General features: G+C 42.7%; 1 protein-coding gene and 1 long non-coding RNA gene across 3 annotated transcripts; one reads left to right on the forward strand and one right to left on the reverse strand.

Moving 5' to 3' along the window:
- The first annotated feature begins 5,610 nt into the window (after window positions 1-5,610).
- Window positions 5,611-10,936, forward strand: LOC147599305 (uncharacterized). The gene is made up of 3 exons (XR_015259882.1): window positions 5,611-5,839; window positions 10,284-10,377; window positions 10,863-10,936. It is a non-coding gene; the product is annotated as an uncharacterized LOC147599305 (long non-coding RNA).
- A 1,707-nt stretch (window positions 10,937-12,643) lies between these two features.
- On the reverse strand, window positions 12,644-47,627 carry KLF13 (KLF transcription factor 13). 2 transcript variants are annotated; one of them, XR_015259881.1, is made up of 3 exons: window positions 46,689-47,627; window positions 17,123-18,234; window positions 12,644-16,992 (listed from the first exon to the last, which is right to left on the reverse strand). XR_015259881.1 is itself a non-coding variant. In XM_086757178.1 (2 exons), exons 1-2 carry the CDS (start codon window positions 47,227-47,229, stop codon window positions 17,942-17,944), a joined length of 834 nt encoding a protein of 277 aa, XP_086613304.1. In that variant the 5' UTR covers window positions 47,230-47,627; the 3' UTR covers window positions 12,644-17,941. The 2 variants fall into 2 exon arrangements, 1 of the variants encoding a protein (XP_086613304.1); XM_086757178.1 differs by having other exon boundaries at window positions 12,644-18,234.
- Between the last annotated feature and the right edge of the window lie 5,440 nt (window positions 47,628-53,067).

Below are 53,067 nucleotides of genomic sequence, written 5' to 3' on the forward strand. Positions count from 1 at the left end.
GTCTGTATTTCAGATAAAGATAGTAGTTGGCTCTGACCAGGGCTTAAGTAAATGTAATAAGGAATAAAGCAAGTCTCACTGGTTTTTGTTAGCTAAGAATTCAGCCTCTTGGTAGTCAAACCATCCTTCTCATTCTTCAGAGTCTGAGTTTGAGTTTCTTGTTGCCCTCTCTATGTTTAGACTGCGTTAGCAAAGACTGGTTTAGGATTTCAATAAACAATATAACGGCTGTATCAGAAACTTACTGAAAGCTGAAGTGACTATTCAGGTTTCTCTGTGACCCTTTTCCTGCCAAACTGTTGTCCCGTTTGAAAGGAGTGATTTATCTTTTCCCATTCCCTTCCATATTTATAGTTTAAAGACGCGATTGGTTGCGATCACTTTTGTCTGCAGGCAACACAGTTGATAATTTCTAAGCTGACTGCCATATCATGTTTAAATCCATCGTTCAGAAGAAATGAGCATTAATTAACATTAAAGGATAATGAATGTTTTTTGTTGTGAGAAGTGTGAGTTCTTGAGAACCTTTTCTACATGCAGTTTTCATTCAAAGTCAATTGAAATGTCATTTTTAATCTGGTCCATACTTTGACAAAGATGATGTGTAAGAGCTGTTTTTAGCGGTTGGATTGTTACTTTGTAAAGTATTAAAGCACTAAACCAATTTTTGCAATAGGTAGTAAAACTTGCTTTTGTTTTGAAAAACTTCCAGTTATAACTGTCGCACTTTTTATAGCAGAACTGTATTTAATTTCTTTCTTTTATGAAAGATTATTCAAAGTAACTGATAGCTCTGTACTCGGTGTGAAATTGCTTCTCCATTATTTGAAACGGAGAGAAGCTATAATGCCTATTCAATAAAATTAACTTATTTCTAAAGTATCCGTTTGCTGGAATTCTTGTTTCTGCTTTCTGCGTACCCCTCAGTGCCGCGCTGGGGAAACTCCGAAGCCTAGAAAAGAAAAGGGGTGAGGGGCACGCCGCGGCCACGGGAGGGGGGGTTACCTGGCTCCCCACGAGCTTTCGTTGTGCTGCCGTAAAGAGTTTGCTCGGTTTGATTTCCAGATTACTTTGCATAAATTGGATGAGTCTGGCAATCTGAGGCAGAAGGCAGGAATCGGGCGCTGCCAGGCCTGCTTATACAGGGCGTCCCCAGTCCGTAGGCTCCAAAGGCACACGGCCCCTGCAGCGAGGAGGAGCAGAGCTGCCAGGCTGTCGTGCAGCTGCAGCACAGGCTGGGCTGTGGTGGTCACTGTTACCGTCCTCAGGACACCTGTGCTCCCCCGGGAAAGCTGGCAGACAGGACATTTGTCAAACAACTCTTTTTTGAACGACAGTGTTTTTGTAGAGAAACCCAAAGTGCTGGAGAAGTCAGATTAACACATGGTAAGTTGTTCCAACAGTTACTGGCCACCTTTAAAAAAAAACTTTTGTTTCTAACCTGAACTTGTCTGACTCCTAATTTGTGCCTTTGGATTTCATTTTGCTCCTGTCTGTTTGAGGAGTTTCTGTCGCCCTCGAATTGCTGGTACCCCCTGATGGGGCCGTCCCTTAACCACCTCTGTGTCGGGTGAAGCCGCGAGCGCTTTCCAGGGCTGTTGCACAGACCTATTTCCAGTTCCTGGAACATCATCCTTCTCATGCCTGTGCTTCAGGTCTCCTCCAGCCTTTTCCCACTCCCTTGATCTGTAGGTACCTGAATTAGACCAAAAGCTTTTTGTGAAACAGACTCCAGCTCCAACAAGACCGAATTCGGGCAGACTGCTGCAGACTGTATTCGCCTCTCTTCTGAAGTACTCTCTGATTGTATGTAAGAATTGACGGCGTCTACATTTCAGTACAAGTTTATTTCCTACCTGAAATCATTGCGTATTTATTCACAAAGACGTCTTTAGTCTTTCTGGCCATAAGGTGTACCAGGAACTCTCACTCAGCTGCTCTCTGACCTGCTAAGAGTCCTTGCTTCCTGAGCTGGAGTCCGCCATCTGGCGAGTAGAGGTAAGTTGTTGGGTTTTTTCCTAAATGAGTTAATTTTGATTTATCAACTACACTCAGTTTGTTTGTACTGAGTGTACTGAGCAATCCAGATGACTCTGCATTGTTATATATGTACATATAATTATGATATATAGAGAATTTTGATATGTATAAATATATTCTATACTATAGTCATATATCTACAATAATATACATTGTTATATTACATTAAATAATTTAATATCCTAGTATTATTAATAATTCTTTTAGGCACTTTCCCCTGCTGATTGATAAAAATACTAGTTACTGTAGGGCCAGCCCTCCCTTGAGACAGTGGATTGGTGATTAATTATTGATCAGTTAAATTTCTAATCTTTACAAGTAATCTAGGTTTGAAAGGGCCTATTTTTTATAACATAATACTGACTTTTTAATTTTACCTTTCATTCTTGCTTCAAGTTCCAAATTGACCATTTGATTATTGTGCCTGTGTTCACAGCACACATTTATCTTCAACAGTTGTTGTTTGGCATCTTGAATTTGAATTGGGCATAAATTAGACAATAAAATAGTTGGGGAGGGGAGATTAAAAAAAAAAAAAAAATCTTTGAACAGGTTGACCTGTTCTGCAAATCTCAAGGGTTTCCATCTACTAACACGCCAACCTGCCATTGGGATTTCCTTTCTTCCCAGTGCAACCATGCTGTACAGAAGACAGAACATAAGCTGAGGGGCAGCACACCTCACCGAGGTTATGGACTTGCTCAAATCTCTGCATTTGCTGAAGAGTTTTAACTGGCATGACTGGTTTCTAGCAATGTGGATCTTAAATATAAAGACATTGTTGCCTGTATTGCAGTGGTATACGAAACAGCTCTTGCGTACTCTTTTCATATTGATTTAAATTTTACAAATTAGCATTTTAATTTATGCTGCTTGTCGCCAATCTCTCTTCCAAGGAGAAGAAAGCGGTGTTGGTAACTAACGTCTCCTTTGGGTCGCCCTGTCAGTGGCTGCGTTGGGGTGCCCTCCTCCTCGGGCGGCTGGCTCACTGCGCTAACCCGCGCCGCTCTCCCGGACAACGCTCACCAGGTAACACATCTCCCGCTGTGGCGACGCAGAAGGCGGTGTTGGTAGCACACACCACTGCACAGAAAACTGCTGATAGATGCTTATTTTTAATAGCATATAGTGAAAATTTGGTTTCTTAATGAAAAGAGAGGAAGAGGCCTACATCTGCAGAGCGCTGATAAACAGGAGTTCTCCCTCGCCTGTCAGCTTTGTCCTAAGTGATTCCAGTTTTCTTCTGCGGCATTTTTTTCCCCTCACCAAACTAATTAGCATTTATAGTTGATCTCTGATAATTCAAAAAAAAGTTATATAATTTACTCCTGATGTTGTTGCAGTGTAGAAATCATCTTTGCATGGAAAGCATGTTTGTACAGGAAAATTTTTTTTAAAAAAATTCAATTGTTTGAGTTCTACACAGTTGGCTCAGTTAAATTCCTAGAGTAACTAGAAAATATTTCTAAAAAAGCAGCAATTTTTGCAGCCCCCATGTGAGTCAGCTTTCCAGACCTTGCCATTTGTAAGATCCATAAATTTCAAGAAATACAGACTGGGTAAACTTCAGCCCAGGAACTGCAGGGCAGCTCTGTAGCCAGAGCTGTTAAAAGGTGTCTCTCTCACGGGTTATCTGACTGGAGTGTAATCCTGCAAATAGTTCAGTTAGTAATGAGACTGAAAACGAAACCATTTTACAAAATTAACCGTATCTAAGTGGATACTTGATTTTACTTTATAGAATTGTGTTGGAAAACAGTTTTCTCCATAATATGAGGCTGTACTTTGCAGCTAAACCCTTCTCCAGTGAAACAGTTTGACTGTTCCACCTCACAGTGAGCCTTTTCACCGGTTATTAATCACTCATAATATTTTCCCAATCACTTCTGAGTTATTCGTCATTGCTTATAGCTCTAGTCTTCAGTTCTAACATCTACTCAGTATTTTTACAGGCTTTTCCTCATGTGTTCCTTAAATAAGTCCATGCATCACCAAGTTGTCACCACATTTGAAAGACTCCTTCTGCTTGTAACACAATTGCAATGTTTCTCTTCACGTCACCACATTTGCAAGAAAAAAGTGCATTTTAAGGAATAAATTGAGTACCTTTCCCCAGAATTCCACCTAACTTGGATGCCTTGCCGAAACAAAGCTGTTAGTATTTGTTAACTCAGAGGGAGCGAAATCAAAGTAGGGCAAGCAACCTAACACAGCTATAAAACTCAGACCATGAGCAAGTACCAGTGAGGTGGGGAAAATTTAGTTTCTTCTCCCTCTTTTAGGGGCTGATTCTCCCTTGTCTAATTTCAGTGTACGTGGGAAATGGTGACAACAGAATCGCACCATTGAAAAGCATCTGTACGGCGGTCACGGGGAAGAATGAGCCGCAGATCACGGACACACTGTAAATGCAGATGTTGCCCCTCAGGGTCAGTCATCTAAAAACAACCCCAAAAAGGCCAGAGGTAGGTAGAACAGAGAACTCAGAGGAGTGAAGGATCCTGAAAGAGAAGTAGGAACTGTGGCAGATGTGAGCTGCAAGGAGAAAGCAGCCTTTATGGGACTACGCTGGCAGCTGATAATAACGGTTTACAAGACTGCTAAATGGCCAATCTAAACTCAGAAAGTGCTGTGAATCTAAGACAAAAAATGAACAAAAATATGATTGTTGTTACTGTGAGCATAGCATTTGCCCAAATGCTTAGCTACATGCAGCATATGAACTAAGAGAAACCCGACTGATGAAGCAAAGGCCAAAGCAGTCACCTGAGCTCCTGCAGCCGGAGAGGTTCCTGACGGATTTCTGGCCTCCCTCTGTTGTGCCCCAGTTTACACTTGCAAGATGAAAATGCTCTCTGCACAGGAAGATGTCAAGTCACTGTCCACTCAAGAAGATCACAGCAGCATCTGAATGGAAAAGCCGTGTGTTTCAGCGCTGTGCGGAATAACGCTGAATTGACTTTCTTCATTCTACAGCAAATCAGCTTCAGGATGGCTACAAAGGTCAAAAGCTGTTGGAGTGACCGGAATGAGAGCAAGGCAGACCCAAGCACCCATGCCTCTTGTGCAAGGTTCAACAGCATGTAAGTCATGGTATATTCCAGGTTTTTTTGAAATGTAAAATACCACACATGCGACTTCATTGGCCAATTATAACAAAAAACCCTGACTGTTGAATTGAAGCGAGCAGGAAGGAGGTGGAGCGGATGGCAGTGGATGGCGTAGGACCCAGTTATTAATACCTTTTAATTAGTAAGTGTGTGAGTGTATCTACCATAGGTAGACCAGAGAAAGCTGCCTATGTAAGGCCCTGCCTATGCAAGATGGGCAGGAGCAGCGAGCTCACTCTTTGGCGCAGTTACAGTGAGAGCAAGCATCCAGTCTGGCCCCACGAAATCTGCTGTTAACCTTCACAGGCGACACTCGCTCCCCCAGGTCAGCGTCCGTGCCGTCTGAGATCACCTTAAATCAGACCTCCCTCCTCCCGAGGCAGGCGCTGCTGTCAGCGCGGTGTCTGTCATCTGCCCGCTCCCAGCTGGCTCCTCGGCGCTGGGAGCTGCCCCACATGGTCACCAGGCGCTCCTGCCCCACAGCGAGCGCTGACAGCACAGGAAGACAGATCTTCACAACTGCCAGTTTACGTGCGCTTTCTATGGCTTGTACGTCCCCAGCACAGCAGTTTTGGCACACCGAGAAACATAATACAACAGAGTCTTGTTGGATTTGAAGTCCAGTTTCCCGCCCAGACAATCAGGAGGAGTTTTGATTTCTTTCCTCTGGAACTGAACGTCATTCGAAGGTAAGTACAAAACACTGGGATTCGTAAGTGATGGGTTTGTAACTGCAGGGGAAAATTCCTCTGTCTCTTTCTGCAGTGCTTATGGGTAACGTTCTCCAAACGTAATTTATGTGAACAGAGAAGAGTCATGAGTTTAATTTGGTATCAGTCAGTTGTAAAATCTGTTATTGGCTTCTTGTCTTCTGCACGGTATTCCAAGAAAACATAAAACTGGCAAGTGTACCATCTAGGGGATTTAAAATGTTGGCACAAGGTTCATGTAAATTGCTTTTCTTCTTTAAAGAAAGTTTTTTTAACTTAAGAAATTACAAAGAAAAAATAAGTTGTTTCGGGACATGAACTCAAAGTATGGATGTGTGACTACATAAAATGATCAACCACCTCCTGACTTTTTCAACAGAGTTTAAACAGCTCCATAGCCCTTTCCTTTTGAAATGCTGACACAGCACTCGTGTTGATAATTTTCCAGAATTTCCGGGTTCTAGCTGGGATTTTACCAAACATTTTATAAATTTGCCATGAGAAGTAAAGAATGTGTAGGTGTGAGGGAGCGGGACACATCCAGGAGGGAAGGCAGCTCTAAGGCAGTGCTGTGCTTACAGGCAGGCAGTGGTGATCCTGCTCCAGCATCCAGGTCTTTTATCTGGAGCGGAACCTGGCTGAGGAGGAGAGTGCCCATCCTGTGTTCACGCCGGCTCCGTGCGTGTGTCTCTGTGAGGTACCACAGATGTCTCACTGACGAAAGCTGTACCGCAGCCAGTCTGCTTTGGCTTCTGCTCTCCATACAGTGACGCTTGGTTTTTGAAGAAGTTATCAGAGAGGCCAGGAGCTCTTTAGCTGTAGCACAAATATCTCACGAATCTGGGCTTCTACGATTTGTGGACAACACTGCTGTAACACTTTATTACCAAAAGGAATTGAAAACAAATACACAATACAAATGCTTCAGCATCACCTTTACTGTGGAGTGCTTCATCCCATTAAAATGGGGCTGGCACCAAGGAGTTCAAATGCTCGTTACCCTGTCACATCTGCAAACCTTCTTAAAGTTGGAAATACTACTGATTAGAAAAGACACTCTGTAGCATGTCCTTACTCTTCCAATTGTTTTATCATTCAGGGAGATGACATTTACCTCCCTGAGCTTAGAAATACAGATCCTCATCCAGCAGGATTGCAAAGAGGTTCTGCGTAATTAGAGGCACGGGAGCAAGTGTTTTATCGGGCAGGAAAGGTATGGTTAGGAAACTGCGCTGAATAATTCCCTGGGATTCTTCCTAGCAACAGCCCTTCCCAGGCCGCAGTCAGCTTACAGGAAACGTAACAGCCCGGTACTTCAGGCGGGTTATTTTAAGGGCCTGGTGAGGGTGCTACATAACTTGGCTGTGATTTTTCTCTTACTGTGTAACTTAGCAGAGTTACCAGTTGTTCTCAAGGTGCCAGTTGTTCTCAAGGTGCCAGCCAGCCCCTCCCAAAGCCAGAGCCCAACACGCAGAGAAGCTGGGAGCCAGCGCTCTGCAAAAACATCCCCGGAGTACAGCTGCATTTTAAAGCTGGGCCTTCACTGCTACTTAATACCAGTTAAGTGGTGAAGTGCTGTCTTCTTGAAATGCGTCCCCTCTCTTAGCTAACACCATGTAACATACAATTTTTACAGTGACTTGTGGCATATTTTTACTCCTCAGATGTACCCCTTCCTTTTCAGTCCTCCTTAATCACAGTGATTTTGTGGAGGGTAACAAATTTTCCATTCTTGGACTTAAAGCTTGATTTTTTTTTTTCCTCATTTCCTTTGGCATTAATTATCCCTCCTAAAAATAGACAGGTGGAGTCCAAAAATATCCAGTGGAGCCTTAATGGAAGGTCTCTTACAGGGAAGCCAACAGCCAGGCCTGACTTATTCACCCAGCCTCGTTGTTTGTGCAGTCCCGCCCTCCGCGAGGTTCCCGTCTCCCCGGGGCTGCCTCCTGTCCGCTCACCCGGGTTCTTCAGCGCAGCGGCTTGTGAGGGCACGGCGAGGGGAACCATCCCTCGCCCAGTCTGCAGGGAAAGCTGCAGAAGCTGGGGAGCGCTTTCGGACCCTCAGCCCCCGCGAGCGACTCCTCTCCCGCAGGGAGGACGGGGGATGTCGGTCATTTCTTCTGAGGGATCTGCCAACCTGCTCTGCCTCCTGCGACGAGCACGGGCGTCTCCCTCGGCCCCAGCCCAGCGAGCTGGGAGCAAGGCTCGATGCACGGCATGGGAGGAACTGGCAATCCTGAACAAAACTTTCTTCTTCCTTCTTCATGTCAAGTTATCCTATTCTTGGCAGTGGGCTGCAAATGGAAAGCTTGGGATTTGTTTTACAACTCCCAAAGTCAACAAAAAGGTTGCATTTTGAACTTGCGACTTCATGGGACCTTACCATCTGTGCTATCAAAGGGTTTGAGACAGTTCTCAGCACAGTAATAGAGGCTAAAGGAAGAAAGAGAGAAAACGGGCTTGTCTTGGGTTTGATCGTGGTGGTTCTGTGTTTTGGCACAGGGAGCCTTGATACAGCCAGGGTTTGGGTCAGCCACTTGGGGGGTGCCCGTCTCATTACGCCCCTCTGGAAGATCCAAGTTGTGAAGCTGATTTTTAGATGTATGCGAGTTTCCCAATGTGGCATTTTGAGAGAGAGTCCTAAACAGACTTCTTGTTGCAGAGGGTGGGGCACGAGGCTTGAGAGAAAAATTGCAGGGTCTTTGAAGTGCAAAGCTTTGAAGCTTAAAAAAGCCAGCAAATTCCTGTTGCAGTTCACTGTCTGTGGAAATCTGGAAGGTAAGACTTTGAACCAGAGACTGGATAACGTATTTAAAAGTAACAGACTGGGGAAGTGTGGCTTTCCTATTTTAACTGTTTGTGCAGTGGTGGAGAAGGTGAATTTGGTTCGAGGAGTGTGTACCAAGCAACGCCGTCGTTCTGTGCCGTGCTGCTCTTCCACTCGGAGGCTCTGGGTGCGTTCAGCTCGCTGACGTAAAACGCGTGTGTGGTGGGAGGGGAGGCAGGAATTTCTCTCTTCCCGTTGCTATTGTTTTGTTATGTTTTGTGTCTGCTCGGTTTGTCTCCAGGATCACAGAAATGACTCAGAAAGTTATTTCCACAATAGGGAGAGCATGGGAAAACACAAACAGTGCTCTTTTAAAGGCACACGGTCCTGTTTATTACACACTAACACACCTTACCTTCTAGTCTTTGGAAGTGCTACCACCTGAGCTATCCTAACTCCTTCCTAGACCCCCTTTTGGATTTGCACCTTAAGCTTTTCATTTTCTCTCTAGAAACTGACACAAAATTGCCCTACCCTATACTCCTTTCTCATTTTTCTATACTTATCTTCCCTCTCTTTACCTTACCTTCTCCACTTACTGCACCTTTCACCTGTTTCCACATTTTTTCATCTCGTTCCTCTTACTCCGCTGCCATCCACCTGAAACTCTCTCTCTAACCAGCACCATCTCTCTTGTCTTTCAACGGGGTTTTCTCAACGGTGTTCTCTCCTCCACCCGCTTGGCACAGTGCACCTTCCCTCTGGGAGACGTCGCAGTCGCACCAGGCAGGCCTTGGGAAGAACGCTGGGGGTAGCTCTGGACGAGGCAGCGCGAGCCTGCGCGCCCCTTTGGAGCGTTGTACCTTACCAGTACCGGTGCAGCGGGCTTGGACCTGCCGCGGTGTGCTCAGGCACGTTCATCCGGCGGCGCAGAGAAGACACGTCAGCTCAGCACAGACCTGCCGGCAGCAGTGTCTCAGAGCCTCTCTTGGCACAGCCCTTGATGCCAACCCCTCTTTTCCTGCTGAATTTGTTCCAGCCAGTGGGAAGCAAAGATTAAATCTAACTCCTGCCGGTGCCAGCCAGGTAGGACAGGTTGATCCTTTATTTACAATTATGATGAGGCAGCAATTATACTCTAGAGCTGTTTTCTCTTGGTGAGGTAGAGTTATTACTAAGCTCAGTGTTTAGGCTTTTGTTTGGGGCTTGTTCTTGCCTAAAATCCCACTCAGATTTTCTCAGATCTCTTTTCTTTGCTCTTTTTTTTTTTTCCTCCAGACTTGTTTAATGTAATCTTGTTCTCTGAGTTGCCCAAAGCACAAATCTGACTCCCAAAGCAAGTGTTCATCCACACTTCCCTTTTCCCCTCTTGCTGCTCAGATGTCTGGGCATCCAGGCTCCCCTCCCTTGTTAGGTGCATGGATTTGAGAAATCTGCTAAAATAATCCCTCCCTCTCTCTTTATACTCCTAGCTGTGCCAGCCGCACATTGTGGCTCGCTAGACAGGAGCGCTTGCCAGCTTGAATCACTGCTTGACTTAGCTCCCTCCTCTGCCGCTCTCAGAAAAGATGATGTGTCCGGTCCTCTTTGGAGATGCTGCCTATTGACTGTGTATTTGACGAAGTGAAATATTTATTTAACTTCAATCTCTTGCAGTCAACTAGCAACGCACGCCATGGGTGTGGTTCCTTGAAAAGCTGAGGCAATGAGCCTCAAGGTGGACTACTTTGAAGCCAGAAATTATACACAGGTAAACGTAAATAGGAGAATTCCATCTGAATTCTAGCAGTATTATCGCTTCTCTTCCGAACTGATGGGCTACTGCCAAGTCTATGAACATTTCATGGCAAATGCTGAGTCACAGGCAAGACAGAAACCCATACATTCAGCAACCTGAGAGAAGTTTCTTTTGCGGATGAGAATGTGTTAACGTACAGGTTTCAGTGTGGGTGTCTGGGTGGGGAGACACGTAATGTTACAGTACCAAGGTAACAACTCTGTAATTAAACTGAAGAGACATATCCTTTTAGAAGGATTTGTTTGTCCTTTCAGTTCTTCTAGAAAGTTTAGAAAACAATATTTGACTGCTCTTCTGTTATTAAACATGAGGCGGGTCCTTCATGTAGGAAGATTTCAGAAATGCTACTCTCCAGGGCCTATTTTCACAAACAAACAGTGCCTAGAAGTGTTGTGTAACCTGTATTTTCAAGAAATTTCAGATTCATTTCTTCGCAGAAAAGAGGAGCAAAAGTCTGCATCAACTTTCTCCAGCATCAGTGAAGTGAGACCCCTCACCACCTTCCTCCCAGGTACAAACAGTGAGTTCAGACAGAGCAGAAAAACTGGGTAGCAGCAGAGGTTAGCCATGTCCCACCCCTTCCACAGAACAAACTAGCAAAAAGGAACTGGACTTCTAAAGCAGCTGCCTAGCCTGTCTGTTCACAGGCAAAAATTGAACAAAGGCTTGGAAATGGGATGAGAGGACACCTGAGGAAGCATTAAGGGAAAGACTGCCAGGGTAGGGTGATGTTAGTTACTTCAGGGATCAGAAAGGGACAAAGTTCAACGGACTGGAAACACAAGGTCTGCAAGGGAACTTCAACTCACTCGGGTATTAGATCGTTTACCAGAACTTCTGCCTGAGGATTCTTACAACCTGAATGTTTCAGAGTCCTCTGCCTGGGATTTCCCAGTTAAAACACAGACATTGAGAATAAGGAAAAATTTTTTTACACTGAAGGTGGTGGGACCCTGGCCCACATTGCCCAGAGAGGCGGTGGATGCCCCATCCCTGGAAACGTTCCAGGCCAGGTTGGCCGGGGCTCTGAGCAACCTGATCTGGTTGGAGATGTCCCTGCTCCTGGCAGGGGGGTTGGACTGGATGACCTTTGAAGGTCCCTTCCCACCCAAACCGTTCTGTGATTCTAAGCAGTGAGAGGCCACATTATGCTAATATTGGCAGAAGAGAATGAAACAAACCTGTGGTTTTCTGCTGGACAGAAGCATTTTGTCTTCTGTTCCAGTGAGAGCTCACTAATAAAGAGTCAGGGCTATCCACTGCACGAGCAAAGAGTACGTTATTCTCAGATAACGAGCCCTTAATTACTGCATTAACATAGTTAAGCATTTATGTGATGCAGCTAATTCCTCTGTGTATGTTATAAAACAGCAGTTGATCGTAGGCACATGCAGATGTACAAGCTAACTGGCGCGTGTCAGAGATAACGAACAGCACTGCCAGTTCAGCACGGTGATGAATACACGAGGAAACCTGTCATTAAAGATAACGGCTCTCAGCAGTTGACCTCCTGCACAAGAATATGTACTGATTTTCAAGTAGCTCCCACAATTGCCCCTAGCTTAGTAAGGATATTTTAGCCTCAACTTTCAACAGCAGTCCACTGTTTCAAATTATTTTTGCAATCAGTTATAAAGTTCTATAGACAGATATTCATTATAGGGCACAATTGTTTTCCCAGGGATGTGGTGTTACTTTCCAAGGAGGATAAAGGCACACATCTGCCATTGCCTCATGTCTTTGAGAAAGTCACTCAAATCTCTTGTGTTCCCATTTCCTCATATTTGAAATTAGGAAAGAACATTTCAGAGTGCTATGAGATTAAATTACGACTGTTTTGATAGGACACTGCCACTTTTGGAGATGGTATCAGAAATTTGCACAGAACTGGGCTTTGAAAGAAAGGATGGTTGACTCTCTGACGTTTAAGTCATGCCTATTAATCTCATAACCATCTCATAAAGAAAAACACAGTATATACCAGCTTTGAGCAAGGAATTTCGCTAGGCAACTATAAAATACTGGTTAAAGCAGAGGAGAGTACAAAACAAACATCACAGAAACTTTCTCTCGATGATTAAAAAATACTCCCATTTCAAACAACAGCACTGGGAGAAGTTTAAAGAAAGATATCAAGCAACATACCAAACCTCAAATGAACGGCAGAAATATTAACAAATGATGCTTTTATATAGAGAAGGAAATTCAGAGAAAACCAGTATTTCATAGGTCTAAGTTTTATTTTGGAAAATGTAAACGTCACTAACCATGCATACAAGTTAAGACAATATTTTACAGTTGTTAATTTTCTTCCTTTTCCCTTTTCTTTCCCCTTTTTCATTGTTGTTGCATAGGACATTATCACAATATATAATCTATGCAGTACAAAATACATAAAAAGTTACAGCAGAGCAAGAATCGATGAACATGTAACTGTACAACTGTAATACTTCAATGTAGTGATTTGATGAGTTGAAAAGTGACCCACAGAAGCATTCATCTGCTGCTGATAAACTGTCCAGGTTAAGACGAGACCGGTAACACTACAGTTCACCAAAGCTGTAAGTACATACGTAAACACACGCACACTTACTGGCGCGCTATTCTCTGTCACACACAGGCATGCGCTTGTGAAAAAGCACACGTGCGCACACGCGCCCTCTCAGAATGCATATACACAAGTAACTGCAGCTTCACTAGAGATGGATCTCAACCACAAATTTCAAAACCAGGTTCAAACTTTCCCAATGCAATGTGTTTGGAGCTAGGATTGTGGCTCAGACCCATCCTCAGTTATAATGAAATGGATACCTGATTTTGCTCTGTAGACATCCCTTCATTACTGGGTGTGTAGTACATACACACTGCTGGGTATCTGTGCATACACACATGTACTGTACAATACACACACATACGTATTGAGATTTATGTGCATATGCTTATATAAATATAATATATAGATATATATTTTAAAAACCTATACCACTGGATGGGCTTTTGCATTCTATATTCTGGCTTATGGGGTAAACAAGTATAACTTGTTTATTTTCTTCTGCCTAAGGCTATAGCTTTATCACCAAAAGAGTTAAAAGCAGACGTTCATCGTTGCTGTTCACTGACACAGACTGCATGTTAGCACCCAACGCACAAACAGATGGTGTGGTGGAGTAAAAGAGCACCTGGCAGTCAGTTTGTAGGCATCACCTGATGAAGTTAGTAAATCATATGGCGATGAAAAGGCAAGCTTTAAGTAGGCAGAGTTCATTTTCCTTATTCTTTCTTCGCAAACTATGCTCCCCAGAACAACAATGCACTTCACGCTACAAATTGTAGAACTCATGGCAAAGAACTGGAGAGCAGCAGTTGTGAATGTGAAGAGCTAGGAACGCGTAAGCTCCTCACGCTGCCTTTTACTGCCCGGCTGCACGGAACGGAGATCGCCGAGTGTCTGGAGAGGAAGTTGTGAGGTTTTCAAGGTGTACGGAGGCTCTCAGAGCCAAGGGTTAATGCAGTAAAGAGGGTAGGACACAGACAGGAATTAGGTGTTACCATCAAACAGAAGCTTCTGATGACTTGTTATGAATATATACCTTTGCAGTTATGTAATGTAAACAGATACTATGTGTATATTATAAAAGCAAGGAACAACTAATTGGCAGAGATAAACAACTCCCACAATAAAACCTAGCTGCCAGGAGTTTACCAGGACTGCTTTCTAAGAAGCAGGATGAAAACTGAATTCATGTGGCTGTCCATGCACCTCAGGCCTCTGCACAGGACGAGGTTACTGGAAGGGGTGAATGAGTTTCTCAGAGCGCCTTTAGTTTCAGAGGAGCGGTGGTAGTGAAGCAATGATTTTAACTTGCACCTGCTTCCTACTGCAAGGCAGTGAAGCTGAACTTTTAAAAGAAGCAGCTAGATCATGGCTGGAGAAAACCAGCGACCCTTTCAAGGCTTTCTTAACAATAATAAACCTGTTGCTATAGTCTGAAATTAAAATAATTAGGGCAGTTTTGTACTTTATGAGGACTCACCTCAACAGATTGCACGGGAAAAGGAGGAGGCAGAAGGAGGGATGCACACTCCTCCAAATGGAGGACTGGGAAGAAATCTGCATCTTGCCAGAGCAGCATTACCTGAGTGTGCATTGTTTGTTGCTCTGCCAGGACTGTTTTAGGTTACACCGCTGGGTGAAACAACAAAAGGGTAAAAATCTGAGGTTAGGTTAGGTAAGCACCCAGATTTCAAAACATAATTCGAGCTGTTCAGACTTCTGTCTGCAAAACTCAGGAGGAACCATCATGAGCATGGAGTCTCATGACTTTGCTGGTGCTTCTGCTTCTTTTCTAGCATCCCCAAACACTCTTTCCATATGAGAATAATGTTCACATTCAGTTTTGGAAACTACTAGTGGTTTGGAATCCATCATTTTATCCTAAAGCTATCATATATTGAATATTTAATGGAGATAGTTGAAACTCTAGCTAGGATTTTAAAACACAGTCAGCCTAACACACTCTGAGGTATTTACAGCTATGATGTTAAAAAAAAAAAAAAAAAAAAAAAAAAAGCTTTAACAACAAATTTCAGAGAATATCCTGAAAGTGTAGCTATGTTGTCTATATTTAGTCTCACAGCCTTCTCATCAGATGAACTGGCTAAACTGGAAAATTGACTTTGAACCAGGTTTGGGGTATTTTTCTGCTTAAACTTGGAGAATTATTAGTAATATCTATGAGGAATATACATAAAATACTTTGTTTAGTGTTTGAGTTAGATTACATAGTTCTGTTGCAGGTTGTCTCATGATCTTTATATCCCATAATTTCAGTACTAATAAAACCTGGTGTGAATATTCTTTCTCCAGGCTATTAAAACAACTTGTTTGTAATGCACCTACTGATTGACACTGAATTATTATGCCCTGAATAAATGGACTGGAGTGGTTCCTCCATTGCTGAAGATTAAACTATGCTTTTGTTAGAAAAAGATGATTTTACAACAAACTGAGCTTAGAACATGAAGCCTATGATTTTTGCTGAGACTCACTTCTCCTTTTGTTTTTGTTCCCACCCCCCATCCCTCTATTAAGGTATAATGCTAATGAGAAATGTACTTATGACTTGTTTTGAAGTACGTGCACAAGTCGCAGCTGCCCTATAGAGTTCCCTTGGCTAGCTATCTTAAATGCCTCTTCACAATTAGAGCACGAGAGCAGTTCTAGCAGTCACAGAAATGACTGGAATGTGAATCCCTGTTACCTGAATTATACCAAGTTGTTCAAATTGTGTATCTCAGTAGATGAGATTGTTAAAAAAAGAAAAGGGGAAACCTGTGGAGGTAAACAGATCTGGCTTTCCCCTCCAGTGGTTAGGCAACTCAAATCACAAACTCAACAATATTTGTCATCTAGCAAAAAAAAAAAAAAAAAAAAAAAAAAAGTACTATGTTCTTTCATTTTCTGTGAAATGAAACAGAATTATGCCTTGCGTGACTTCCAATTCGAAAGGAGAAAACTGAGATTTTATAGAGATGAAATCTGAAGCAAATGAACGTGAAAAAAAAATACTGAAGTATCTGCACTTTGAACTGTCTTTAAGTATCTAGCCATACAACTAATAGAATGTGTAGTATTAGGAATAATGTAAATATTATGGAAGTACCTATGAAACTACTTGGAAATCTACATTAGCCTCTCACAGTTAATATACAGTACAATAAAAACTTGCAAAATTGGATCAATGCAAAGCAGCAAGTAAGATACAGGTTCATTTGGAACGTGGAGGCATTCACTCAATATCAAATGGCAGGCTTGGCATAGAGAGTTTCTTTTCACCACGCTACACTTAACTGCATTGCACCCTAGAGTAAAAACAAAACTCCCAAAATTCCAGAATCAGAAAGACCTGAATTTATAAAATGCACCATCAGACCCAGCCAAACCAAGGGAACTGTATTTGCTGCCAGCGAAGTCTCCAGTACATCACAATGCTCCTGGGCTTTTGCTATATTTTTCAACCACTTAAAACACAAAAATATACTTCCTAGGGCTCTATCTAGTGTCAAATATTTGAAAGTTACTGAAAACAAGCCAAGATTCCCTTTTTGTTATGAAAGTTATTCAGAAATGAAAGCACCTTACTTTAGGCTGGTATGTGTACTTCTGAGAAACTTGTAGTAGTGCTGAGCTAAAATGTAGTTTTATTTTAAAACCTAAAAATGCATATTCTGTTTTTCCAGTCAGAAGATACCTTATGATTTTCACTTCCTTTTACCAGCGACCACGATTCTGTTACAACAGGACACAATTGTCTCCGACAATTTGTTTTGCTAAGATACAGCTGTACAGTAGGTAAGTACCTTGATAAAAGTTTTGGTGGGCATCGGTTCAGCTATGCTATTTCCATAGTTCATTTAAAAAAAAAAGGAAAAAAGAATAAAGAAAATTGTTCAAGTCAGTGTAGTTTGATTTGAATATTCTATTGGTCCCATACTGAACAGGCAGTGCAGAGAGCTTAACAGCTTGGTGAGAGTGATGATAGAATGCCTCTGAGATTCCACGCCACCCTGCAAGAAAATGTTACCCAGTGTAAATATGTTTCCTCGTTATTTAGGTTATTTACTTAAGGCATCTTGTTTAGATTTTTTTTTTCTCAGAATTTTATCTAGCATGAAACAAACAAACAAGTTTGTTAACCTCACAGAAATGTCTGCAATCGGAAGTTGGTTTTGGAGCATCTTCAGCATGAAGTGCAAGTCGGCGTGCTACCAAAAGCAGACGGCAGCTTGAAGACAGACAAGACTCCTGTTTGGACGCTCCCAAATGTAGGTATATCATCAGGAAAACAAGCAATGCAAGAGTCTGGTACTACATTACATTCCAGTACTGATTTGGTTTATCTATTGTTTGGTTGGTTTTCATTTTTTCCCCAGTGTGTGAAAGAACCTAACAAAAAGCTTCTGAGTGCAAATATATTTACAGAGTAAGGCTGCGGTTAGGGTGTGTCTTCATTGTAATTATTGTGTAACATAAATATCCATCCCTGAGAAAGGAGAAGGGGGCCACAATCCAACACAGTTGATTTGTAAGTGTATGTACGCTCATCTTGTGCAATCCGGTCTTACAAAACTACTTTGACACCTGAGGTGAATTAAGTGGGGTTTGTTTGTTTTTTTTTTTTTTTAGATTTTTCTCATTTTCTTATAAAGAATAATCAAAAGGATTTGGAAATGGTAGCAAAATGTATGAAATATTTAGACAGCAGGAGTCACTAAGTGGAACGTGTAAGTCTTTCTGTCCATGAGGTTAGAATAGCCATTTGTGTGGCTGGGTAAGGAAAATTTGACTAGAAATTGCAGTGGGAGGCAGCTATGTACTGATATATATATTATATTTTAAAAGGGGGATGGAGAACTGAAGAGGGGAAGCGACAGAGTTTTTTAAAACGTGTGCAACATAAACCAAACTCCACATTAAGTATTAGAGGCAAAGTGCTGACATCCAGTGCAGTCAGGTCTACGGGGAACTGGCGGGACTGATAGTGGGGCTTGAGGCATCTGAGCGGCTGTAGTCACTGACAGACCCTGTTCTTGAGCTGCTCCCGCTTCGCCTCTTCAGCATGCTTGGGTGGAAATTGGCGTGGCGCCGGGCATGCTTTGTCAGATGGTCACTGCGCATGAAGCGTTTCTCACAGAGAGGACAGCTGAACTTCTTTTCTCCAGTGTGAGTGCGGTAATGGCGGGCCAGCTCATCGGAGCGAGCAAACTTCTTGTTACATCCTTGCCAGTTGCACTCAAAAGGCCGTTCACCTGCAGGAAGCAAACATGGCATGATGAGAAGGGATAGCAATGTTTTCCATGCTTTTTGTATGCAAAAGTTAGAATAAAAAGGTTGGAAGCAAGGCAGCTGCCTCTTGGCACTAAGAGGACGGAGGAGGCGTTACTCTCTCCCAGAGAGGAGGCTGCTGTGGTATTCCAACCCATAAAAAGTACTGTAAATCAAACCAGTGATACCTTATTTGGTAACTGGATCTTCAGGGATGCTGGGCTCCTGATCCTCTCATGGATGTCACATTTCTTATCTCTTCTAGTCCACCAGACTTCTCAACTTCAACAATATCTGTACTGAGCTCTACAGAATATTCACTTATTCCTCCAGGCTGTCCCTACGTCTGTCTGGCTCAACGCTGAACTTCAGAAAGTGTGATGAAGTCTCTCTCTTCAGCTATTTAAAAACAATTATGGTGAAAATGCAAAATAGCAATTTGGAGGCACTGGATGTGAGGCTCTCACCTTGTACACTCCACAGCCATGCCTGTGTTTTCTGCATTTGCTAGAAGGTACTATGGTTTCTCTTGTTCGCTGCCTTAGGTTTCATTTAGAAGTGTATTTCAACTAGACAAACGTGCCACACTGAAGGTCGCAGCCTTCTATTAATAGCTAACTTAAAGCCCATGACCTGTTCCACTTAATGTAGGACCAGTGACCTGATGCACTTCTCAACAGCTCTCAGACATGGCAAACATCTCTCACCGGCCAGATAGCCGTGCTGTTGCACGGCTGTGCTGGAGCTCTGCACCTGGGCACTGTGGTGGATGTGCAGACCGAGAAGCTCGAGCACTGGAGGCGAGCACAGGCTTCTAGAGAGAAGTTGCATCATTGGGTAGATGGGGAATGGAATGTATTCCCAGCTTCATCACTGACATGTTGCACAGCCTTGGGCAACTCGTGCTATTTGTTTCCATCCTTAGTTTCTCTGTTCGGTAAAAATTAAAGCATCAAATCATGAAATGTGCTGTCTACTACTTCTACGTATTTTGATTCTTACTGAGTCTGAACGTCACATATTTTTTATTTGTTATTAATCTAGAACATCTTATAGGACTTAGCATTTTTTTGGAGTTGTAATTTTTATAACTTCCTCCTTGCACTGATCTTTCTAATGTTGAAGTCAAGAGGCCCAGAGAGCTACAAAAATTCTGTCCCAAAATAAAATAAGAAATAAAAGTTCTCCACACGCTACACCAAATAGGAATAAGTAAGTAAATTAGCCTCCTAGAGAAATTCCATATACCTTAATTAAAATTGTCTGATAGCAAAATTGACCCCAGCCAGCCTTCAATCTAAGTAGCCAATAATCTGTTTTAAAGTCACAGATTTGGCCGTAACTTTTATCTCCAGGATCAGTACACAAGGGAGATTTTCATGTGGAGAACCACGAACGCCACCTCCTCAGTGATCTGCAAAAGCCAGCTAAAACTAAAATGACTGCTTTCAGTTGGCTTCCTTGAACTAAAGCCTAAGAAACTTAGGGCCCCACAAACTTTAAGAATAAAACCACCAACAACTAGTGAGCGTGGCATCAACTGCTCTTTTCTATGTCTGGCATTTGGTAGCCAGCAGCGGGCATGACAGCCCAGTTCCTAATGAGAGAAGAGGTTCTGGAGCGGGATTGTGTAAGATCTGTGTTATCCAGCACTCACAGTCAGGTGGTGAAGGTATTGCACAACTTCTCTCCCCCTATCCTCACTGCACATCAGATCTGGAAGAGAACATTCAGGTTTCTGCTCACCTGCCTGATTTGATGTTGATGATGGTGCTGATGATTTGGGTGCTGAGCCAAAGAAAATGTGGCCTTTCTCCCACTATTTCTCTGTTTATTTCTCTACTGCCCCTGTCCTCCTCCTTCCTAGGAACTATTTTTTGCCCTCAGTGCTCTCTAGTTTTGATTTGGTATCTTTTTGGTAGTTGCCTTTAAGTTTCTTGGCCAAGTGGTTTTCCCCCCATAAACTCTCTAACAGCTGGCATCACTCTAGCAGTGGTAGGAAGCTCTCTAGAGTGTTTCCCAGCTTTGTTGAGGTTTAACAACACCTCCTGAGAGAAAAGCTGTATTGTGAGGAAATGTTAGATGCCTTGTGTGAAGATATGAGAGTCATTATTATTCATTAAAAAAAACAGTACACAGTCTGGAACAAAGTTGCTGCAGGGTATAATTAAGACAAGACCTAGCTGCTGCTCCAAAACCGCATGTGGAAATTCACAGTCCGTCAGCAGTCTCATCTCTCAGACAGAAGGGATGTGGTTTTCTGTGCAGGTAAGTTATATAAATGTCCTTTTACCAGCAGTAAAGCAATCAACAGAATGAGAGATGATATGAATTGATTGCCTAATCTCATTAGGGAAGATGCAGCCACAGTACAACTTTCTTGCATAAGCACTAACATGTGGACATGTTGTACTTGACAAAGAGCTCTCACCACTAAAGTGGCTGTGCACAACACAGTAAAGATTTTGAGTTCCACCTTAGATAATGCTGAAGTCAGAATTTTACCTTTATACAACGACTGGAAAATTGGATCCTATAAATTAATGTGAAAATGTTATCAAATATCTTCGATACGGCAGGAAACCTGTCAAGCATGTGAATGTGTGTATTGTGAGTCTTAACGCTACCCTTTGGCAGGGACGCTATTTTTGTGCGTTATGAGTAGTACCAGCAGGTCTCAAAGAGAGGTAAGTCTCCAAAAGATAAAGGTGCTTGAAAATAAAGGAATCAAAAAGCAGCTGAGGCTTCCTTACTCTTCAGAGAGGCAGGCAAGAGATGCCTTTAAAAGGTAAGGAATATTGTAATTTTTTTCTTTTTACAATTTTAAATAGGTGTGGATTTTCATGTTCCAAATCCCACTAAACTGTGACCTTTCTAGCTCCTCTGCCAGAGCACAAGACGTCACATAACTTGTGTTTAGAGTTACACAAGCTGATGGAAAAACATCACATTCGAGAATTAAATTCAACTGATCTTAACTGAAAATTACACAAGCTAGAACATTTTTGGCTTCTGCCTTAACTCCACCCCAGTCCAAAGAAAAAAATATGTGTAAAGCTGCATTAAGAAACTTGAAGTGCTCACTGAGCAAAAGTACGTGAGATCTGCAGGTGCACTGACTTCTGAATCCATTTCAGAGCACAGACATAGGTACTCGTACGCTGCTTACTGCCTGCCAGAGCAGACGGTCAAAGAAACCGCGGACTCGCCTGGGCTACAGAAACAGCATTAAAAAATGCATTTCTCTCCTGTCCTGCTGGAAGGGATTCAGAAGCAAGCAGAGCCAGGCAGTTCTTATGATATCATATAAAGGTCCTTTGTGTTATTCTGTATTTGTCAATCACTCTCTGTACTGAGGAAACTAGCTGTGGGAAACAAAAACTGCAGAGATGGTGGAACCAGATCTGATGTCTACTGAGCCTGATTGGTACCATACTTGTAGTGCACTCTTGACTTTCCCCCAGTCCACATCCAGGTTGAAGGACTCCTTTCCTATACGGTGACACTCCTGTACAGACCTGGAGTCATCTGTTCCCGTTTCACACACTCATGTGTATGATACCTAGCATCTGAACAGCAGTTCAAAGTGATACTGTACCGTGTAGGCCTGAGCACGCTTAAAAATGCCCCACTAATGACTGAAATGCCAAAACAGGCTGAGACACCTGTGATACCAGCCATGCCCAGAATTACAATGGGAAGATTAGGCACTCCTATCTGAACAACTTGGAATGTGATATCCCCTGCCCTACAGATTAGAGTATTATTAAGTCAAACCATGTACTGGGGGCTATTTTTTCAATTTGACTCATGCAGTAGCTCTGCACGTTATGTTAGCATCTTCAAGCATATGCCAAGGCCATGCAGTAACAAAGAAATTTGTACCCTGGGAATTCCACAAGCGTCTGCAAAACCAGAAACAGTAAGCCAGAAACAATCTTCTGTGATCTTTAATCTGTTCTGCTGCTTCACAGAACAGCACTGTATGTTGTTATGAAAACAGACTAGAAACCTGAATGTGCTGCTGTGTACTATTCTTACATTTTTACATTTTCATATACATAATTAAGAGTATATTTGGAAACACAGATCAGCAGGCTGGGTGGGGAGGATGAGGGGCAGACGGTTAAATAGAAATGTGACTGCAGCAGCCTTCCTCCAAGAGAGGAAATGCTATCCTGGGAAAAAACATTCCGCCAAGAAGACTTTCTTGAGACTGGCTGTTACTTAAAAAAAAAAGAGAAAAGGTCATCCTTCAATAGCACTGATATGTATTTATGAATAGTTTTCATTTCTCTTCTCTTGTTTATAAACAAGCCCTTAACCTTCTGAGGGCAAGATGGAGAATCATGCATAGCTTTGATGTTAGACAAATGGTGGTTTCTTTATCAAGCACTTCAAAAGGGATCAAAAATTTGAAAGACTCACAATTCCAAATTCCTATAAATCGAAACCAGTTAATTTTATATTAATAATTTTGAGAGTAACATTTCATAACGAAACAAGCCAAATGCAATAATATTTTTCCACCCACTTTTGGGTCTAATAGCTTTTCAATGTCTGAGCTACCTTCAACCACATCTCACAGAAGCAGCAAATTCAGCAATATTAAGCTTCACTAGTTCGAGGAAAACGAGGAAGTTTTAGTAAAGTTCTTAGTGAAAAGGAAAGTTACAGGGTGAATATGACTGTCCCTAGACACCAGAAATCCAATACGGGAGTGGGACATGGATGCCCAAATCCAAGCAAACCTTCAGTCAGAGTTCACAGGTTGTTAGAGCTGGGACGTAACACTGCCCCAAGCCCCCAGGTCAGGCAGCAACAAGGAGCTAGGTTGGGTCAGCATCTCCTGACAGAAGCATGCATTTTACTGCTACTTCCATTATCTGTGATATGACCCTTTTTTTAGGAACTGTTTGCAGTGTGCACAGGAAAGTACTACTGAGCAGGAGCTGCGACAGCTACCACAGTATCCATTATTTAAGTCCTTGGTTTATTTTTTATACCTTAACATTTTGATTGAATTATTTACACATATATGAGTATTTCTCGAAAGGGGAATTTCCAGGCAGCAAGTGTGAATGTGTGTTACTATTTGCTCTGGAAGTGCTTGTCCTGCTCCATCTGGGAGCACAGATTACACCCTGTGACCTACCTGGGTAACTAACTAGAACAACTCCAACAGCAAACCACGAATACAGGGTCAGATACTGTAATGATAATGGCTACGATGCCGGAGAAACGTATGTAGTGCAAAACTCCCCCCTAGCCTTAACCACAGTCAGGTCTGCCCAAGAACCAAAATAACTAATTGGGTATGCTCCTTGCACCTATCTGGTCCTTCTTAAAAATATTACCACGCACTTTCACCATAATGGAAACAATTTACTATTTTTAACAGCTTCCACTCTATCAGTTATATTTGAGGCCTTTAATTCAAACTTGTTCAATAATGTCACCCAGACCTTAAGTCTCAGTTTATAATAATTTTAGCCACTTTACTGTACTCTTATCAGCCACATTTGCTTCTCTTTTTTTTTTCTGTTCTTAAGCTTCTATAGCTTAGCACTTTTAAGATACCAGTGGTGTTTACCCTGCATTTTTCCACACTGAATTAAGAATGTGGAATTTGAACCCGTTATCTTTACCAAATCATTTTCTGCCTACCATGTTAACTCCAGCTTGACTCCTGTTTAGTTCTCACTTTATCTCTGCTGAAGGGCATCACTGTGTGTTCAGTACATTAAGCTCTGTGTTCCACTTCCAGCTAATTCCAGACCACTTCAGACAAACAACCAGTAAGCAGCTCAAACTTACTTCCTAGGATCTGGAAAATAAATCTTACAGCAAATTGGCTTTAAAATGAAATAGCCATAAATTTAATAAAAAGAAATATTGCTACATCCTTTGCTAAGGTTTTGAATGAAAGAGTGAAATAAAGGCTAGAGCTATGCGGATAACTTACTTTGTGCTCAATTGAAAAATTAAAAAAACTGAACTGCAGAAGAATTTAGCAAACCAAGAAGCCCATAGTAATTTTATTTTTGGTTGACCAAAATGTCTTACTACTTTTGAGGGTTTTTTTTGTAACACTATTTTAATTCATTTAGCTTTGGGGACAATTTTCAACACAATGACAATGTTAATCTGAAATTAATCAATGAAACAGGCTATCACAACTTTTCTGAAATTAAAAAAAAAAAAAAAATCAGCCTAAACTTTTTGCTGAGTTTAACTGACATACAGTTCTGCTCCTCATAAAAGCCTACTCGTCAGTGAAAAACTGTTCACCAAAATTATAGTTTCTATAGTTCTCACCAATAAAGAAATGCAAAGTTATTAATATTCTTCATTAACATTTCTTGGCAGCTTTCCCTCCATGAAGATTAAATGCCTGACATTTTTATTAGGCGACAAACTGGAGATCTGATCTTCTATGGGAACTATTCTATTTGTGTTTTCAACTTCCACTGGACTCCCCGTGTTTATAAGCACAAAGGATATTCAAAGCTAGCCAACAAGGGCTGGCAAGTGTAAGGACCCTGAACATCTATCCTCCCCTTCACAGAGAAATCTCAGAACAGATTTTATATCTATGCTGAGACTGTGACCAAGAATATGCCCTCTAGCATTGCAGTGTGGCCCAAGGAGTCGTACGTGATTCCCCACAGCATCTGAAGTACAAGAAACTTATTTTCCAGTGCTAATGCTAAGCTGCTTTAGTGTCCTTATACATTTGTCCTCCTGAGTAATTCTGCAAACTGTTTTAAGTGATGCAGCCCTTCAAAACACTGTGTCTGTGTTGAGTTCTCCCTTCAAAAAGTACAAGGATACGCTACTGGCATGGCAGAGAAGCAACCAACCCAAAGTCCACACCAGAAAGACCAAGTGTATTATCCAAAAATGTATTTTTATGATCTTCTCTGGACTGATACTGTGTGTTCCAGTTCCATGGATACATCGTGAATTGTATTTGGTTTTCTTCTCTCTAGCTACATTTAAATTGCAGTCTCTCTCTCTCTCTCTCTCTCTCTCTCTCTCTCTCTCTCTCTCTCTCTCTCCCCCCCTCTCCCTCCCTCCCTCCCTCTCCAGGAGTTCCATAGTTTGAAGTCCCCATCTGTGTCTGTAGACCTGAGCACTGAGAGTCTGATGCTACTTGTTTTACTGTACCCTTGTGCTAAGATACGTCATACTTGTAACTGCTAACGTTAGGCTTTCTCCTGTGCAGTTTGTAATTTTCTGGTTTCTGAAGAGTTCACACTTTATCTCTTCTCCCTTCCTTACACAACTCCTCCCTGTCTTGTATGTTCCTTCCTCTTTTGAAAGTACAAAAAAATCAGTTGCACTAGGGCAGGGGCTTGTGAAGCTCTGAAGTCAATTATACAGACTATATCCAAACTGGTACTGTGTAGACATAGTTACATTTGTGTGTGTTATTTTTTTCTTGAGACCCAATTAGATACAAAATCACTAAGATGAATTTGGCCTTCAAGATTCCTTACTTTTATGATGGACTCTAAATATATAGGCACAAATCTCTGAAATACATCCTCTCTATTAGAAGTAACAGGCTGAATTAGCTGGAAAAAGCATTGAACCAAAGGTGCTTTTATAACTTTCTGAATAATTCATTAACATAGTCATCTGCTCACCACTTAGGTAAGAATGTGTGCGTCTGACAACTCAATTTGATGCATCAGTAGAACCCAGTGGAACAGAAAAGCTAGCAGAAAGACAACTCTGAAACTAAAGGCTGAGACAGTGAAAGTGTGGGAACAGAGATACGTGTAATTTGTAAAACAGTCTTACGGCTTAGAGATTCCTCATCATCCTTCTAGCCAAGGGTCACAGGCTATCTGCAACTACGAGCAAAATGAAGGGTGTTCACTTAGTGAAGGGAGATGAAGGCATCCTTGTCTTTGCTGTCCTCCCCACTTCCCCATCATAAAACAGCTAGTGGCCATGGCAAGAAGGTAGAGAAACAATATTCTTGTTGGTGTCTAAAGCACTGAAATTTAGCCAAACAGCTCTAAATAATATCTTTATATGTATACTGCTGAGAATCTGTTAAAATATTTAATGCATCATACCTGATTTTCTCCTTTCTCTCCCTTGTAAGTTACTTCTAACAGTGAGACACAGGTGATGTAAATTTGGATGTAAATTTGCTCATGAATACCTTGGGTATCCATGTTAGCCATGCCAGGTAAGAAGGAGATACATGTGGATGTTTTCTCCTCACAGAAGCATAATGAGCATGAAAGATGTTCTCTGTGTCTCAGAGGGCAGGTAAAGTTTTCTTTCGATGGCTGGAAAAACTAACGCACAACTTTGTGGTAGCAACTGCATTCCTGCCTTGTTAAAACCGATACACACGGTATTTCTTTTGACTCTTTCCTGTCGTATTTGCTGTAGTCTTGCTATGTAACTGCCCTGATAGTACACTTTAAATGCACTTTAAATCAGTACAGCAATACCTCTTAGTCTGTACAATTGTGAGTAAGCAAGACTTCAGCTGCCTCTTAGTAAGGCAGGAATCCATCCGCCAGAAAAATGGTTGCGTTACATGATTATGTGAGATGGTGTTTACAACGCATGTAATTTCAAGGATAAGGTATAAATCTCCTTACCGTTCTATATAGATTTATCATTGTTATCTAATGCTGCTGTTGTGTCAATTCTGTCTTAACTCTAAAGCTTAACGTTCACCATTTCGCTCTCCTTCCCCAAAGTTCTGATGCGCAACCAAAATGGAGACCTCCTATCTAAGCAAAGAGGAACATCTGAGCCATCAGGATACCCACGGGGTCAGAAACGTACCCTGCCTTGCAGGGACAACTTCCATGTCTGCATGAGTGTGCAGACTAGAATGGATCCCGTCTGCCCCAGAGGAATAACTTCTGTCGACCATGCTCTCGTTAAGTGCAATGCCTTTGTTGACATGGACTTTTGCCACACCCTATTAGAAAAGCAGCATTTTTTGCTTCGGCTGCTGGAATCTGTGAGTAAACAATGCTCTTTTACCGAGTACCAGTGACAGGCCTAACTCTTGAAAAATGAAAGGCAACAGCCTCAGTGTCCAACAGCTTATGTTCTAAAACAATGTGAACCAAATGTTGGATTTCCCGTCAACGTTAAACACCTGCAATTGCTGTATGTAATTTCTGTTCAGTAATTCTAAAACTCTTACTGAGTCTCCTTATCTCTGAGGCATTAAATCCTGGACTAGTGCTCAGTAAAACAGCTGAAATACCACTAATTTAAAGGAGTAGCAACTTCCACTTGGTTTTTTTCTCTCCTGTGGCTTGTTCCAAGAACAGAGATCAATAGGTGACCCTTTGACTTTTCACTTAAACGCAAGATAATTAAATTGTGAAGTGATGAAATTATGAAGTGATGAATTCTGGGGAGGAAGATGTGTCTTAGCTACATGTCATTTCCAAACCACACTGAAGAATTGGACTCTTTGCAAAGAGGGGGATGCTGGGGCTCAGTCCAGTAGCCCTTTAATTACTCTATTTCTCTAATTTGTTCTACTCAGATCTAGGAATGGAAGAAAGGAGGATGATTATTAAAACCTCTACAGTGAATAGAAAATAAGTGAAAAAAACCCACCATAAATAGAGCCTCTAAACACATCTGGGTATTACTGAATGACAAAACTAAAAGATGGGGGACTGTTTTTTTTTCCTTTTCTATTGGTCAATTATACTTTTTAATAAATATACTTCAAAAGAATACTAGGGTTGCAAAATCAAAAAATATAAGTGCTAATCAGCAAATCTGACCTATTGCATCACCCCAGCAAAGGAATTTCAACCTAGAATTCTTGCCTTGAGCCAAAAACTTGTTGTTTTAAGGGACTTTCTTCATTCCTCATGTACAAAGCTTGTGTCTTCAGCACAGGTCAGAGACGTGTGGTCTCTGAAAACATAACAGAGACTAAGTGCAATGAAGGTATGTGGGATTTTGTTCTTTTTCTGTCATATTGATGAGACAATTCAAACCTTTTAAAGTGACAAGGGACTAGAGGAGGGCTGTCCAAATATATGTAATAAACAACACCGGTTTTATCAAATGAGTCCCGTTAAAAATGAAAAGGAAAGTAATAATATGGACCTTGATTAATATATATGCTGGACTGAGATCTTGTTTAGTCATTTGCAGTCTTGCATTACTTCTGTCCTAGCATGCTAACTTGTTGTCGGCTACAAGCTGATGACTTCAGCTGCAACAGTCGCCCTCTGTTAGAGCAAATAAGGTGATTAATGAAATTGTTATGCAGACAGCAACTGAAGCCAAGAAAGAAAACTCCCCAGACTTGATTCTCCCTCCTCCAGAAGGAAAAAAAAAATCTTACCCATAGCTGACACAACTGAACCAAATGCATCTACAGGGAATGGGTAGTTAAGGTACCGACAGAAATACAAGGTTTCCATTACAAACGGCTGTCTGGATCTTTCCTGTGCCACCTCAGAATTGCTCACTCTGCTGCCCAGCCCACTCTGCAAACTCAAACCAGCTCCGGATCAGACATCCAACTGTTAACAGCTCCATGGGAGCTCTAAAAGAGTATTGCACTCTTGGCATCCTGTCTTTCTCCATCCCACTCCTACAGTGGGGAAAAAAAGATGACATGCTCACTTTAGGATACTTCCCTTCCTTCTTTCAATCCGTGTCACCTCTTCCTGAAACCTGGGATTACATACCAGCAGAGCTGATAGGCTAACCGTCAAGCGGTTCACTCTCGACGGTGTGGCCTTCACACAGAGAAGTTATACGCGTAGCAGAATTAAGTGGGTAGATCAAACCTAAAACCTTGAACCTGAAGACGCTTGTATTGCAAGAACGTTTGAAATCAAACTGAAACATCACAAACCATCCTTTTGTCTGTATGATGAACACAGAAACGACCTCTGTTGTGGTTTAGACTGCTTTCAATGAAAATCAACCTCACAAATAATTTTAGTGGTGGCTTTCATAAAAAAAAATGCATGGTAATGTTCCTGATCTCTGGTATGACAACTGGAATGTTTTAAGTGGGAGGGCAGCTAAATAGGTAATGACAAATTATATTCATCTGGTGTGAACTGTGGGTGAATTAATCCTGAAATTGTGAAACTTTTGCTCCGTAAGCTTTACCCAGCACTTGCATGAATAACTGCCAAGATGGAATCATATGACCCCATGAATCAGTCTCTCCTCTGTTGACATATCAATGGTTTTTTTATTATCCTATTCTACTAAAAACAGAAACGCGCTTGTAAAAGCAAAGCTTATCAACTTAATGAAAGGTTGTCCTGCTATGCAAAATAACATACTAAAGGATTATTCATCTAAACTGAGACCTGTACTTTATTTATCTGAGTTCTGGAGGATGTTGAATGTCATCTGCCTCCAACTGGAGTCCACATACTTTGGCACGAATAAACATTGCAGGTAAGTTATGACATTTTATGTGCACAGCATCTCCCAGGATTTGGGAACAGGATGAAAGTTCATTTTGCTAGAAGCCAAGCAAACGGAGGTTAGTAAAGTTGCCTTTGGCTGTAACTGTGAAATGTCTCTTTGTGAACTTTTGAACTGTTTAATCCACAACCTCACAGTAACACAGCATGCATGAAACATGGGACTTCAGCATTTTTAAGTACAGCTAAAGCTGTAAAGCTGAGTGAAAAATCAGATACTGAGCGTTTACTGCAACTGTATGGAGGACAGAGGGAGTTGGAATTTCCTTTCATTTTTATTCCCATTCCGGATGGATTGTGGTGTGAAGTAGTTTATGAGCAGCATCAGCCAATGACCATACAGAGCACCCAGCTTCAGGGAACAGGCAGCTCTGGAAAGTCGTTTTATGGGCTGATAATCAAACAGTAAGTCTGTTGCTTGACACCAGGCAGCTACCGTTCAAGGTATGCACAAACCTGTTGCATACGCTTCAGAAAATCTTCTGCCAGATTGCAAAGCCACACTTCCTGTTTAAACCAGGATTCAGGGTTTTGTTTTTAATAAAGGAGTCAGATTCTATGATAACAGTTGCACTCCTATTCTAATGTGCTCACTTTTAAAGCAGGTCAACTTTTTAGAAAAGATAATATTTGCAGTTCAACATTCAATGCTTGCAAGTCTCTTTTATATGTTCTATTCTGACAATATTTTCCCTGTTTATTTTGCATCTCCCCATCTAGCAGTCTCTCCTTCAACCGCAGCTGCATGAAAAGAAAAAGAGCACCAGTTACGTGTTCCTTTCCAGTTTCAGCTTGTTTTTCAGTCTTTTCTATGTGTTAATTCTTTAAAACTTGTATGTGTGTAAACACATACACATCTAGGCCTCATTCTCATACATAAGCAGAAAATAAGTAAGAGAAGGCTTTCAACAATCATCACTGATTAGGTTGTCTTTTAATTTTTGCTGTCTCAACGTTTTACTCACTGGAGTGAACCTCTAGGGATGTACACCCAGTTCTCTGAAAAAATCAGGCTCCTATCCAATGTCTCAAGCTGCTTCTGAAAGCAGCCATATTCTATACAAAATAGAAATAAATGGTTATTAATGAGATGTTGCAATGAGATTCTCTCAGCGTTCCTCCTTTGACAGGCTTGCCAAGCAACTTCTCCCCAAGCCTGCAAGACTTCAGGCACCAACAAGTCACATGGAGGGGGGTACATCATATGACAGAAGAGAGGCTCTTTCATTAGACTGCAGTAGAGCAGCGTTGCTGCTAGAGCACCGTTTCTCCGAGCACTAATACCCGCAGTGTAACACAGCCTAGGTGCAGCTCAGCTCCCGCTTCCTCTCCGTGTTTTATGATCATTTTGCAGGACATCTGGCCGCAGGGTCACTGGGGAGAGCAGCCTCACCAGCTGTGTCTGACGGGTGGGGTCATGGCATAGGAGAGAGGCCGTGGTGTGTGCTGGAAAGGAATGAATGAAGTATCTGGTTGTGCAGGAGTACAAGCCGGGAGCCAACTATCTGAGTATGACTCTGCATGTGAAACGTAACTGACAAGCTAAGATCTGAAGTAGAATACAGACATATTTCAAAGGCAGCTTTGTCACAGGCATCCTGGTATATTTAACTTTGAAAACACCTCTACTTTTGAAGCAACTATCTCATCATGTACTCACATACATAAATCAACTGGATTCCTTTTTTCAAAAGGAAATACTATTTTCAATACTTTCCTTTTCCAAAGTAGTATTGAAATGAACACCTTTTCCATGTTGAAGTGTACCAAACTATACATACATAGAAGCATGGCCTCTTTATCAAGTATAGCTCTGTTTTCCCTTTCATGCCACGCCCACGTGTTTACTGCTTGCCTTCACAGAACAGTCTAGTGTTAAAACCAGTTATGTCTCACCACAGAATGTGGTTTATACATATGAATCACGCTAGAAGGGCTGCCTAGCAGCCACCATTTTCTCTAGAGGTACTTTAAAAGCCTCTTGCCATGTAAACCATTTTACTGCGTGAGCGATTCCTTAGCAGAGATTCTGAATTCTACAGGTCATACACATGTAAAAATGCTGTTGTTGTAAAGGTAGCCAAGTTGTAGTAGAAAGACGCCTATTACTTGCCAAAATGTAAATTACCAGTGCCTCAGGCACGTTTATTCATGCTCTGCTACACTACTTTGTTTAAGAAGTGAGCAGGTCTATTCTCTAACAGGCCTGCTCTTTTGGGTGAGGAGAGGAAACCTGCTGGCCTTTCTGGCTTTTTGACACTGTGCACCTGTTCCTTGCGTACGCAGGAAATTGGTTTGCCCACACTTTGCATGCCCAAAGCAGAGGGACTAATGAAATACTCTGCAAAATACAGGATTTTACTGTGACCAAAGACTTTTCAGGAGACACTTCATGCGATGGAAAAGGTCTGTGAAATATAATAGGAAATGCACATTATTTTGAACTATGACTGTGAAACTCTAAAAGATATCCCTGTCATGTAATCTGCTCCAAAACCCTATGCAGAAGACATAATTTTTACTTTAATTAAAGATCAGAGAAGTTTCAAGCTGTTCTTATTTCCATTTGGACTCTTGGTCAATTTAGTCCGAAACCTGGGAACTACACCATGATTTGAACCTGACCTACTGTCTGTATTCCTAGCTCCTGCTGAGCACAACTCTGGCAGCCATGAGGGGTCTCAGGCTGGGATTCAGGAATTGCGGTATGCAGAGCTGCAAGGTTCATAAACTTGAGTAATTAGGAGGTTCTGTTACAACAGAGTAACTGTAAACAAAACCAAAGAAAACAGGAATTGCAGCTTCATGAGTTGTGTTGTATCCTGGCCTAGCTTCGGAGGGGTGAGATGATCCGACTACTGCTGTTACAACTTGACAGTGCCGAACAGGACAGTTTATTATTCCTACAAAAGACGTGATGCACAAAGCACTTTGACCTGGAATTTCAGCCAATTCTTTGAAACTTATTTCTACTTTCTTTTGAAAGTAAGAGTTTCTACAGCTCAAGTTTAGGATTGTTACTCTTTGTAAATAAGGAACAAATGTGAGGAAATCTTAGTCTTAGGAAAAACTATCCATCCTTACACCGTGTTTCCTTGCAGCAGATACATAACCTCAGCACTGTAAAGCTGTATACACAGCGCTGTCTGCACACTCAGACGCACATCTGTTAACCACCTTTTCCATGTAACCCCTTTGTTTTAATAGGCAAGGCTATAAATGCTGTTAAGAGAACAGATTCACCCCACTGGCTGAGGCAGGTAGGGCCTGTTCCCATCCCTTAACGTATGGGAGAAGGAACTGGACACAAGGCATGTCCACACAGAAGCTGGAAGGATTAGAGTTGATTATTCACTGACTACTGCTGCATACAGCTGGTAAGGAGCTGCAACTGCGTTTTATAATCACAAGAGTCAAATACAAGCTTGACTTAGGAACTTAGGACCATTTCTATATATATATTTAAAATTAGATACTAAAAAACCCAAAGGTGGTCTGATTTCCAAGTGAAAAGCGGTTGTGCAGTGGAAGTTACTGTTGTTCTTACTGTGTTTGTCCTTGAAACTGCAATGAATGTACTCAAACGAAAAGTGTGCTAGCACAATCACTTCCTTCATCAAGGGAACACCACTGAACTTGCAGAGCAGCCCTGAGAATGTTTCAGCCTCCTTACAACTACTTAGTTGAGAAAACAGTTACTGGTAACTTGGATTTCTTTGCAAATGAGTGTGGAGCTCGGTTCCTCAAAGCATTCAAAGAACAAAAACTATCAAGTGTAACAATCACATTAGTTCCTCGCCTTTCTGCAAGACATTCATCTAAACATCTAAGAAAGCAATTTTCATGCTAACACCAGAAAAATGTAGCTTGTGCTGAGTGTGTGTCTCTTGCAAACAACAGTGGTCCCATCCAGTTTATGGTGTATAATACAGAAATGTAAACTATAACTTGGCTGTGTCCAAGGGTACGCTACACGCAGGACCTGAGCTGGCTCGTGGAAAGCAGCTTTAGGCAAACACAGGTACAGAAGTTCAGCACAGGTGCATATGCTTTCCCAAAATAATTAGTCTGTGCCTCACCCACAAGTGCTAACCTTAGCAGCACAAAGCAGGGTATTGGTGATATATCTTCAGAAAGTACAGCTGCTTTTCCAAGAATTCATTACAAAAGCAGAACATCAGCCAGATAGTGTTCCCTCAGACCTTTTTTGTAACCTATTAGATTCTTCACGACAAAAAAATAGATTTTAGCAATTTTTGTCTTAGTGGCAAAAAATAATCTTGTGATTTGTATGTTGAAAAGGGAGTACTCTGTTGCATACAAAAAGTGAACTATGTTCCTGGAAACAGTCTATAAACACCAGTCAAGATAAGGACAAAGGAAGAGGAGGATTCTTTCATTGAGAAGTTTGATGTTAGACTGAGGGGGGAAAAGTACTCAAACCCTTATTATTATACTATCAAGCACAGGGAAAGAGCTGAAGTATGACTTTTCTTTTTTATATTATAGAGCCCTAAAACTTCAAGGCATTAACAGCAGCCTATTAAACAATCTCATGTTAAATGATGGGGAAGGGAAAAGGAAGTATCAAGTCAAAGATGTAGGTTTAAAATAGTGTATCATTACAGAGACTATTTTAGTGTGATAAGGTCAGTGATATTCTTTTCTCCAGAGGCAACACTGCTCAAAAAAAATAACATGCAGAAACACAGAGAAAACAGGTGAGTTCTACACGGCTTTTCACCAGTAAGCAATGTTAGCAAAACAGTCTGTAAAAATGAATACAGCCCTTCACCATCTAGGATCTTGTGGTACGAGCCAGAGAAGAGTTCACACTTGGAGAGAAAAGATATGTTTGCTCAGTCCACTGCTGACCAGAAATACTGCTCGATTCCATATGCTGAAGCGAGGGTAAGGAACAGAATGACAAAGTGTTCTGTTCTTTTTTTGTTTGTTTGTTTGTTTTCAAAAAGAACATCCCAGTGGGGACTGCCTGAAACTTTGCTTACAAGATGCTGGTGCTGAACATCTGTACTTTGACAAGCAGTGTTTAAAAGCTGTTTGTCATTACAGCTTTGTTTCTGCATTATCTAATGAGAGCTGCATAAATTATCACCTTAGACAGTGTAAGGTACCTGACAGTCATGTTCCTAAACACATTTCATCTCTACGTTTCCCAGTTGGAGGGAACAAGGTCCCAGTTGCTGGGATAAGGTTCCTGGTAAAGCATTTGTGCCAGCTGTTGTACAATATTTGCTTACTTCAGCGAGCGCAGCAAAGACGGCATTGCCTGACCATCTTATCCTCTGAAAGGCACCAGTGAGATATGTTAATTAAAATAGCTCCCCAAAAGTTATACTTCTACATTTAAACTCCAAGCTCCAACAGATGCTGGTTTAAATGATGTCTGATTTGGTCAATGAGATGGCGCTATTAACGATACTGTCCCACAGACTGAAAGGAGATGCCAACACTCACTCAAGTTGGAAAGAAATTGTAGAAAAATGGCAAAAGAGTCTTTTAGCATGGATAATTATCCCAATCTTGTGTGATATCTGAACTCACTTGCAGACGCGATGTTAAGAAAGCTGGGGAATATAGAATCATAGAATGGTTAGGGTTGGAAGGGACCTTCAAAGGTCATCTAGTCCAACCCCCCTGCAAGGAGCAGGGACATCCCTGACTAGATCAGGTTGCTCAGAGCCTCATCCAGCCTGGCCTTGAACGCTTCCAGAGATGGGGCCTGCACCACCTCTCTGGGCAACCTGTTCCAGTGTTCTATAACTCGCATTGTAAAAAATTTTTTCCTAATTTCTAATCTAAATCTACCCCCCTCTATTTTAAAACCATTACCTCTCGTCCTATCGCAACAGGCCCTACTAAGCAGCCTTTCCCCATCTTTCCTGTAGGCCCCCCTTGAGGTACTGGAAGACCCCTATCAGGTCTCCCCGGAGCCTCCTCTTCTGCAGACTGAACAGCCCCAACTCTCTCAGCCTGTCCTCATAAGAGAGGTGCTCCAGCCCTCTGATCATCTTCGTGGCCCTCCTCTGGACCTTCTCCAACTGGTCCATGTCCTTCTTGCGTTGGGGGCTCCAGAACTGGACACAGTACTCCAGGTGGGGTCTCACCAGGGCAGAGTAGAGGGGGAGAATCCCCTCCCTCGACCTGCTGGCCACGCTGCTTTTGATGCAGCCCAGGATGCGGTTGGCCTTCTGGGCCGCAAGGGCGCATTGCCTGCTCATGTTAAGCTTCTCATCCACCAGCACTCCCAAGTCCTTCTCCTCAGGGCTGCTCTCAATCCATTCCCTGCCCAGCCTGTGTTTGTGCCTGGGATTGCCATGACCCAGGTGCAGGACCTTGCACTTGGCCTGCTTGAACTTCATGAGGTTGGCATGGGCCCATCTCTCCAGCCTGTCAAGGTCCCTCTGGATGGCATCCCTCCCTTCCAGCGTGTCGGTGGCACCACACAACTTGGTGTTGTTGGCGAACTTGCTGAGGGTGCACTCTATCCCACCGTCCATATCGCCGACAAAGATGTTGAACAGGGCCGGGCCCAGCACGGACCCCTGAGGGACGCCACTCGTGACCGGTCTCCACATGGACATTGAGCCGTTGACCACCACTCTCTGAGTGCGGCCATCCAGCCAACTCCTTATCCACCGAGTGGTCTGTCCATCAAACCCATGTCTCTCTAGTTTAGAGAGAAGGATGTCTACCACAGTAGAATGAATCATGAATAGCATTGTGATCCCGCAACATTCAGCTACATTCCTGCTAGTCTACCTGTGCTTCCACAGCTCCTTCATCAGTCATCATATTAGGATTACAGAGGAATTGTGATATATGTGTACAGTTTCCTCTTACTTTAACAAATAGTTTTGAACAGATTTTGATGGTGTAAACATCACAATTATCTTCAGTTGTTCTCTGGACTTAAGAGTTTGCGGATTGTGTGGGATCTACACCACAGATGAAGCTGACCAAAAGGTAATGGGTCTGAATACCATACACAGATGCCAAACCTCTAAAATACCTTCAGTAGCATCTGTTAAAACTCACTGTTATGAACTGAGACATTTCTCCTCTTAAAGCTACTGTTTCAGGCCCTCTACAAACTCTGGCACCTATCATACTTGTCTGCCATTTGAAAACTTATCTTTTTAACAGCATCAGCTATTCTGTAGAGCGGGTATGCACTGGAGATAGTGGGGAGAGGGAGAATCCTCCCTCCAGGCAGCATGTCCCACTATTTCAGCAATGCTCAGTTAACCTACCTGGCCACAACAGCCCTATTCCCCCTTCAAAGCTGTGCCAGCACAGAATCAGAGTTAAGGTTCGCTGGAAGTGATCTTTAACTGCGTGCAAAAACATCTTGATGTATATTATCAATGCAATGCTTACTATATGTGCAGGTGGCAGGGGAGGAAGTGGTTTCTTCCAAATGAAATACAAAATGCTGTGCTTTAAAAAAAATACGTTTCCTTATTAGGGACAGTGACAGGGGTTTTTTTTAAGACAATGGGTAGGTTATTAGCTAGACATAGTCTTTCGTATCATATAGGTTGAAGTAAAACTGATTGTATTAAATCCACACCACAGCATCTATTAAACCCATGGTATAGAATGACTTTGTCCCACAATCAAATTCTATATTTTTACAGACATTTGTTGGAAAAAAATGAGCTTTTAAATCCATTTTTATAGGTGTATTTATGATAATAATACTATGTAGGTGCATCTATAAATTCCAAAACATTTGCTTTTCTGGTTGATCATCATTTTGCTCAGATATTTCTATTTAAACTAGAATTTGGTGCAGATGTTGCCAATCTGAAAAGGACTATTTCTAAAACATTAGTGAGAAGCATTCAGTTGTTTCCAAGAATTATTTAAAAGTTGGGGGAAATGAAAGGTGCAAATACTGTACATCTCTGTCAAAAAAAAAAAGGGGGGGGGGGAATGTATCAGTGAGAATCCTGGCGGAGATGTAATCCTTTGGGGTAGCTAAGAAATGCAGTTTTGTTCTGGCTGTGTTCTGAGAATTTAAAAAACATACTTTGTAAATACACCCTGGATTTATTACACAGTAAGACTAGCCATCTGCCAACATTCTATTGGCACTGCTTGTATGGACATATATATACACCAAGTGGAAATTTCCATTGACTTAGAGGGGCTTTCAGTGCTCTATTAGAATTTCACATGCACGCATAAGAAAGCTGCACACAATTCACATTGGTCCTGGAAAACATACCAATCTCCAGAACAATCAAAAACTGCCAAGGCAATCATGTATTAATGCTAGTCTGCAGTCCTTCTGCTAGTATTTAAAAGAAATTGCAAATTTAAATTCAGTAAGTCCCTACAATATATAACAAGAATTAGTCTGTGGTTCAGTGAGGCTTTAGCAGCATCCCTGTTCATATTTGTTATAGCAGGATCCTAAACTACCAGACTAAGAATGCAGGAAAGCCCCATATGCACTGTGAAGTTTTTCAAGAATCTATCAAGCTCCAGTCTAATATGTGAATTTGTACCAATGTAATTTCATTAATTTACCTCCAAATTGCAAAACAAGCATTTCTGATGTATTAACAAACAGCTCACCACTTCAGCAAAATTTTGCAGGAAACATCTGAAGACAGACTAGGCTGTCGCGTTCTAAGCCCTCTCATCTGGCTCCACTGTAAGTTCCTCTGGTGGAAATACTGACAGCTGTTTAGTTTAAAAAGCTCAATACATCCTTTTTGGCTGCTGTGCCTCAGCTGGTCCTACTCTGGAACTAAGTGGTTAGCATTTCTGCCTCTCCTTGACCGCTTTTAAAAGCTACTGTTGAAAGCAGTAAAGGCACGTAACCAGCACACCCGTTCTGCTTGTGGATTTGCTGTCCAGGGGTACTCTAGCTGGCTGCGGGGCCAAAGCAGACGGAAAGCTGCAAAACGCGTAGCGGCAACACAATGCTCTCTCGTGGGATTTCTTCACATGCCTCTAGTCCAAAAACTCATATAACTTATAACCAAATAATAGAGTGCAGTCTGGTAGAAATACAGTGTGCAATAAATCTAAGATAGCTTATTGATCCAATGACTGCAATGTCAACAGATGCCCAGCCCCAAGTACTTTGCCTAGAATTCCTAAGAGCGCTACAGAAGTGCTGCAACTGATTACAGAAAATCTTTTCCTTGCACTAGGGGTCATTTCAGGATATGCTCACTTTAATACCATTTGACTTCTGCCAAGTTCCTGGTTAGCAAATGCTTTTTATGTTACAGCTGCAAAAAAAAGCTTCTGAGGTCGTTTTTCTACCAGTAACTACAACTGTGGCACTCTGAATTTTTTAAAGACTCTTCTTTTATATTAAGTGGAGGCTCTGTAAGATCTGCTGAATCTGCAAGACCTGAAAAACACAGGATATGTGTGTCTGACTTCAGTGCCTGCACTTAAATAACCCACATTGTCTGGCTATTGTTAAACTCCGAACAGCAAGATAATGATCTCACTGCCCATTCGAATCTACCTCGTAAAAACCAAGTGGGTAACAAAGGAAAAAAGTATACCTATAGAAATTCTACAGAAAGGACCCTTCATAGGTTGTCCTGAATTTGAACAACAGAGTATTTTTTTGGCTCTGTGGGCACTGACTTCCAAACAGCTGATCCAAGATTGGAAGGGGGTGGGGGGAAGTTGGAACATGCTTAATTTATAAAACAGAAGTAGAAGCCACATGTCCAATATAAACAAGTTCCAGGGTTCTGCTCTTGGATGTGCCAGACAATAACACAATGCAACAGTTGTGTTTTAAATGGTTAAAGGTGCCTTCTTTTCAGGTGAAATCCAATTGTGAGTATGTTTTATAAAGAACTCCAGTTTGGCAAAATATTTGTTTATGAACAACTTATGTCACATACAAATCCTTTCCAGTGTCCTGCAGAGAACTATGTGCTACTGCAGAAAAATCTTCTACAGACCTACACGACTTCCAGTACGAACAGGTCTCATTACACTGGACCTGAGTACCACCTCCATACTAAAAGGAAGACAGTTTGTGGAAAGAGAATTCTGTGCAGTTTCTGATTTTTCACTAAATGCCCGAAGTTTTCACCCTGTAGAACAGGCAGTCCCTGAACACTGTATTCTGTGAACGATGCTGAGTGGAACAGCCATGCTGTAGTTTGGATATTTTTTTGTTAATTGCCCTCTGCTCAACTACAGTAAGATCACAGATTGGGCAGGCTGGCAACTCACTGTCTTAATCTCAGCAAAATGTCATTTCTAATGAACTGTGGAAGTCACAAATTGATTCACATTTCTTCCTGTAAACTTTTTTCCCCTAGTTTATTGACCGTGTTTCAGTGCAACACAACCATTCAAAGCAATGAGCATTCAAAGCAATGCTCATTTATCTTTTAAACATATTGGCATCTTCCTCTTCCCTCCTCACTCAGCAAAAGCAAAGAGAGGAATAGTGGGGAAAAATATGGAAAGAGAATATTTAGCTATGCTGATTATACCTGTTTCAAAGACAACAGTGAAGAGGGAAAAGAAGACAATATTTTTCATAGTAGACCCTCTCTCCATCACATAAGTACAGTTTTGCTTTAAAGGCTTTTTAGCTACAATACCTAAACTCTGTAGATGTTTATTAGAAGCTTTATTTCTGTGACCTCTGCATTATTATTATCTCTGTATAGATTGGGGAGAAAAGGGAAGGAAGGGAAGCCTTTCACAGAAAAACCTGAGAAGGTTTTACTGAGGTTTAGTTCTCTCTAGCAGCTAATACTACTCAAGTGCATGCTAAATAGCCTCGTCAGCTACCTGGATTCTCCACGGTATCAATTTAACTCTAACTCTTTTGCAGCTGAATCCTATTATTTGATCCTGAACCAGACAGTTAAAAGGAGTGAGGAGTAGCTCTGCCTTTCTTTCTGACTTCACTCCTTTTGGGAAATGTAAGTTTTAAATCTTGCTTACTCATTTTAGAAATTCCTGCCCTGTGCTTATTTCAAATATTTTAACATTGAGAGACTTATAGCATATATATATATATATATATTGCTTACTTGTTATCCTCAGTTAGTATAGTCTGTTAGATCTAGACAGGATCAATACTGTTAATTTTATTCTTTGGAATTGCATGTTAGGTTGAGGACTTAAGCAGGGCTGTAAATGAAGCTGGTTTATGTTTTCAACCGACTCACTTTTTTAATGTGTTGAAACTTTGTTAGAGGAAGTAAGAAAGGAGTTGCAGAGCTCTTTCAGAGCAAACAAAAACAATGCTTTGCAGTTCTGTGTTGTCCTTAAAAATACAGGCTTATTAAAAGCCACTTAAGACAATCAGTTTTCAGAGAAATGCAGGAGAGGCTGCTGAACTATTTAACACTGAGAAAGACAACTGTTTCGTAAGGCTGGTATTTGAAGCTGTCCTGAAGCTATCACCTGATCCCATCTCACAGGAAAACCTTAGAGAAAATATTTTGATGCACTCAGTAAAGAGAGGAGGTGGAAGGCTGTAGAAGAGCGTTATGGGACACAACAGCCTAGAGTCACCCTGGAGCTTTTCGATAATCTGGGTGTATGCTAACGATAGTGAGCTAGGCATGCAGAGCCAGGCAGCTGCTTCTAACTTTTAACACAAGAAGTCAAAGATAGGAGGCCTAGCCACTGAAACTGAAATTGCTGAGGAACATGCAGAGCGCCAAATTCATTTAGTCTGTACTCTTGCCTGTGGGAAATCAGCATCAGGGGTAAAGGCCTTTCCAGTTTCCTCTGGCATCCTGTTCCAAGGGAGTGCAGCTTTCCATTCAATCCTGGCATCCAGAGCAGCCCAACTTGGCAGCTCAGGGGATGGACTGAACCAGTGGTACTCGCTCATTTCATCCTGCTCTGCACAAAAGCAATCTGCAGCCCTATTTTCCTCTGCTGTCTTGCGTGGCACAGGAGACATTAGATCAAGCTTCTCCTGCAAAGGCTTGGGTCTTCACAAACACTGCCTGCTTGCCACACACATGCATATATACTCCTTCTAGAGTCACTGTGTGCCTACAGACCACATTTTTTATCTAACTTGCTAAGTTTCTGGTAATTGCCAGGTACTAAAATGGGGGAGAAACTTTATTTCACTGATAGGTTAAGCAGCTTCTTCACATGCACACAGGTAGCATATTGATTCAGAACAACTTCGAAGAAGTTGTGCTTTACCACTGTGTTTTGAATAAACGTAGTCAGAGCAAGTCAGATGTACTAGAACTGAAAGTGAAAAGCAGGCTCCTGTTTCAGATATATTATCCTTACTTTCACATAAAGTCCTCTTTACCAACCTGAATACAGGCCAAATACTACGCCAGTTTGTCCAGCCTAATAGTTATGCTGTTGTCACAGTGCGGTCTGATTGCTTTATTTCTCAGACTGCTTTCAAATACCAAATACATCATGAATTTCTCCATCTTTGCACGCTCATGTTACAAAGGCATCAGAAAAAAATTTTGCTTAGGGAAACAAGATACAATTGAGGGGAAAAGGGGTACATAAGTTAGTTTTTAACTTTTTTTTTCATATGAGTTCATTAGTGTTGTCCTCAAAAATGTGATTATAGAGATTTAATGTAAAGAAATGGAAATTTCCTTACAAGTGAATGGAAGTGAGTCAGTCTTTTCTACCTAATTCAATTCAGCTAACATCTCATGAATAAGAGTTAGACTAAAAAGAACAAAAGATACCAAATAACACATCCTCCGTAACTGCAAGGTTAAGCAGGCTGAATACACGGCTGCCCAAGTTCACTGTGCCAGCTAGAGACCAACAAAGGTCTTTACCACCATCTCTTGGATGAGTCCTAACCTGACACCTATGAGCAAGGGCAATATAATTAGGATGGCCACTTCTTCCTGTGCCCCGACAGCCATACAGAAGTCAGACAGTTTAGCAACAGTACAGAGAAGCCACTCCTAAGCCACCTGGCCCCCAAGTTTGTTTCACTGCAAGACCCTACCGTAGCAGGACTCCAGACTGAGACTGGTGTTCACATCTCCTTAGCTTATGCTAATTTGTGCAAACACATTCAGTTCTGATGACTGAAGAGCTGTTTCTGTGTTATGATGTAGTGCTTTGTGAGAAGAAAGAGTGAGTTTAGAAGGACATTTCAATGGAATTAAATGAAGGTTTATTTTGTGCTTCCTCTGCATTCACGATGGCGTGCTAATGAAGATGTCTAAAAGTCTGAGAAGTCACAGTGATTTGGGGGAGGTGGAGGGGGCTACAATACATAGATTCTTGTGAGCTCTGCCCAAAATCCAGTCAGTTTTTCTCAACATATAAATACATAGTATAATGCAATATGCTGGGGCTCTCTGCAGCCTCTCAGAACGCAGTGATCGTGGACAATGCTCGTAAAGAGCTTGTGGCCTGCAGATGACTATTAGGCTCTGCACTGTCTCTCTCACCACTACTGCATCAAAAATTGGTTTCCGGTGACACCAGGGAATTTCCAAACCTTCCTAGCGACCCTGTGCTGAAAACCTGCTTAGAGGAAGGAGAACTTTGTCATGTAAATGGTTTATCTGATTTTCTGAAAGTCCTTTGTGTTTAGGAATTGTGGGCAGGATTTTGAAAACTGGTGTGCCAAGTGAAGTTTTTGTATCAATGGGATCAATATGGCTTGGGACAAAAAAGGTGCTGCATCCGTGGATCACAACACAGCTTTTGGGGTCCACAGAAACCTCAATGGAAAAGAATCGGGACTTGACATCTACCCAATGATACTAAATATAACCTTCTGGTAAACATTAAAACTTCAAGGGCTTTGTGGCTGGTGATCACATAGAACTCCAGGATATGCAGTGAGAAAGTAGAGTGGAAAACATAAACGTGAAAATAAATGTAGGGGGAGGGGAAGGGTTTGAAAGCTGCTAGAGAGAACAGCAAAGATTTTGGTGACCAATTTTTTCTGCCTGGTTCAAGGGTTTGTCAATTGATGAAGCCTTCATGAGGCTGAGATAGCTTAGCCACTAGTGTACCAAACACAAGAACTATGGATTGCTGTAGCACATTGTGTTCTAATAGAGAACTTCATTCTAAACCACTGCATTCAGAGCAAGGACCTAAGGACAAAAGGCAGATGCTGCTTCCTTGGCTGTTCTATCTTGTTTCTTCTGCTCTGAATAGGATAATTGGCATTTTCTGCACGATGGTTCTTGCTTTGGACATTTGAGCACCAAAGTCATAGAATAGGTTGGAAGGGACTCTTAAAGGTCATCTAGTCCAACCCAACTCTGGCTGTAACTATCAGGACTTCACACAGGGCACTCAGCAGCTGGAAAACAGTACCTTATCAATGTGGGCTAGATTTGACCCACTAGTACTTGGAAGGCTTCGTATCTCCTTGCCCCACCATAACCTCAATGATCTAGTCTATCCTTCCTCCAAACATAGAGCAAAGCTTTTTGTTTCTGAGCACAGTAGCAGACAAGGACAAGCAAGTTTCTAAAGCAGGTCATAAACTGCACTATTCAAATATTTCTAGCACTATCACCAGTATCTTCTAGCCTGCAGTACTGTTCTTAGCCTTCAGTTCACCCCTAAATACCAGCTCAGCTAGTCATACAGCACATGGAAGAAATTCCACTCCATAGCAGAAGTTTTGCATTGTTTCTTAGTAAACAGGTTTGGGAGTCACTGGGGGTAGCTGTTTAAAGCACCTTTTCATGTGTACCTGGAGCACTTTCACCACTGCTTGGTGAGGTGGAGAGCCATCACCCTGTCCATTTGACAGACAGGCAGACTGATGTGTACATGTCACTTAACCAGTTCAGGACCACTGGGAAGCAGAAGAGACGTGAACCTCTTGTTCTAAATTAGTAAAAGCCATTATGTGTTTTGTAAAAACAAACATTTGCCAGTCCTGGAGGTCACAGCTTGTTCTGTTAGCTTAACTCCTAGTGTCATGTAAACTTTTTTTCAAGCCTGTCACGATTTATTTTAAAGGAAGAAAACAATGCACACACCTTAGAAAACGTTCTGCAAGAGGGGTAAGAGGCATTTAAGCCTCTTTAAAACTAAATCCAAACGGAGACAGACCTGTTGCCAGTGAGGAGGGAAACTTGGCAGCTTTGTTTAAAGCTTCCCAGACAGACAGTGCAGACGCAAGGAAACAAAGAAGCTGTAGTCCCCAAGGGTCCTGCCACTCCCCGGGCAAGACCAGTCCCTTCCCTGCTTTTCCTCTAGCTCTCCCAGACACGCACACGCTCTCTTCTCTCAGTGCCGTTAGCTACAGCAATAACAATTCAGCCCTACAGCCTTGGAAAAAAATTACAGGAAATGAAGAGTTAAAAAAAGGAAAAAAAAAAACAAAAAAAAAAACAACCCAGAGAGGCTGGAGGCTTGCCAGCGTCCCCGAATGACTCGGCCGGAGCGACACTCCCCATCGGCCCTGCCCGCCCCCTCCTCCCCCCGCAGGGCGGGCACGGCCCTGCCCGCGACAGGCGCTCCCCGGCTCGCTCTCCGCTCGGTTTGGGAGCCCAAGAGCGTTGCTAAATTTATCGTTCACTTTTAGGACAACGGCAAAGTGCCAGAAATAAGAAAGCAGAATAAAATTAATGGAGCCAGTTCCCTGCGCGGCATGTGGAAGCAGCTTATCGGCACAGCCCCCGAGGAGGCGAAAAGCAGCCGCGCAGCGCAGAGCGGGGCGGGCGGCCCGGGCGCCGGGAACACGCCGTTCCTTTGGCTGCGCCACGGGGAATTGTCCCTCCGTGTGCCCGAACCTGATGGGGCTTTCGTCTCTCCCACACGGAGCAAAACGTACCCTCAGTTTGGAAGGGCTCTTGCTTTATCTCGGGGGGCAGCAATAAAGCCGAAGGCACACTGAAGAGGTAGGGCTGGTGTGGGTGAGGTGCCGCCTCTGAGCTAGAACTGTTCGAGTCGCTAAGTCGCGTTTAGTTCTGAGGATCTTTTTCTTAATGCTCTTCATAAGTGAACTGACCACAGATCTTAGAAAACTAATTTGTTGTCTGAAATTACTCGGTGGAACAGCTTGCGCAAGCCTGCTCCCGTCAGTGTGATGCCTTGCTATACGCACCATGAGCAGTGCCTTCAGCAGGGATCGATCCCCTCAATTTTTGGCACTCCCCATCTAACTGGAAGCCATCCTGTTCCCCAGCACCAGGCAGGGGCATGAGGTCTGGCAAGTCATGAGGCCTGTTTCAAAATGGCCCTCCTAATACATAAACTTTCATAGTGCTTGCAAGACTTCAATTTTTTTTTCTATGTGTGTCTCATAAATTACAACAGCAACAAAAAAGTGGTCAGATAAGTCTTCACTGGGAAGGAAATACTGATCAGAACAAGATGGTGTTTGCACTCAAATGTTTTTTGAGATCAGTTTTACCCATCTGCCAAAAACTTTTTTTGAGACTGCCCATGTCCTCCTCTTTCTACGCTTACGATAAATGTCTCGTGACTCATGTTCAGGCTCTCGGCTGCCTTCCTGCCTCCTCTAGCTCTCACACGAGGGTCTGCTGAAGAAAACAGACACTTCAGGTGTCTCTAGAACACTTGATTTTAAAGTACCATGAGTACACATGGGAAATGGCAAGCTGGTATAAAGGCAGTGACAGGAGCATGGGGTAGGAAAAGGTAGATGGGGGAGGGTAGGAAGCATTGGAGAGGGAAGTAGAAGATGTACCGAACAAGAAGGCTAGCAGCTAAAAATTATAGCTTGGTACAATCCACACAGACGACCCACATGCCATTCCCTGTGGCATTAAGTAATAAAAATGGGCAAAATTAGCTTTGAATCTATGCCCAGTATGGGCTTCTTCCCAGAGGGGTTTTGTTGTTGTTTGGTTTTCCCGAGCTTGAGTTCTGAGAGGTGAAACCATAATGGTGGCCAAATACAAGTTCGTTTGGTTTTGTTTTTTCAACATTCACTTAAATTACCAAGCTGTAACAAATAAATCTTTGGCTGGATTGTAACTAACCTGTGTGGGTCCTTAGATGAGCTTTAAGATGGGAAGATTTGCCATAAACTTTTTCGCACCCCGCATACTGGCATTTGTGCTTTTTCTGGGGTGATCCAGGGTCAGTCCAGCTTCTCGTGCGTTTGTTCTTTTGTCTGGGGCTTGGCTCCGTTACTGCAGCCAGGCTAGTAGGTGTGGCTGCTCTTCCTCCTCCACGCTTGCCAGCCGAAGACGCACTTTCTTCCCCAAACTCCTGAGGAGCAACAGAAATGTGTACTTGTTCTGCAATATCAGAAGTCTCAGTTTTTTGTGTCCTCAGAGCAGGTGAGTTTGGGACATGCTGGTTCAGATCTGCTAAAATGCCAGCTACCACAAGTAGTGATGATCCATTGTCTTTCCCGATTTCTCTGACTTCCCGCTTCTCTTCTCCATTTGATGAAGGAGGTATTGCTGCACCAGGCTGGGGATCAGGCTCCTCTTTGGGATTATGGATTACAGCACGATTGGACATAGAAACGAGGCACTCCGCTGCAAAATGATCCACACATGCTGCTGTTGCCATTTTTCTGAAGTTTAAAAAAGTAAATCCAAACAGAAGAGGGAAGGAAAAAAAATATGCAAAACACCACAACACTGCTTTTTCCCTTTTTAAAAAGATGTGAGCAGACTTTTCCCTCTCTTATTTCTTAGGATCTCTTTGTAGAAGTACAGGCTGATTTAGCAGGCGTCAAAACCACACTTTGTTCCTGACGATCACAGCCAGCTTGTCCCTAAATCAGGGGGGGAAAAAAAAAAAAAGGCGTTGGAAGTCCAATGGAAGAGAAAAAGAAGAGCAGACAGATCCTGGCGCGGGCTGCTTGTTGCTCGGAGCGTCAACTACTGCGCGTTCGCCGGGAAGGCGGCAGAACGCTGGCGCGGCCCCCCCAGCCCTTCCATCGCCTTGTGACAGCACAACCCGCTCTCCCCGCTACCGCTCCGCGGAGCCGCTCGGACCCCGCGCGGGGGCGTGGCCTCGGAAAACATCTGGGCCTGACGTCACCGCCCAGCCACATCCTGCGCCGCGCAGGTCGGCGGGCGCGCGAGCAGGGCGCGGCCCGCGCGCGCGCGCGCGGGCTGGGCGGCAGCCCGCAAATGAAAGGAAGCGGCCGATTGGCTGGCGCGGGAGTGGGGGGGGGGGGGGTGCCCCCTCCGCGTCCCCGGGCCGCGGGAGCCCGGGCCGTTCCCGCCGGGGGAACGTTAGCGATTCGGGGCGCGCCGCCGTGGGGCCTGCACTGCTAGGGACAGCTCAGCAGGCGCCGAGCTGTTAAAAGGAAGAGATTTTAAAAAAAATTAAAAATTGTGAGGTGATACAAGCGACAAGAAAGGGCGAGATCACACCGTGTGGTCACGTGCGCATTTTAATAGGTACTGACAGGTTTAACAAACGGCCAGGGAATACACTTGGAGTCGCCTTCCTGTCAAAACTCCCCTCCCTATAGCACTCTGCTGCCTCTAAGTTATGTACAAGTACAAATTACTTGCTTTCCATTATTCTCCTCAGCTGCAAAAGGTACAGCTCAGCCCGTTTTATAGACGCGAATGCACGGGTTGCGTGCGTGGCTAACTTGCCACGGAAAAGTAAAAAAGTAAAGTAAAAAAACGCATCTGAATTCAGATCTGACAGCACTTAGTCTGTGGTGCTTCTCACCTTTTGTTGGAACATGGCTTTAAAATACGGGGACGTAGATTTAGAGTTTATATAAGGAAAAAAAAATTTTACACTGAGGGTGGTGGAGCAGTGGCCCAGGTTGCCCAGAGAGGCGGTGGATGCCCCATCCCTGGAAACATTCCAGGCCAGGCTGGCCGGGGCTCTGAGCAACCTGATCTGGTTGGAGATGTCCCTGCTCCTGGCAGGGGGTTGGGCTGGGTGGGCTTTGAAGGTCCCTGCCAACCCAAACTGTTCTGTGATTCTATGTTTCTCAAGACTAATTCCTGTGAAATTCCTGTCTTTAGGACAGATGGACCTTTTCTCTGAGACAGATGATGGTCAGAAAGGAGAAGCCTTTCTTTCTGGATGGAAAGTTTTGGAGTTTGAGGGAGTGTGAGAGGAACTGAACATCTGTTGCAGAAACTCAAACACTTTTAGTGTTAGGTTGAACAAAAAATTGGTTTCATACACATGAAAATGTATATTCAGGAGCAACATCTGCTTATGCTACCACTGCACTTTATGAAAAAAAACACACAACTTTTCCCTTCTGGGTCAGGCTCATAAGTAGCCAGTGTCTACCGCAGTGCTTCGTGTCTGCTTTCTTTGATAGGGCAGCCCGTAGTGCTACGTGGGACTTGAGTCACTGCAGGAAAGGGAGGAATAAGGCATATCACCAGTGCGGGAGGATGTGGTTTAATGCTGAATCGAGCCAGATCATTTTGATGCAAGCATATCATACCACTTGTTCTGCTGAGCATCTCTACAGGAAACGTCTACATAGTTCCAAATAAAACGATTGCACTGGGGACTTACCTATTTCTTCCTAGATGAAAAAAGAATTCTAGGGAAAACATTTTATTAAAAATTTTAGTTGAGTTCAAGCTCAACCTCTTCCTTGGTCTTAAACAGGCCTACCTGGCAGTTCTTTAGAATTAGTAGTAGTCTCAGAGCAGAAACGCTGCACCTCTCCCAGTCTGAGGGGAAACGTGGGCCGTTTTCAGGGGAGCGAGGAAAGGGCAGAGTTTAGGCAGGAGTTCTCAGTCCTCACCCCAACCTCACGGGCTGTTATTAGGGAACGGACAGGACAACGGACACCAGGACGATCCTGGCTGCCAACCCCCAGCAGCGATGGGGGGGTGTCCAGAGGCACCCGGCCACCCCTGTGCCCCCACCCCAGGCAGCCCCCTCAGCACGGCCATGCCTCTCTCCTACCGCCTCTCCTCGCCACTGCCTCGTCCCGCAACATTCCTCCGCAGCTTCTGCCGGCCCAGCTGTGTAGCAGCAGCTGCTCCAGAGCCTCCCGTGGCTCCAAGGGCCACTGAGGCCCGGCCCTGGCCAGGGGAGAGGTGCTGGCAGCGACTGCAGTGAGGCCCGAGAATTCCCGCCCCAGCACAGCTCACTGTCTGCAGTTGCAGGGACAGAGCCCTCCAGAGCACCGGGAGCTGTGATTGGCTGCTCTGCCCCTTCTGGAACCTTCCAGAGACAGCCAGCCAATCAGAGCGGATCTTACATGCTGTGTGAGGCTTTCCTTAATGGAGGGTTTTCTGGGCTCTGCCCTGGCAGTGAGGTGTCTGTCGCTGTGGGGGTTATTTGGATGATAATCTGATGTAGCTTATGTTTTTTATTTTATCATGTGAGCGGATGGGACACAGCTCACGACATTCCTGGAGTCTTTGGCCAGAGGAGAGAGGTGCTGCGTGGTGTGTACAGCCGGGCCCACGGGCAGCAGGCAGACCATGAGGAGGTAATGGCTGGCTGTAGCCAGTGTCGGGGAGAAGTCCTAACTTTCTTTTTCTGCAGATGTCTTAGGTTAAAACCTTGTCCTCCTAGCAGCTCCTGTTATATGGGAGTGCCTTTCACGTGAAATTAGTGGCCCTAACCAAGTCCCCAGTGAGCTTCATGAACTCTGTAGCAGTTCTGCAATTCTGTGGTTGAGAGCTTCTTTCAATACCAGCCTGGAAACATGACACTGGCTGTGCTCTGCGTGGGCAGGGGCAGGCGGCTGAGGCGAGGGGGCCCGGAGGAGGTTTGTTTTGATGAGAACTTACTCCTTTTTTGGTTGGATGAACCCCTTGGGTATGGCTTCTTTATTTGGGAGAGAGCAATGTTGTGGAGGCTACTGGTAACAGAAAGGCTTTTTAATATGAAAGACAAGTTAGTCATGTTCGGCGGATGGGTATGTAGCTGAGGTAGGGTTCATGTATTAAATCATTACTTTTAAATCATGACTGAATGAAAACAGGCCTCTGGCTTTCTAGTAGCTGACAGAAGTAAAAAATTGCCCTGTCTTGCACACTGTCAGTATGAAAGAGTCACTGTCTCTTTGCACATACAAGAGCAGAGTGTAGTAAGTGTGTTTGCCATCATTACATTAGATCAGCAGTACAAAAAGATCTTATGGAAAATCACTAGCCAAAATACTGTGTCCATTTATCAACTCTTTCTTGTAATGATAAATATAAAATATATTTTACCTGCCTATTTGTTCATAGTTATTATTTATTGTGTATTTATTTTCTCTGAGCAAGTGGAAAAGTGAATTTCTATAAGTACACAGTAAATCTTAAATTCATTTCTGCTGCACCTGTTGACTTGTTCTCACCAAATGAGCTGAATTATGAAACTGAGATTACCAGAAGCACTTCATAAAAATAGATCCTCCCTCCCTCTTTAATTTTCTTTGTTTGATTATGTTGTTGGTGTGTTCTTACTGCAGACATTTGTGCCACAGACTGAGGTGAGAATTTTTCCCTCTATTATAGCACTATTTTGCCATCCACTCAAGTAGTACAGCCGGAGTTTGGCAGGATTTTTAATATTTAGTGTTTGCTTAATACATAATTTAGAGGTTTTTTTAGCTACAAATACATAGCAGCAGAATGATTTTAAATCAAATCCACCCTGTTCTGCCCCTCCCAAAATAGCTCATTGTTTTAAATTACAATAATAAGAAACTGTAAAATGCTTTATGAAATTAAAATAGTTTTATGAACTGTTATTAACAAGAGCTTTAAACAGAATAGAACAAAGTCCTTATACAAATGCCAGACTTGTTTCACAGTCAGCTGATGTTTGTTTTGCGTGGCCAAAATAAATTTGAAAAATGGAGCTATAGCAAAATTTTTCACAACTGATGTAAAAACTGCTATTCCAGTTAAAAGGGTACTCTAGTATCACATCCTTATAAAGGAAATAATACTGGAAGTCTGCAACATGCAAAATTGGGTGATCTGAGGCGGGAATTTTATGAGTGGGAGATAAGAGGAATTTTATCTGAGAAAAAATTAGTTTACTATTTCCAAGAACGTGATAAGATCTAAACATGCAGTTTTATAATAGCAGACATTTCATCAGCACTTTTGCTACATGAGTTTGCTTGATAATTTCTTCTGTTTTCATACACTTCTGCTTTAGACCCAGTGAGTCAGACACGCCAGAAGTGTAAACCACAGGAGTTCTGTGGACTTCAGTGAAGTTACGTTATTTTACATCAACTCAGGAAGCTCTTTGCGAGAACAGAAAAAGTAAAAGATCATGTATTCCCTCTCTCTGTTTCAGTTCCTCCGCAGCAGCTATAAGATGAAAAGACCAAGTTTCATTTTATTTTGTCTAGGTAAATAGTTCCCTGTCTAATAAAACTGAAGAAACAAGGGGGGAAAAAAGGAAATTGAGATAGCAGCAGACATCTCTGCCTGTGTTCTTGCAGTACCTGTAGTCACAATCCTGTGTTTTAACAGAATATTAGTCTTTACTGATACTTTCCTGTGGTTGCTCCTAGTGGTTCCATGGTTGGGGGGAGGGGGGGCGGTCCTGGAAAGAGCTGTGTAGGAGTGGTTGGTTGAGTCCATAGCTGTGAGAATAAAAAGGGACAGAGTTGTAAAGCCTGCAGCCTGTAGCTTTCTTAAAGATAAGCATGCCTAATGATGTCTGTTTTGTTGATATCAGGTTAATAATAGTGCAGAGCTGGTAGAGGATAGGAAGAGAGGGAGGAAATGAAAAGGTTTCTGCCAGAGATGAGCCACTCTCTCAACTGAATGTTTGCATAGTGCTGTGTTCGTCACGGTTCCCAGTGACTTGAAACAGTGAGTATCAGGTGTTCACCCTCATCTTTGGAATCCCTTTAGCTCATTTTACTTTGGACTAATCACTGTGTTATAGCAAGTGATTGTTTGAATTCATATCAGTATCACCAGTAAACGTCCAGTTGTTAAAGACTTGGACTGTTAAAAAAAAAAAAAATTTAAAAAAATTAAGCTCTAGTGGCTTAAATTTGGCAGTACTTTTTGCAAAGGGTGGAGGAAAGGCTTGAATAGTAAAAAAGACAAGAAACCACTTGCACGTGGTGTCTGGGAGTCAGCAACTTTGACATTTCAGAAACACTGCAAGCTGCTTTGGAGAGCTGAGAAAGCACTGTAAGCTACAGTGACGGCAGCGTGCTGTGTCACTGAGCTTCCTGGGCTGGCTGTGACAGGAATAAAAAATGCCAGAGTAGTGCCCAAACTATTGTCTTGCCATCTTTCTAGCTCAGTTGAATCCAGGAATGTTGGAAATTTCGTTAAATTGCTTTTGCAAACTACCTCATTTGATTTTAAGTGTAATTTGATGGCTTCCGTTGATGGACAGAGACTTCTGAATTCTTGAGTATTGTTCTTCGTCCGTGCTAACGTTAGAGAGGTGCACACAGAATGGCAGAAGGCCATTATTTGGATG

This window comes from Chlamydotis macqueenii, chromosome 12 (assembly GCF_036417535.1).
Source record: "Chlamydotis macqueenii isolate bChlMac1 chromosome 12, bChlMac1.mat, whole genome shotgun sequence".
Classification (NCBI taxonomy): domain Eukaryota; kingdom Metazoa; phylum Chordata; class Aves; order Otidiformes; family Otididae; genus Chlamydotis; species Chlamydotis macqueenii.

Excerpts from the sequence above, each read along its gene's own strand:
- KLF13 (XM_086757178.1), bottom strand. The coding sequence starts at position 47,229 with ATGGCAACAGCAGCATGTGTGGATCATTTTGCAGCGGAGTGCCTCGTT. Across the intron at positions 18,235-46,688 it reads TCATCTAAGGACCCACACAG|GTGAACGGCCTTTTGAGTGC; the intron begins GTTAGTTACAAT and ends TGCTTCCTGCAG.